Source organism: Carcharhinus amblyrhynchos, chromosome 1, assembly GCF_965287045.1.
Source record: "Carcharhinus amblyrhynchos chromosome 1, sCarAmb.v2.hapA, whole genome shotgun sequence".
NCBI lineage: Eukaryota > Metazoa > Chordata > Chondrichthyes > Carcharhiniformes > Carcharhinidae > Carcharhinus > Carcharhinus amblyrhynchos.
Genome location: NC_137324.1, coordinates 6278884 through 6350972, shown reverse-complemented (window position 1 = coordinate 6350972; position 72089 = coordinate 6278884). Strand labels below are relative to the sequence as shown.

Below are 72089 nucleotides of genomic sequence, written 5' to 3'. Positions count from 1 at the left end.
ACTCATATCAGTGTTTATATAGAGTAACACTCTCACTCCTACTCATATCAATGTTTATATAGAGTAACACTCTCACGCCCACTCATATCAATGTTTATATAGAGTAACACTCTCACGCCCACTCATATCAATGTTTATATAGAGTAACACTCTCACTCCTACTCATATCAATGTTTATATAGAGTAACACTCTCACTCCTACTCATATCAATGTTTATATAGAGTAACACTCTCACTCCTACTCATATCAATGTTTATATAGAGTAACACTCTCACTCCCACTCATATCAGTGTTTATATAGAGTAACACTCTCACGCCCACTCATATCAATGTTTATATAGAGTAACACTCTCACGCCCACTCATATCAATGTTTATATAGAGTAACACTCTCACTCCTACTCATATCAATGTTTATATAGAGTAATACTCTCACTCCTACTCATATCAATGTTTATATAGAGTAATACTCTCACTCCTACTCATATCAATGTTTATATAGAGTAATACTCTCACTCCTACTCATATCAATGTTTATATAGAGTAACACTCTCACTCCCACTCATATCAATGTTTATATAGAGTAATACTCTCACTCCTACTCATATCAATGTTTATATAGAGTAATACTCTCACTCCTACTCATATCAATGTTTATATAGAGTAACACTCTCACTCCTACTCATATCAATGTTTATATAGAGTAACACTCTCACTCCTACTCATATCAATGTTTATATAGAGTAACACTCTCACTCCTACTCATATCAATGTTTATATAGAGTAATACTCTCACTCCTACTCATATCAATGTTTATATAGAGTAACACTCTCACTCCTACTCATATCAATGTTTATATAGAGTAACACCTCTCACTCCCACTCATATCAATGTTTATATAGAGTAACACCTCTCACTCCCACTCATATCAGTGTTTATATAGAGTAATACTCTCACTCCCACTCATATCAATGTTTATATAGAGTAACACTCTCACTCCCACTCATATCAATGTTTATATAGAATAACACCTCTCACTCCTACTCATATCAATGTTTATATAGAGTAACACCTCTCACTCCTACTCATATCAATGTTTATATAGAGTAACACTCTCACTCCTACTCATATTAATGTTTATATAGAGTAACACTCTCACTCCTACTCATATCAATGTTTATATAGAGTAACACCTCTCACTCCTACTCATATCAATGTTTATATAGAGTAACACTCTCACTCCTACTCATATCAATGTTTATATAGAGTAACACTCTCACTCCCACTCATATCAATGTTTATATAGAGTAACACTCTCACTCCTACTCATATCAATGTTTATATAGAGTAACACCTCTCACTCCCACTCATATCAATGTTTATATAGAGTAACACTCTCACTCCCACTCATATCAATGTTTATATAGAGTAATACTCTCACTTCCACTCATATCAATGTTTATATAGAGTAACACTCTCACTCCTACTCATATCAATGTTTATATAGAGTAATACTCTCACTCCTACTCATATCAATGTTTGTATAGAGTAATACTCTCACTTCCACTCATATCAATGTTTATATAGAGTAACACTCTCACTCCTACTCATATCAATGTTTATATAGAGTAACACTCTCACTCCTACTCATATCAATGTTTATATAGAGTAATACTCTCACTCCTACTCATATCAATGTTTGTATAGAGTAATACTCTCACTTCCACTCATATCAATGTTTATATAGAGTAACACTCTCACTCCCACTCATATCAATGTTTATATAGAGTAACACTCTCACTCCTACTCATATCAATGTTTGTATAGAGTAATACTCTCACTTCCACTCATATCAATGTTTATATAGAGTAACACTCTCACTCCTACTCATATCAATGTTTATATAGAGTAATACTCTCACTCCTACTCATATCAATGTTTGTATAGAGTAATACTCTCACTTCCACTCATATCAATGTTTATATAGAGTAACACTCTCACTCCTACTCATATCAATGTTTGTATAGAGTAATACTCTCACTTCCACTCATATCAATGTTTATATAGAGTAACACTCTCACTCCTACTCATATCAATGTTTATATAGAGTAATACTCTCACTTCCACTCATATCAATGTTTATGTAGAGTAACACTCTCACTCCCACTCATATCAATGTTTATATAGAGTAACACTCTCACTCCTACTCATATCAATGTTTATATAGAGTAACACTCTCACTCCCACTCATATCAATGTTTATATAGAGTAACACTCTCACTCCCACTCATATCAATGTTTATATAGAGTAACACTCTCACTCCCACTCATATCAATGTTTATATAGAGTAACACTCTCACTCCTACTCATATCAATGTTTATATAGAGTAACACTCTCACTTCCACTCATATCAATGTTTATATAGAGTAACACTCTCACTCCCACTCATATCAATGTTTATATAGAGTAACACTCTCACTCCTACTCATATCAATGTTTATATAGAGTAACACTCTCACTCCCACTCATATCAATGTTTATATAGAGTAACACTCTCACTCCTACTCATATCAATGTTTATATAGAGTAACACTCTCACGCCCACTCATATCAATGTTTACACAGAGTAATGTTTTGTTTTGATGTTGATAGTTGTTAATTGATTGAGATAAGAGAGATTGAAGTCATGGAAGAAATCTTCTCTTTTGCAGAGAACTTGATGAAGAAGCCGGAGGTGTCTGGGGTGAAGTTCCTCTTTTTGGTGGGTGGTTTTGCCGAGAGTCCCATTCTGCAGCAGGCCGTCCAGCAATCCTTCGGTAACATCTGCCGAGTGATCATTCCCCAGGACGTTGGCCTGACCATCCTCAAAGGAGCCGTGCTCTTTGGCCTGGACCCGACAATCGTCCGTGTCCGCCGCTCCCCCCTGACGTACGGGGTGGGCGTCCTCAACAGGTTTGTGGAGGGCAAGCACCCAAAGGAGAAGCTGCTGGTTAAGGACGGCACCCAGTGGTGCACCGACATTTTCGACAAGTTCGTGTCGGTCGACCAGTCGGTGGCGTTAGGCGAGGTGGTACAACGTAGCTACACCCCAGCCAGGCAAGGTCAGAGAAAAATCATCATCAACATCTACTGCAGTGGGCAGGACGACGTGGTTTATATCAGCGACCCCGAGGTACGCAAGTGTGGCACCGTCAGCCTGGAACTGTCTGACGCAGACGAGCTTGGTCCCAGCAAACAGCGGCGTGAGATACGCACCACCATGCAGTTTGGAGATACGGAGATCAGGGTCACCGCCATGGACATGATCAGCTCGCAGTCTGTGAGAGCCTCAATCGACTTCCTGTCCAACTAACCTGGGGTGGCTGCTGGGGGGACGGGGGGTTACAGAGAGGCAGGGGACACTGACTATCTCACAGCTGTTTCATCACGTCCAGTCACTGTGTAGACCACACAACCCCAGCGGACATTTGTTTCCATAGAATCCCTAAGGAGGACATTCAGCCCATCGGGTCTTCACAATCCCACCCAAGCCCTACCCCCCGTAACTCCATGCATTTACCCGAGCTAGTCCCCCCGACACAAAGTGGCAATTTAGAATGGTCAATCCACCTAACCCACACATGTTTGGAGTATGGGAGGAAACCCACGCAGACACGGGGAGAATGTGCAATCTCCACACAGCCAGTGACCCGAGCCGGGAATTGAACCCGGGTCCCTGGTGCTGAGAGGCAGCAGTGCTAACCACCGTGCCACCGTGACACCCCAAATTTTGATTTGATTTATTATTGTCACTCGTATTAGCATTAGCATACAGCGAAAAGTATTGTTTCTTGCGCACTGTACAGACAAAGCATACCGTTCATAGAGAAGGAAACGACAGAGTATTACAGTCATAGCTAGGGTACAGGGAAAGATCAACTTAATGTGAGATAGGTCCATTCAAAAGTCTGACAGCAGCAGGGAAGAAGCTGTTCTTGAGTCGGTTGGTACGTGACCTCAGACTTTTGTATCTTTTTCCCGATGGAAGAAGCTGGAAGAGAGAATGTCCGGGGTGTGTGGGGTCCTTAATTATGCTGGCTGCTTTCCCAAGGCAGCGGGAAGTGTAGACAGAGTCAATAGATGGGAGGCTGGTTTGTGTGATGGATTGGGCTACATTCACAACCCTTTGTAGTTCCTTGCGGTCTTGGGCAGAGCAGGAGCCCATACCAAGCTGTGATACAACCAGAAAGAATGCTTTCTATGGAGCATCTGTAAAAGTTGGCGAGAGTCGTAGCTGACATGCCAAATGTCCTTAGTCTTCTGAGAAAGTAGAGGTGTTGGTGGGGCTTTCTTAACTATAGTGTCGGCATGGAGGTGACCAGGACAGGTTGTTGGTGATAATAAGGTTAAAGATAATATCAGATATTTGTGCAAAGGCAGCTGGAGGGTCAGAAGGCTGGGCAGAATATAAAGACCTGCAAAGACTGGCTCAAAGATTAAAAAGGAGGAAAGACATTTTACACCAGGGGAAAGATATCTAGAAATATAAATGATGTGGAGATGCCGGTGTTGGACTGGAGTGGGCACAGTAAGAAATATCAGATTAAAGTCCAACAGGTTTATTTGGAATCACGAGCACTGCTCCTTCATCAGAAATATAGAGACAGACAGGGAGAGTTTCTATTGATATTTGAGAAATAAAGTAATTAACAAAATGGACAGTGGTCCTACAGAAAGTCCGTCTGGGGAATTAAGAATGGGAAATAAGGAAATGGCAGATAAATTAAACAGCTATTTTGCTCCGATTGTCACTATAAAGGACACAAGTAACATCCCAGAGATATCAGGAAATTGGGATAGAAATCATCAAACCCTACAGTGCAAAAAGAGGCCCATCGAGTCTGCACCGAACATAATCCCACCCAGGCCCTACCCCCATATCATACCCACTAGTCCGTCTAACCTACACATCCCTGGACACTAAGGGACAATTTAGCATGGCCAATCAACCTAACCCACACATTTTTGGACTGTGGGAGGAAACCGGAGCACCCAGAGGAAACCCCTGCAGACACGAGGAGAATGTGCAAACTCCACACAGACAGTGACCCGAGCCGGGAATCGAACCCAGGTCCCTGAAGCTGTGAAGCAGCAGTGCTAACCACTGCGCTACCGTGCCGCCCAATATGGGATATAGGGATATGGAAGGGAAAGAGGAACTCAGGAAAGTTACCATCAGCAGAGACCTGGCAGTAAGCAAATTGCAGGAGCTATGGGCTGGCAAATCTGATGGACTTCGTGGAGGTGGCTAGTGAGATAGTTGATGCACTGGTCTGCGTGTTCCAAAATTTCCCAAATTCAGGTAAAGTTCCATTAGATTGGAAATATCAAATGTTATTTTGGAGTTATCAATAACTCCTTTATTCAAAAAGGGAGGGAGAGAGAAGACAGGACACCAGTTATCTTAGTATCTGTTCTGGAGTAAATGTTCGAAGGTATTATTGTAGCAGGGTGCTTAGAAAAATGCAAGTTAATCAAGCAGAGTCACCGTGGTTTTGTGAAAGGGAAATCAGGTTTAACCAGTTTACTGGAGCTCTTTGAAAGACTCACACATGCTGTGGATAAAGGGGAACCAGTGGATGTACTGTACTTAGATTTCCAGAAGGTGTTTGATAAAGTGCTGCATCAAAGGCTATTGCAGAAAATTAAAGCTCATGGTGTAGGGGGTAATGTGTTGGCATGGATAACAGATTGGCGAGCTAACAGGAAGCAGAGAGTAGGCATAAATGGGGTTTTTCTAGTTGGAAGGATATGGTAAGTGGAGTGCCACAGGGATCAGTGCTGGGATTCAACAGTTTACAGTCTCTACAAATAACTAAGACAAAGGGATTGAAGATATGGTTACTAAATTTGCAGATGACACAATGATGAGTGTACCGCCCTTTAGGGAAATAAATCTGTCATCCTTAACTGGTCTGGAAAGCAATTCTGTTCAGCAGCAATTAGGGATGAGCAATATAGAAAGGTTCAGTGAGTGGGTTAAGATTGGGAAAATGGAGTATAATGTAGGCAATTGTGAAATGCTACATTTATGATCTAAAGTATTAAGAGATTGCGGAGCTCTGAGGTGCAGAGGGATCTGGGTGTCCTAGTGCATGAATCACAAGAGGCTGGTATACAGATACAGCAAGTAATGAGGAAAGCCAATGGAATGTTATTTATTGCGAGGGGAATTAAATACAAATATAGGGAGGTTGTGCTTCATTTGGACAGGATATTGGTGAGACAAGATGATCTGGAGGAGGGAACCGAGTGCAGGGTGTCGAAATTTGCTGATGACACCAAGATTGGGGGAACGGCAAATTGTGCGGAGGGTGTGGAGAGTCTGCAGAAGGATCTAGATAGGCTGGGCGAATGGGCCAGGAAATGGCAAATGGAATTTAATGTTGGCAAGTGTGAGGTGGTCCACTTTGGTAGGAAGAATGGTAGGAAGGACTATTACTTACGTGGCGAAAAACTGCAGCAGGCGACGGTGCAGAGGGACCTCGGGGTCCTTGTGCATGAATCGCAAAAACCCAGCTTGCAGGTGCAGCAGGTGGTCAGGAAGGCGAATGGGATGCTGGCCTTCATAGCGAGGGGGATTGAATATAAAAGTAGGGAGGTCTTGCTGCAGCTGTATAGGGCATTGGTGAGGCCGCAGCTGGAGTACTGTGTGCAGTTTTGGGCGCCGCACCTGCGCAAGGATATTTTGGCCCTGGAGGGAGTGCAGAGGAGGTTTACTAGGCTGATACCGGAGCTGAGGGGATTGAGCTATGAGGAGAGGCTGAATAAACTAGGCTTGTACTCGTTAGAGTTTAGAAGAATGAGGGGAGATCTCATTGAGACGTATAAGATGATGAATGGGATGGATAGGATGGAGGTGGAGAGACTCTTCCCGCTCAAAAAAGACAGTAGGACTAGGGGGCACAGCCTCAAGATAAAGGGGAGGCGGTTTAGAACGGAGTTGAGGAGGAACTTCTTCACTCAAAGGGTGGTGAATCTCTGGAATTCTCTGCCCGTTGAAGTGGTGGAGGCTGCCTTGCTAAATATTTTTAAGAAGCGGGTTGATGGGTTTTTGATAAGAGAAGGGATTAAGGGTTATGGGGAGAGGGCGGGAAAGTGGAACTGAGCCACGACAGATCAGCCATGATCTTATTGAATGGCGGGGCAGGCTCGAAGGGCTAGATGGCCTACTCCTGCTCCTATTTCTTATGTTCTTATGTTCTTATGTTCTTATGAGACCACATCTGGAGTATTGTGTACAGTACTGGTCTCCTTATTTAAGGACAGTTGTAAATGTGTTGGAAGTAGTTCAGAGAAGGTTTACCGGACTGACACCAGGAATGGGTGGGTTGTCTTCTGAGGGAAGGTAGGACAGGTTTGGTCTGTATCCACTGAGGTTTAGAAGAATAAGAGGTGACTTCGTGGGAATCTTTAAGATCCTGAAGGATATTGACAGGACGGATGCGGAGAGGATGCTTCCCCTTGTGGGAGAATCTAGAACTAGGTGGCACTGTTTAAAAATAAGGGGTTATTCATTGAAGACAGAGATGAGGAGAATGTTTTCTCTCAGTGGAGGGTGAGTTTCAGGAATGTTCTTCCTCAAAAGGAAGCAGAAGCAGAGTCTCTGAATATTTTTAAGGCAGATCGGGATAGGTTCTTGATTAACAAGGGGGTGAAGGGTTATCAGGGGCTGAAGTTACAATCAGATCTGCTGTGATCTTATTGAATGGTGGAGCAGGCTCGAGAGGGTGAATGGCCCCCTCCTGCTCCGAATGCGTATGTAGATGAACGCGGGCCTTGCCAATGCTGCACACATCCCGTGAAAGAATAAAAAGTAGGGAAGTACGTTGTGAAGAGGACGTTAAGGAGGCTGCGGAAGGCCACTGACAGGTGAAGTGAGTGGGGAAAGATCCGGCAATTAGAGTATAAAGTGGGAAAGTGTCAAACTGTCCATTGTGGCAGGAAGAATAAAAAAAGCAGCTCATTATCAACATAGTGAGAGGCTGCGGAACTCTGAGGTGCAGAGGGATCTGGGTGTCCGAGGGGAAAAGTGTCAGTTGATATCATTGGAAAATCTAATATTCTGAACAGGCCTGAAGGAAAATGCTGCCCCTGGTTTCAGGGCGAACTCACTATCCGAGGATGAGGGAGTCAGATATTCAGGAAGGAGGTGAGGAGGGATTTCTTCACTCGGAGGGTTGTGAATCTCAGTTATTCTCTGCAGAGTGTTGGAGATGTTTAGTTGCTGAGGCAGAGGTGGAGAGATTTATTTGGGTACAGAGGGAATTGGTGATATGGGAATAGTGCAGGAAGGTCAGCTTGAGGCAGAGGATTTCTCGTGATCTTATTGAATCTTGTAGGACCAAACAGCCTGTTCCTGCTCTTGTTCCTTACACATTCCCTCACCTTTCCAAACCGAGTTTTAATCAGATAGGAGACAATAAGAACACTCTCCCCTATCACACTCTCCCCATCACACTCCCTCCACCCATTTAACCCTCTCACAGCCCCCGTGTACACTCTCCCCATCACACTCTCTCCACCCATTTAACCCTCTCACAGCCCCCGTGTACACTCTCCCCATCACACTCTATCCACCCATTTAACCCTCTCACAGCCCCCGTGTACACTCTCCCCTATCACACTCTCTCCACCCATTTAACCCTCTCACAGCCCCCGTGTACACTCTCCCCATCACACTCTCTCCACCCATTTAACCCTCTCACAGCCCCCGTGTACACTCTCCCCTATCACACTCTCTCCACCCATTTAACCCTCTCACAGCCCCCGTGTACACTCTCCCCATCACACTCTATCCACCCATTTAACCCTCTCACAGCCCCCGTGTACACTCTCCCCTATCACACTCCCTCCACCCATTTAACCCTCTCACAGCCCCCGTGTACACTCTCCCCATCACACTCTCTCCACCCATTTAACCCTCTCACAGCCCCCGTGTACACTCTCCCCATCACACTCTCTCCACCCATTTAACCCTCTCACAGCCCCCGTGTACACTCTCCCCTATCACACTCTATCCACCCATTTAACCCTCTCACAGCCCCCGTGTACACTCTCCCCCATCACACTCTATCCACCCATTTAACCCTCTCACAGCCCCCGTGTACACTCTCCCCCATCACACTCTCTCCACCCATTTAACCCTCTCACAGCCCCCGTGTACACTCTCCCCCATCACACTCTATCCACCCATTTAACCCTCTCACAGCCCCCGTGTACACTCTCCCCCATCACACTCTATCCACCCATTTAACCCTCTCACAGCCCCCGTGTACACTCTCCCCCATCACACTCTATCCACCCATTTAACCCTCTCACAGCCCCCGTGTACACTCTCCCCTATCACACTCTATCCACCCATTTAACCCTCTCACAGCCCCCGTGTACACTCTCCCCTATCACACTCTCTCCACCCATTTAACCCTCTCACAGCCCCCGTGTACACTCTCCCCTATCACACTCTCTCCACCCATTTAACCCTCTCACAGCCCCCGTGTACACTCTCCCCTATCACACTCTATCCACCCATTTAACCCTCTCACAGCCCCGTGTACACTCTCCCCCATCACACTCTATCCACCCATTTAACCCTCTCACAGCCCCCGTGTACACTCTCCCCCATCACACTCTATCCACCCATTTAACCCTCTCACAGCCCCCGTGTACACTCTCCCCCATCACACTCTATCCACCCATTTAACCCTCTCACAGCCCCCGTGTACACTCTCCCCTATCACTGACTGTACTCCCCATTTAACCCTCTCACAGCCCCCGTGTACACTCTCCCCCATCACACTCTCTCCACCCATTTAACCCTCTCACAGCCCCCGTGTACACTCTCCCCTATCACACTCTCTCTATCTCTTTAATCTCCTCCAGTAGCTCAGTTACACTCAGCCCCTCCCAGGTGTCTGGCTGTCATTCCTTCATTGCTGACTATTTCAGAGAAGAATGGGAGACACCAGGGATTAAATGATTCCCTGTGGATAATGGGAATATCTGATTTCCCATCCCTTTCCTGTGCTTGATCTGGGATGTGGGTTGTCCTTCCCATGTTACATTCTGTTCCCACCACACACCATGTGCCTGGGGTCACGTACAGGCCTGGCTGGTTCCGAGTGTCAGCATCCATGTGCTGGGAAGGACAGTGTTGACCCAGTTGGGCTTTTGTAACGTTCTGGGAAATCTCAGTGGTCCCGACCTGGTCAAAACACACGGGGTGAAAGGACTGAGTTTCTCAGTCCGTCAGATGGGGATCCGAACTGCCGACCCCGGGATTGTTACACCAGCAGCAGGAGAAATCATCAAATCACCACTGCCCAGTCCCAGCTGGAAGGGGCCGACACTCGGAACAAAGTTCCCAAATTCCTGCAAGGTGTGTAAGGTTTGTGGTCTTTCAGGGCGCAGTCAGCAGCGATACAGTGTCATAGAGGAGAGCGTAGAGGTGAGGAGGGGGTGGATTTGGGATCAACTAGTGCCATGGTAAGGAGATAGGTCAACCACTACGACACTGGGAATGAAGAGATACCACTTCAGGACGGGAAATAGGGAAGAGAGATGACATATCAAGTTGAAGGAGCATTGGCAGGGCCCATAGAATCATAGAATCCATGCAGTGCAGAAGGAGGCCATTCAGCCCATCGCGTCTGACCCGACCACAATCCCACCCAGGCCCTATCCCCATAATCCCACATATTTACCCTGCTAATCCACCCTGACACTAAGGGGCAATTTAACATGGCCAATCCACTCCACCTAACCCGCATGTCTTTGGACTGTGGGAGGAAACCGGAGCACCCGGAGGAAACCCACGCAGACACGGGGAGAATGTGCAAACTCCACACAGACAGTGACCCGAGGCTGGAATTGAAGCCAGGTCCCTGGCGCTGTGGGGCAGCAGTGCTAACCACCGTGCCACCCTTGATATAAGTTGTCGTCAGCAGATAACGGAGGAAGGAGTTGGATTGAGACAATAAATAGTCTTTTGCGTAAGATTATTAAAATTTGGAGTTAGAGTAGGCCGTTTGGCTCCTTGAGCCTGCCCCGCTGTTTGATAGGATCGTGGCAGATTTGGTGACAGCCTCATCTCCGTTCCTTCCTGCCCTCCCTCGATTCCCTTGTCGATTGAAGATATCTCTGATACAGTCATGAATAAATCCAAACGATCCACTCCCCCACTGGGGGAAAACACCCTCGGAGAGAGGACATTCCTCCTCATCTCCATCATCTGTGGGAGACCCCCCCCCCCCCCCCCTCATTCTAGACTCCCCGCACGAGGGGAAACATCCTCTCAGCCTCCACCCTGTCAAGCCCACTCTGAATCTTAAAACCTCTCCTCACGCTGCCTCCTCACTGAGGGGACAATCTCAACACGGCCACTCTGCCAATCACCCCGGCTGGATGGGGCATGACCCTTCAGTGCCACCTTCTGACTGGTGCCAACAGGTGACAGGAGTTGGGTGGGTGGGGGGTGGGGGGGGGGGGGGGGTTGGTGGCTGGGGGCGTAACGTTATTATACTTAACTCTGCACCATCATTACTCATTATTTAAATTTTCTATGTAAGTTTGTATCAATAAAAATAAACTTTTTTTACGGAAATGAGATCTCGTTGAGGCCAAGATGTTTTTCCAATATAAGCGTTGACTTTCTGCTGCCTTCTTTCTGAGGGACTGTACTCCATCCCCCTCCCCATTCCGGCACTAAAGTTCATAGAACAGAATCACACAATCCCTACAGTACAGAAGGAGGCCATTCGGCCCATCGAGACCGCACTGACAACAATCCCACCCAGGCCCTGTCCCCATAACCCCACACATTTACGCTGCTAATCCCCACGACACTCGAGTCAATTTCAGCACGGCCAATCCACCTAACCCCGCACATCTTTGGACTGTGAGAGGAAACCGGAGCACCTGGAGGAAACCCACGCGGACACGGGGAGAACGTACAAACTCCACACAGACTGTGACCCGAGGCTGGAATTGAACCTGGGTCCCCTGGCGCCTTGAGGCAGCAGTGCTAACCCACTGTGCCGCCCAGATGAGTGACTGAGTCAGGAAGAAACACTATTGCCATCAGCAATGTTCAGTTCGGATTCTGTGAGGGAACACCACATCCTCCCCCTCACCCGTCCCACCACCCCGCCACTCCCCCACCCCCACATCCTCACAGCTCCAAGTCAAACCATAGTCTCCACAGGCGTGCGGAATGCCAGAGGTTACGGTGAGAGTGACTGCCCCTAACCGCAATGTGATTTATTATTATCACAGGGGCATGTTCTCCTTTACACTTCCTGAAGTTGATGACAATCTCCTTTGGTTTGTTGACACTGAGGGAGAGATTATTGTTGCCGCACCAGTTCACCAGATTCTCTACCTCATTCCTGCTTCATTGTTTGAGATCCGACCCACTATGTTGGTGTCGTCAGTAAATTTGAAAATCTAGCCAGCCCACCCCAAATCCCATGTGATTTTACTTTGTGTACCAGCCTGCCATGTGGGACATAAGAACATAAGAACATAAGAACATAAGAAATAGGAGCAGGAGTAGGCCATCTGGCCCTTCGAGCCTGCCCCGCCATTCAATAAGATCATGGCTGATCTGTTGTGGCTCAGTTCCACTTTCCCGCCCTCTCCCCATAACCCTTAATCCCCTCTCTTATCAAGAACCCATCAACCCGCTTCTTAAAAATATTTAGCGAGGCAGCCTCCACCACTTCAACGGGCAGAGAATTCCAGAGATTCACCACCCTTTGAGTGAAGAAGTTCCTCCTCAACTCCGTTCTGAACCGCCCCCCCTTTATCTTGAGGCTGTGCCCCCTAGTCCTACTGTCTTTTTTGAGCGGGAAGAGTCTTTCCACCTCTATCCTATCCCTGTCAAACACCTTACTAAAGTCCATATAAACTACATCCACAACCCTTCCCTCATCAATTATCTTTGTCACCTCTTCAAATAACTCAATCAAGTTGGTGAGGCTTCATCAACAAGTCCTCGGACAGAACCACACTGCTTGTCTCTAACTAGTCCATTTTCTTCCAAATGTGTATATATCCCGCTCCTCAGTACCTTCTCCAAAAGCTTCTCCACCACTGATGTCAGGCTCACCGACCCATACTTCCCTGGATCGTTCCTGCTTCCTTTCTTAAACAAGAGAATATTCTCCCGTCCACTGGAACCTCGCCTGTGGCCAAAGAGGATGTGAAGATATCCCGGTACGCAATACCTGAGGGGTCGGGAATGGTGCTAAACGTTGTGCAAATATTGGCGAACATCCCCACTTCTGACCTAGTGATGGAGGGAAGGTCATTGATGAAGCAGCTGAAGATGGCTGGGTCTCGGACACTAAACCTGAGGGACTCCTGCGGAGATGTCCTGGAGCTGAGATGACTGACCCTCCACAAACACAACTAACTCCCTTTGTGCCAGGTATGACTCCAATCAGCAGATTTGCGAGGGCTTCTCGATGTCACACAAACGCTGCCATGAATCTGGTGAACTGGTGCGGCAACAATAATCTCTCCCGCAATGTCAGTGAAACGAAAGAGATTGTCATCGACTTCAGGAAGCATCATGGAGAACATACCCCTGTCTGCGTTGATGTGGAGATGCCAGCGTTGGACTGGGGTAAACACAGTAAGAAGTCTGACAACACCAGGTTTAAGTCCAAACGATTTATTTGATAGTAAACTCACAAGCTTTCGAGTTAACCTCTTCTTCAGGTGACACTGCAGTTAAGAAAGCCCCACCAATGCCTCTACTTTCTCAGAAGACTAAGGAAATTTGGCATGTCAGCTACAACTCTCACCAACTTTTACAGATGCACCATAGAAAGCATTCTTTCTGGTTGTATCACAGCTTGGTATGGGCTCCTGTTCTGCCCAAGACCGCAATGAACTACAAAAGGTCATGAATGTAGCCCAATCCATCACACAAACCAGCCTCCCATCCATTGACTCTGTCTACACTTCCCACTGCCTCGGGAAAAGCAACCAGCATAATTAAGGACCCCACGCATCCCAGACATTCTCTGTTCCACCTTCTTCCTTCGGAAAAAATGTACAAAAGTCTGAGGTCACATACTGATCGACTCAAGAACAACTTCTTCCCTGCTGCCATCAGATTTGTGAATGGACCTACCTTACTTTAAGGGGTTCATATCCACAGATCTCTGAAAGTTGCCACTCAGATGGATAGAGCCGTGAAAGGCTTATGGTGTGTTAGTGTTTATTAACAGGAGGTTTGAGTTTAAGAGCTGTGGGGTTATGCTGTAACTATACCGGACATTAGTGAGACCACATTTGGAATATTGTGTTCAGTTCTGGTCACCTCACTATAAGAAGGATGTGGAAGCATTGGAGAGAGTGCAGAGGAGATTTACCAGGATGCTGCCTGGTTTGGAGGGTAGGTCTTATAAGGAAAGGTTGAGGGAGCTGGGGCTTTTCTCTTTAGAGTGGAGGAGGATGAGAGGCGACTTAATAGAGGTTTATAAGATGATGAGAGGGATTGATAGAGTGGACGTGCAGAGACTATTTCCTCAGGTGGATGTAGCTGTTACTAGGGCGCATAACTATAAGGTTCATGGTGGGAGATATAGGAGGGATGTCCGAGGTAGATCCTTTACTCAGAGAATGGTTGGGGTGCGGAATAGACTGCCTGCTGTGATAGTGGAGTCGGACACTTTAGGAACTTTCAAGCAGTTATTGGATAGGCACATGGAGCACACCAGAATGATAGGGAGTGGGATAGCTTGATCTTGGGATTGGACATAGCTCGGCATAACATCGAGGGCCAAAGGTCCTGTAGCGTGCTGTAATGTTCTGTCTTCCATATTAAGTTGATCTTTCTCTACACCCTAGCTATGACTGTAACACTACATTCTGCACTCTCTTGTTCCCTTCTCTATGAGTGGTTTGCTTTGTCTGTGTAGCGCGCAAGAAACAATACTTTTCACTAAATCAAATCAAACCAAAGATAGATACAGAGCTGGCTTGGTTATAGAAGACAGTGAGTAGTGGTGGAAGGGTGTTTTTCAGAATGGAGACCTGTAGCTAGTGGTGTTCCGCAGAGATCAGTGCTTTGTTGTTTGTAGAATATATATGTATATGGAAGAAAATGTGGGTGGTCTGATTAGTAATTTTGTGGATAGCACAAAGATTGGTGGAGTTGCTGATAGTGTCGGGGATTGTCAGGGAAACAGCAGGATATGGATAGATTGGAGACTTGGGCACAGAAATGGCAGATGGAGTTTAATTGGACAAGTGCGAGGTGATGAATTTTGGAGGATCGAATCTAGTTATGAATATACTGTAAATGGCAGAACCCTTAGGAACATTAACATACAGAGGGATCTGGGTGTGCAGGTCCACAGTTCCCTAAAAGTGACAAGACAGTTGGCCAAAGCTATTAAGAAGACAGATGGCACACTTGCCTTCATTAGCTGAGGCATTGAGTACAAGAGTTGGGAAATCATGTTGCAGCGTTATAAAACCTTGGTGAGGGCACATTTGGAGTATTGTGTGCAGTTCTGGTCACCACACTACTAGAAGGATGTGGAAGCTTTGAAGAGAGTGCAGAGAAGGTCCACCAGGATGTTGCCTGGTCTGGAGGGTGTTGGCTATGAGGGGAGGCTGGATAAACTAGGATTGTTTTCACTGGAAAGACGGAGGCTGAGGGGAGACCTGAGAGAGGTCTACAGAATGATGAGAGGCACAGACAGGGGGGATAGTCAGAAGGGTGGAAGTATCAATTACAAGGGGGCACAGGTTCAAGGTGAGAGGGGGAAAGTTTAAGGGAGATGTGCAGGGGAGGTTTTTCACACAAAGAGTGGTGGGTACCTGGAACGCGCAGCCAGACAAGGTGGTGGAAGCAGGAACATTAGGAACATTTAAGTGTTATCTGGATGGGGACAGGAATAGGGAGGGAACGGAGATATGGACTGAGTAAGGGCAGGTTTTGTTTTAGTTTAATTAGAGTATCATGATGGCACAGGCTTGGAGAGCCGAATTGTTTATGATTTAGATGATTTGGAGTTGGGGACCAAGTATAGTGTGTCAAAATTCACAGGTGACACTAAGATGGGTGGAAAAGCAAAGTCTGCAAAGGGATAGAGATAGTCTAAGTGAGTGGGTGAGGGTCTGGTAGATGGAGTACAATATTGGTAAATGTGAGGTCATCCATTTTGGTAGGAATAACAGCAAAATGGACTATTATTTAAATGGTAAAAAATTGCAGCATGCTGCTGTGCAGAGGGACCTGGGTGTCCTTGTGCAGGAATCTCAAGGAGTTGGTTTGCAGGTACAGCGGGTAATTAAGAAGGCAAATGGAATTTTGTCCTTCATTGCTCGAGGGATGGAGTTTAAAAACAGTGAGATTATGTTGCAGCTGTATAAGGTGCTGGTGAGGCCACACCTGGAGTTACTGTGTACAGTTTTGGTCTCCTTACTTGAGAAAGGATATACTGGCACTGGAGGGGGTGCAGAGGAGATTCACTAGGTTGATTCTGGAGTTGAGGGGGTTGGCTTATGAGGAGAGACTGAGTAAACTGGGGCTATACTCATTGGAATTCAGAAGAATGAGGGGAGATCTTATAGAAACGTATAAGATTATGAAGGGAATAGATTAGAAGCAGGGAAGTTGTTTCCACTGGCGGGTGAAACTAGAACTAGGGGGCATAGCCTCAAAATAAGGAGGAGTAGATTTGGGACTGAGTTGAGGAGGAACTTCTTCACACAAAGGGTTGTGAATCTGTGGAATTCCCTGCCCAGTGAAGCAGTTGAGGTTCCCTCATTGAATGTTTTTAAGGCAAGGATAGATAAATTCCTGAATAAAGGAATTAAGGGTTATGGTGAGCGGGTGGGTAAGGGGAGCTGAGTCCACAAAAAGATCAGCCATGATCTTATTGAGTGGTGGGGCAGGCTCGAGGGGCCAGATGGCCGACTCCTGCTCCCAGTTCTTACGTTCTAATGAAGGGCCTGTTCCTCTGTTGTACGGTTCTTTGTTCTTTTCCTCTTTGAAACACTCCTGGACGATATGTAAGCTTAGGCTGGTAATAGTCAGTGATGTTTGTGAAAATTTATCCAGCTTCCCTTGACGTTCAGTATTATCTACAAACACTACAGCCACTGACCATAGAACCATAGAACCATAGAAATTTACAGCTCAGAAATAGGCCTTTTGCCCCTTCTTGTCTGTGCTGAACCATTTTTCTACCTAGTCCCACTGACTGTACTTGAACCATATCCCTCCACATCCCTCTCATCCATGAACCCGTCCAAGTTTTCCTTAAATGTTAAAAGTGAGCCCGCATTTACCACTTTATCAGGCAGCTCATTCCACACTCCCACCACTCTCTGTGTGAAGAATCCCCCCTAATACTCCCTTTAAACTTTTCTCCTTTCACCCTTAACCCATACCCTCTGGTTTTTTTCTCCCCTAGCCTCAGTGGAAAAAGCCTGCTTGCATTCACTCTATCTATACCCATCAAAATCTTATACGCCTCTATCAAATCTCCCCTCATTCTTCTACGCTCCAGGGAATAAAGTCCTAACCTATTCAATCTCTCTCTGTAACTCAGCTTCTCAAGTCCCAGCAACATCCTCGTGAACCTTCTCTGCGCTCTTTCAACCTTATTAATATCCTTCCTGTAACTAGGTGACCAAAATGCACACAATATTCTAAATTCAGCCTCACCAATGTCTTATACAACCTCACCATAACATTCCAACTCTTATACTCAAAAGCTCCTTCAACAGCACCATTCAAACCCGCGGCCTCTATCTTCCAGAGCAGCAGATACCACCTGGAGGTTCCACTCACCATCCTGATTTGGAAATATATTGCCGTTCCTTCGACGTCGCTGGGTCAAAATCCTGGAATTCCTTCCCAGACATCACAGTGGGTGTACCTACAACACATGGACTATGGTGGTTCGAGAAGGCAGCTCACCCCAATCTTCTGGGGGGACAGTTAGGGATGGGCTGCAAACGCTGGCCTAGCCAGTAATACCCACACCCTGCGTCCAAACATGAAATGTTGCTCCTGTTGGGATTTCCCTGCCCTACCCTGTAAATTCAGGAGTCTAACACACACTGGCAGCTGTGCGGTTATATGTGGGAAAGACTGAGACTGAGGAAGCTTCCACCTTCCCATTCCGCCCTCAGCTGATGGATTTCCATTTGTTACGAATTGACCTTTAAGCTGAGGGAGGGTTCTTTGGAGTTCATTGCTGAATTGGGGTGTGTGAATGGTGCAGAGTATGGGAGAGAAGGTTAATAGCAGTTAGAATGATTTAACTTTCCGGGCTTTCTCAGCAGTTGCCCAGAGACCGATTCCTGTTTACAACCAAGTTATTTTCACAGATGGGGAGAGGTGTGTTCATTTATTAACTGGCTCACACTGTCTAAAATATCTAACTTCAGGTATCACAGACACTCACTGCCTTCCCTTACACCAGCTTATAATATTATCAAACTAACAATTCTATTAACTAAAATTGTGTTATTCTGAATCAAACCCTGTGCTGTACCTGTCCTGGGTGTGTTTGACGGGGGACAGTGTAGAGGGAGCTTTACTCTGTATCTAACCCTGTGCTGTACCAGTCCTGGGAGTGTTTGATGGGGACAGTGTAGAGGGAGCTTTACTCTGTATCTAACTCCGTGCTGTACCTGTCCTGGGAGTGTTTGATGGGGACAGTGTAGAGGGAGCTTTACTCTGTATCTAACCCCGTGCTGTACCTGTCCTGGGAGTGTTTGATGGGGACAGTGTAGAGGGAGTTTTACTCTGTATCTAACCCCGTGCTGTACCTGTCCTGGGAGTGTTTGATGGGGGGACAGTGTAGAGGGAGCTTTACTCTGTATCTAACCCTGTGCTGTACCTGTCCTGGGAGTGTTTGATGGGGGGACAGTGTAGAGGGAGCTTTACTCTGTATCTAACCCTGTGCTGTACCTGTCCTGGGAGTGTTTGATGGGGACAGTGTAGAGGGAGCTTTACTCTGTATCTAACCCCGTGCTCGCCAGGAGTTATGATAGTTTTGGGGGTCAATGTTGTGGGGGGGTGAGCAGTGTTGGGGGTGGGCGGTGAGCAGTGTTGGGGGGGGGGTTGAGCAGTGTAGGGGGGGGTGAGCAGTGTTGGGGGGGGGTTGAGCAGTGTTGGGGGGATGAGTGTCGGGGAGGGTAAGCAGTGTTTTTTGGTGGAGTAACCAGGATAATTACACTGTGTGGTGTATATCTGGGTAATTACGTTGTATCTAGGCCCAGCACCTAACTCTGTGGTCAGTGATAAAGACAGTGTCCTCAGGGTCGAGCCAGTTAGATTAAGCATGTCCCTAGTTGAATCTTCCTGGGTAAATGCTGAGCATGGAGTGCGCTTCCTGAGTCAGATCATATCAAACACATTCCAGAGTGGTCACCAGGCAGAGCTGTCAACCTAAGCAATTCACTCCCACAGAAAGCAATTGAGGCCATAACACTGTGGGTGGGATTTCCAGCTACCCCCCCCACCACCCCAAAACCGGATAACAGTCCCCCAGAACAACGAACCTTTCTGTGGTCCGCCCCTCACCCGTGGTGGGCAGAACGGAAAGTTTGCCCCTGTATATTTTTAAGCAGTTAGATATAGCAGCTGGGACCAAAAAGATCATGGACATGGGGGGAAGGCAAGATCAGGATACTGAATTGAATCATAGAACACTACAGTGCAGTAGCACAGTGGGTTAGCACTGCTGCTTCACAGCTCCAGGGTCCTGGGTTCGATTCCTGGCTCGGGTCACTGTCTGTGTGGAGTTTGCACATTCTTCTCGTGTCTGCGTGGGTTTCCACCAGGTGCTCCAGTTTCCTCCCACAGTCCAAAGATGTGCAGGTTAGGTTGATTGGCCATGCTAAGAAATTGCCCCTTAGTGTCTAGGGATGCATAGGTTAGAGGGATTAGTGGGTATAATATGTAGGGATATGGGGGTAGGTCTTGGGTGGGGTTGTGTTCAGTGCAGACTCTATGGGCTGAAGGGCCTCTTTCTGTACTGTAGGATTCTATGATTCTATGAGAAGGAGGCATCTGGCCCATCGAGTCTGCACTGACCACTGTCCCACCCCAGCCCCTATCCCCAAAATCCCACGTATTTACATAAGAACATTTACTCCGCTAATCCTTCTGATCTAGGCATCCCGGGACACTAAGGGACAATTTTAGCACGGCCAATGCACCTAACCTGCACATCTTTGAACTGTGGGAGGAAACTGGAGCACCCGGAGGAAACCCACGCAGGCACGTGGAGAATGCACAGACTCCACACAGACAGTGACCTAAGCCAGGAATTGAACCTGGGTCTCTGGCGCTCTGAGGCAGCAGTGCTCACCACTGTGTCACTGTGCAAACTCCACACAGCCATGATCATATTGAACTGTGGAGCAGGCTCGAGGGGCCAAATGGCCTCCTCCTGCTCCTAATTTCTATGTTTCAATGTTAACAGTCCGTGCTGTGATCTGAGCCTGTATTTCCAAGGTGGATATCTTTCTGCACTTGCACTTTCTACACAAGAGGAACCAAGATTCTTACAAGCCAAACAATGACACACTTACAGAGATAACAGCGTGTGAACGATGGCCCCAGGGTGTGATTGGAGTTGAAGGTGGAGATGTGAAGGGTCGGGGATCGGGTTGTAAAGATGACAAATTGTCACTGATCTTCCAACTCTGCTCCAGAAGTTGATAGCCGGCTCACCTGTACCAGCACATTCTAACGCTGCCTCCGTCCTGCCCTGAACCCCAAGGTAAGAGAGTAGGCGTGACACCGTGACAAACCCAGCCCTGACAGACAGCGATCACTCGCTTTCAAGGGGCAATTCTGAACTTGGACCCCCATCCTACATAATACAAAGAACAACACAGCACAGGAAACAGGCCCTTCGGCCCAACAAGCCCGCGCCGCCATCTCAACATTCAGTGAACGCCTCATTCCAATCCAATCATAATATCTAATACAATATCGTGCTTTCTCTCACCAGGCTATCCCTTTGATTTCCTTCCACCAGCTTCCTCCCTCTCCTCTTCTCCCTTCCCTTCCCTACTCCCCTCTCTCCTTTTTATTCTTCCGTGGGACACGGGTGTCACTGGCTGGCCAGCATTAATTGCCCATCCCCTGATGGCCCTTGAGGTGGTGAGTTGAGTGGCTGACTGGGCCATTCCAGAGAGTCAATTGCATTAACAAAGAACAAAGAAAATTACAGGACAGGAACAGGCCCTTCGGCCCTCCAAGCCTGCACCCACCTTGCTGCCCGACTGAACTAAAACCCCCGACCCTTCCGGAACTTTGTCCCTCCGAAACCATCCTATTCGTATATTTGTCCAGACGCCCCTTAAAAGTCACTGTCGTACCTGCGACTCCTTAATTCCACCATCCATCATAGAAACACATCCAGTTCACTAACGTCCCTTCAGGGAAGGAAATCTACCATCCTCACCTGGTCTACGTGTGAGTCCAGAGCCACAGCAGTGTGGTTGACTCATAAAGGCTCCCTGAAAAAACCCAGCAAGCCCCTGAGTTGTGAAGAGTGTTCTTCAATGAAGGTTAGCCCAGCTACTGACACTCACACCCCGTGAATAAATTTAAAAAGACTCTGTCTCCCAGTTTGAATCTAAGGGTTCTCCGGCTGTTGTTGCCTCCAAACCGGATAACCCCACCCCCGGGGTCGACGGACCTTAACATGGTCCACGGGAATGGTAGCGGGCGGGATGAGAGAATTCCAGCCAATTTATCCACGTCACAAGTCATTGTCAATGTTGAGATGGCGGCGCGGGCTCGTTGGGCCGGAGGGCCTGTTTCCCCGTGCTGTGTTGTTCTTTGTTTGTAAGACCCCCTAGTCGCCGCTCTCCGGGTCAACGCACCCTAACCAGCACGTCTTTCAGGCTGGGGGAGGAAACCCACGCCGACATGGGGAGGATGCACAGACAGTGACCCGGGCGGGGAATCGAACCCGGGTCCCCGGCGCTGTGAGGCAGCAGCACTGACCCCCGCGCCACCGTCCCTCCCTGTAGCTTAATTTTAGTCAACTTTTAAATGCCTATGGTCTAGCAAGCCAGCTCAGGGGTAATTAGTCATGCGGATTGGCCAACGGTGCCCCCAGCCCGTGAAAGAATAAAATGTGAAAGTTCAGTCCACTCCAGCCCGCTGGCCCCACCACCAACCTTCCTTCACAGAGTAACGCCAGCACACTCTGACTGGGAGGTTTATGATGCGGAACCTGGTCGAATCCTTGTCAGAAACTGCCAGTGTTCCCTCGTCCTGCCATTCCTCTGATTACCTCCATGGAGAATTTCAGCAGTTCAGTGAGGCGTAGCCCAGCGTTCCGGAATCTTCCACTCAGCGGCCCAGCGCGCCGTTCCAAGGGGATTGACGGCCCCGGGGCGCCAGGCAGGCTGAGCCGGCTTCACCGTGCCACCTCCTCCCCTCCCCAGGGATCTCCAGCCTCCAGATAAACGACGAGATGTTCCCCTTTTCAGTTACATAAGAACATAAGAAATAGGAGCAGGAGTAGGCCATCTAGGCCTTCGAGCCTGCCCCGCCATTCAATAAGATCATGGCTGATCTGAAGTGGATCAGTTCCACTTTCCCGCTTTCTCCCCATAACCCTTAATTCCCCTGTCTGTCAGAAACCTATCTACCCGTGCCTTAAGTATATTTAGCAAGGCAGCCTCCACCACTTCAGCGGGCAGAGAATTCCAGAGATTCACCACCCTTTGAGTGAAGAAGTTCCTCCTCAACTCCGTTCTAAACTGCCCCCCCCTTTATCTTGAGGCTGTGCTCTCTCGTCCTGCTATCCTTTCTGAGCGGGAAGAGTCTCTCTACCTCTACCCTATCCATCCCTTTCATTATCTTACACGTCTCTATAAGATCCCCCCTCATCCTTCTAAACTCCAACGAGTACAGGCCCAGTCTATTTAGTCTCTCTTCATAGTCCAACCCCCTCATCTCCGGTATCAGCCTAGTAAACCTCCTCTGCACTCCCTCCAAGGCCAAAATATCCTTGCGTAAGTGCGGCGACCAAAACTGCACACAGTACTCCAGCTGCGGCCTCACCAGTGCCCTGTACAGCTGCAGCAAGACCTCCCTACTTTTATATTCTATCCCCCTCGCTATAAAGACCAACATCCCATTCGCCTTCTTGGTTCCTGGGATCTGAGTGTGGCTGGCAAGACTGGAATTTGCTTCCCATTCCTAACGAGAGAGTGGAGGAGTTTGTCTAAGGGTTAGAGGCAGCACTTTCAGGAATGAATTGAGGGAACATTTCAACAGGGAGAGGTTTGGAGAAGTAGTCCACAAACAAAATAGTTCCTTTTTTTAAAGTGTGAGGTTGATAGATTTTTGTTAGCCATTGATACTGAGGGTCAAGGGGCAAAGGGTAGGTGAGGTTCAAAACAACATTTGAAACATGGAAACATGCAAATCTTGCTGTGTGGAAGAAGGCCACTCAGCCCATCGTGCTTCTGCTAGCTACCCAGTCTAATTTCGCCCCTAAGTCTATAGTATTGTGGGTTACAACAGGTGTAGTGCAGATCCAACAGTATATATCTGCAAGGGTTGCAGGGGTTTCTGCGTCTACTAGCTGAAGTTTAGACCCTCTCACCACACCCACCCTCTGGAGAGGTACAAAAGGGTCCAGAGGGGCAATTTTTTTCACACAGAGGGTGGTGAGTGTCTGGAACAAGCTGCCAGAGGCAGTAGTAGAACCAGGCACAATTTTGCCTTTTACATGGGTCAGATGGGGTATAGAGGGATATGGGCCAAATGCGGGCAATTGGGACTGACTGAATGGTTGAAAAAAAGGGCAGCATGGACAAGTTGGGCCGAAGGGCCTGTTTCCATGTTGTAAACCTCTATGACTCTATGACTCATCATCTGTACACCTCAAGACAATCTCTTTTCCATCAGCGTGTTGGGTTTCACAGAACCTCGGAATCCCTACAGTAGGAGTAGGAGGCCATTCGGCCCATCAAGGCTGCACCGGCTCAGCATCTTACCCGGGCCCAACCCCCTGTCCGATTGGCATGGCCAATGCATCTTTGGAACGTGGGAGCACCCGGAGGAAACCCACGTAGACATGGGGAGAACGCGCAAACTCCACACAGACAGTGGCCCAAGCCGGGAATCGAACCTAGCCAGGAGGGATGTTGGAAAACATCTCTACGTGCAGAGAATGGTGGAGCTTTGGAACTCTCTTCCTCACTGTTTGTTGAGCAGGGGTATAAAGGGGATTAGCCCTGGGGCAGGCACATGGAGTCAGGCCACAGATCTGCCATGGTTTTTTTAACTCATTGGTGGGACATGGGTGTCGCTGGCTGGGACCAGCATTTATTGCCCATCCCTAGTTGCCCTTGGAGGGCAGTTGAGAGTCAACCACATTGGTGTGGCTCTGGAGTCACGTGTGGGCCAGACCGGGTAAGGAGGGCAGATTTCCTTCCCTAAAGGGACATTAGTGACCCAGATGGGTTTTTTTTCCAACAATCGACAATGATTTCACTGTCATCAGTAGATTCTAAATTCCCAATTTTTTTTTTAATTGAATTCAAATTCCACGATCTGCTGTGGCGGGATGCGAACCCGGGTCCCCCCGGAACATTCGCTGAGTTCCTGGATTAATAGTCCAGCGATAATACCACTAAGGCCATCGCCTTCCCTTCCTGAATAGCAGAGTGGGCTCAATGGGCTGAATGGCCTCCTCCTGTTCCTGCGCTGTACCTGGGGAATTTCTCTGGGTTTGATATCCCTTACCTCGTCACGGGCAAGCTTTCAAACAAAAAAGTTGAGGAAATTTCTAGAAGGTAAATGCCGTTTGCGTAGTCTGTCCCCCCCCGCTGCCTGCGTAGTGTTTTGAGCAGGTTACAACGCCACACCTAGCAGTGTTTGGTTTGAAACTGTAACTTGGAGCAGTGTTTGGTATGAACAGTGTAATCTGCGCTCACACCCTCGGGCAACCAAGGTTAATCGGCCGTCTCTGATGTCATTTCCCTCGGCCGGTGTAGGGTTTGGGGCCCTTCGCTGTGAGGTGCTTCCTGACTGAACGACACAGGATGGTACAGCACGCAAACAGCCAGGGCTGAGGGGACGCAGGTGGAGGGAGGGAGGAGACGGACTGGGGAGAACGAGAGGGAGAGGAGACGGTTCGGATTGACAAAGCACCGAGAGGCAGTAAAAGCGACGCAAAGTGCATCAGGTTGTGGGAGCGTGAGTGATACAGTTAGGATAAGGGAGATACAGGTGGGGAGAAAGTATAGGGAGAGGGAGAGAGAAAGAGAGAGAGAGAGAGCCCGACCTAGGTGGCATTAGAGATTGTGGGAGATACAAGGATTGGGAGAGCGATAGACACAGGGAGCGAGAGATAGAGGAACAGGGGACAGGGCAGGCAGAGAGTCAGGAAGAGACGGGGAGCAGGAGAGAGGGACGGAGAGACAGGGAGCAAGAGAAAGGGAGAGTGAGGCCAGGAGTAGGAGAGAAAGGAATCGGGAAACAGGGAATAGGAGAGAGGGATAGAGAGAGACAGGAAGCAGAAGAGAGGGGCAGGGAGGCATTAGGAGAGGGATCTGGAGGAGGGGAGAGAGGGATAAGGAGATAGGGATACAGGGAACGGGGGATAAGGATACAGGGAGAGACTGGGGGCAGGAGAGAGGAGCAGGGAGCAGGAGAGGGAGAGAGGGATAGGGTGAGCCAGGCGAATCTCCCAGTCGCAGCCTGCCTGTGGACGCACCAGCTCACTCTGTAACACCTTCAGATTATGGATGGAGGCCTACAATCGGTAAGTGTAACCCCGAGACCCACTGCATCGCAGAATGTGTTTACTAAGCACTGAAGGAATTCGGGTAATTACATACAAGAAAAGTAAACATTCAGGAAATAAAGTTGATGATACGCATGAGTATGTAATGGCGCATGTCCAAGAGAGGCCAACAGAGTAATTACAGGGCAGGAGGCAGGGTTCAACGGCAGGGGAAATCTCCAAGTGACTAAATCCAAGAACTCCAACTCTCAGCTTCCTGCATTGCAGCTTCTCCCTGAGAGAGAGTGGCACAATCCCACCCAGACCACCCTCCGACAGGGACAGACCCTCCGACAGGGACAGACCCTCCGACAGAGACTGACCCTCCGACAGGGACTGACCCTCCGACAGGGACAGACCCTCCGACAGGGACTGACCCTCCGACAGGGACTGACCCTCCGACAGGGACAGACCCTCCGACAGAGACAGACCCTCCGACAGGGACTGACCCTCCGACCGTGAGGCAGGTCCTATCAAGCATCTCAGGCTCCTTCCCTCCCTCACTGCACCTGTGGAATCCAGAGCTAGCACAGGAGGGCAGCAAGAGGGAGACAGGGGGTGAGTGTGGAGGGGAGGATAGTGAGGGAGAGTGTGGGTGGAGGGGATAGTGAGGGAGAGGGAGGGGATGAGTGGAGGGGATAGCGAGGAGGGAGATGGAAGGCAGCCAGAGGTTGAGTTGAGGGAGGCAGGGGAAGAATGGAAAGGGAGGGAGAGAGAGAGGTTGAGGAGTGTTTGGAGGAGAGGATAGTGAGGGAGAGGGGAGGGAGGCAGGAGGATGTTTTTTTTCCCCTTCCGCAGTCTTGTCTTCAGTTTAATGAACTTTCTGCAACTTCCCAACTCATCATTGGTTGAAGTGTGCTCGACTGTCTTCACCCATCCCCCCATTAATGGAGGGCCCTTCAGCCAGCTCTCCTCATCCTGTACCACCTTCCTTACCCACTAATGGGGTTGTGGGTGTCATTGGCTGGTTCAGCACTTATTGCCCCTCCTGAAGCTTTGCTGTGGTGTAGGTACACCCACAGTGCTGTTAGGGAGGGAGTTTGATGATTTTGACCCAGCGACTGTGAATGAACGGCCGATATATTTCCATGTCAGGACGGTGAGTGGTTTGGAGAGGAACCTGCAGGAGGTGTTCCCGTGTAGCTGCTGCCCTTGTCCTTCTAGATGGTTGAGGTTTGGAAGGTTCTGCCTTTGGAAGCTTGATGAGTTCCTGCAGGGCATCCTGTAGATTTGTAGATGGTACACACTTCTTGTTGGTGGTAGAGAGAATGAAAGTTTGTGAATGGGATGGTAATCAAGCAGGTTATTTTATCCTGGATGGTGTTGAGCTTCTTCAGTGTTGTTGGAGCTGCCCCCACCCAGGTAAGTGGAGAGTATCCCATCACACTCCTGACTTGTGCCTTGTGGAATGTGGACAGGCTTTGGGAGGTGAGGATTCCTTGCCTTTGACTTGTTCTGGTAGCCACAGTAATATATAGTCCAGTTCAGGTTCTGGTCAGTGGCAACCTGCAGGGTGTTGGTAGTGGGATACAGCGATGGCAATGCCATTGAATATCAAGGGCGATGATTAGATCCTCGTTCATTGGTGATTTCACTGCCTAATACTTGTGTCGTGCGTGTGTTATTTGGCACTTATCAGCCCAATGTCTTGCTGCATTTGAACATGGACTGTTTCAGTATCTGAGAATCGCGAATGATGCTGAACATTGTGCAAACATCGGTGAACGTCCCCAGTTCTAACCTTACGATGGAGGGAAGGTCATTGATGAAGCTGAAGATGGTTGGGTCTAGGGCACTAACCCTGAGGGACTCCTGCAGAGATGGTCCTGGAGCTGAGATTACTGCCCTCCAACCACCACAACCATCTTTGCATTTATCTAAATTAAATTCCATCTGCCATTTGTCAGCCCACTGGCCCAAGTCATGACTCCAACCAGTTGAGGTTTTTCCCTTGATTCCCATTGATTCCAGTTTCGCTGGGGCTCCTTGATGCCACACTCGGTCAAAAGCAGCCTTGATGTTAACGGCTGTCACTCTCACCTCACTTTCAAACCATTCCCCAGTGACTACACTCTCCTTAAAGACCATCTCAATGACTTTCTCTCCCAGTCTCTGCTCAGCGCTAGCCCGTCACCACTGGAGATGACTGACATTATATTCTCAGTGAAAGGTAAGGTAACTATGAAGAAATATGAAAGGTTGGCCGTCCCAGCATTCATAGCAGGAGTGAAAGTGTCTCATTAGATCCAAACCATTTCCCTTTCTTTAGTTTATTTATTAGTGTCACAAGTAGGCTTACATTAACACTGCAGTGAAGTTACTGTGAAAATCCCCAAGTCGCCACACTGCAGCACCTGTTCAGGCACACTGAGGGAGAAATTAACATGGCCAATGTACCTCACCAGCACATCTTTAGGAGGAAACCGGAGAAAACCCACGCAGATTTGGGGAGAACATGCAGACTCTGCACAGACAGTGACCCAAGCTGGGGAATTGAACCTGGATCCCTAAGGCAACAGTGCTAACCACTGTGCTACCCTCTAACATAAGACAGTATATTTGGTACTCATCAGTCACCCTTCATGGTCACACTTAACTTTCAATGGTTGGTATAAATGAACTATGGATCTAGAATATCTTCAGCCTCACCACTGATATCTGTGTGAAATCATCCAGTACTTAACAGCAGTAATCTCCAGTCTAAGGGGAAAGAAGCCAAATCCTGTTCCTCGTCTTATTGAGCCATTCAGATTCTTCCCACTGCAATTTGCAGGTATAATGTAACAATAATAATCAGGGTACTCGATATTTAAAGTGTCATCAGTACAACAGCATCAGGGCGATGTTATGTTGGGGCTGTGTACAATACTCATTAGCACACAGCTCGAGTACTGGTTTCATCTGATTTGATTTATTATTGTCACGTATTAACATACAGTGAAACGGATTGTTTCTTGCGTGCTATCAATCAAAGCATACCGTTCATAGAGAAGGAAAGGAGAGAGTGCAGAATGTGGTGTTACAGTCATAGCTAGGGTGTAGGGAAAGATCAACTTAATGCGAGGTAGGTCCATTCAAAAATCTGACAGCAGCAGGGAAGAAGCTGTTCTTGAGTCGGTTGGTATGTGACCTCAGACTTTAATATCTTTTACCCAACGGAAGAAGGTGGAAGAGAGAATGTCCGGGGTGTGTGGGGTCCTTAATTATGCTGGCTGCTTTTCCCGAGGCAGTGGGAAGTGTACGCAGAGTCAATGTATGGGAGGCTGGTTTGTGTGATGGATTGGGATACATTCAGGACATTTTGTAGTTTCTTAAACTGCACGCAGTTCTGGTCATCGCATTATAGGGAGGATCTGATGGCCCTGGAGGGGGTGTAGAGGAGGTTCGCCCGAACGTTGCCTGGGCTGGAGTGTTTCAGCTTTGAAAGAGAGGCCACTTAGACTGGGGTTGGTTTCCTTATGTGGAGATGCCGGTGTTGGACTGGGGTAAGAACAGTAAGAAGTCTCACAACACCAGGTCAAAGTCCAGCAGGTTTATTTGGTAGCTCAAGCCACTAGCTTTTGGAGCGCTGCTCCTTCGTCGGGTGAGTGGGAGTTCTGTTCACAAACAGGGCATTCTTTAAATCTGGAGCAGGGTGGTCGAGGTGGGAACACTCAGAGGCAATTAGATGAACACTTGAAATGCCACAGCATACAGAGCAAGTACTGGAAAATAAGATTAGAATAGATAGATGCTTGATAGCCAGTGCAGGCATGATGGGCTGAAGGGCCTCTTCTTGTGGTGTCAACCTCTATGACTATGTTACCAGACCGGTAATCGAGAGCCTAGTCTAATCATAAAATCCCTACAGTGCAGAAGGAGGCCATTCAGCCCATTGAGCCTGCACCAACATCAATTCTATCCAAGCCCCATCCTCATAACACCATGTATTTACCCCACTTACCCATCCCTTGACATTAAGGGGCAGTTGAGCATAGCCACTTGGGCCAGTGGGCTGACAAATGGCAGATGGAATTTAATTTAGATAAATGCAAAGTGATGCATTTTGGTCGATTGAACCAGGGCAGGACTTGCTCAGTTAATAGTAGGGCACTGGGGAGAGTTACTGAACAAAGAGATCTAGGGGTACATGTTCATAGCTCCTTGAAAGTGGAGTCACAGGTGGACAGAGTGGTGAAGAAGGCATTTGGCATGCTTGGTTTCATTGGTCAAAACATTGAATACAGGAGTTGGGACGTCTCGTTGAAGTTGTACAAGACATTGGTAAGGCCACACTTGGAATACTGTGCACAGTTCTGGTCACCCTATTATAGAAAGGATATTATTAAACTAGAAAGAGTGCAGAAAAGATTTACTGGGATGCCACCAGGACTTGATGGTTTGAGTTATAAGGAGAGGCTGGATAGACTGGGACTTTTTTCCCTGGAGTGTAAGAGGCTTAGGAGTGATCTTTTAGAGATCTATAAAATAATGAGGGGCACAGATCAGCTAGATAGTCAATATCTTTTCCCAAAAGTAGGGGAGTCTAAAACTAGAGGGCAGAGGTTTAAGGTGAGAGGGGAGAGATACAAAGGTGTCCAGGGGGCAATTTTTTCACAGAGAGTGGTGAGTGTCTGGAACAAGCTGCCAGAGGTAGTGGTAGAGGCGGGTACAATGTTGTCTTTTACAGTTACACAGGTAAGATGGGGTATAGAGATGGGCCAAATGTGGGCAATTGGTTCTAGCTTAGGGGTTAAAAGAAGAGACAGCGAGGATAAGGTGTCCAATGGGTCTGTTTCTACGCTGTAAACCTCTAGGACACTATGAATCAATCAAACCTCTAGGACACTATGAATCAACCTAACCCGCACATCTTTGGACTGTGGGAGGAAACAAGAGTGCACGGAGGAAACCCACGCAGACACGGGGAGAACATGCAAACTCCACACAGACAGTGACCCGAGCTTGGAGTTGAACCTGGCTCCCTGGCACTGTGGGGCAGCAGTGCTAGCCACCGTGCCACCATGCCACCCCAGGAAGGAAATCTGCCGTCCTTACCTCGGGGTGACTCCCAGAGGCCACCCCCAATGTGGTTGACTCACAACTGCCTCTGAATTGGCCCAGCAAGTCACTCTCAATTGTCAAGATTATGGCTCAATAAAGCTCAGCCCAGCTGGTGACGCTCACATCCCATGAGGGAATTCAAAAAAAAACTTTGTCTCACAGTTTTTGAAAAAAAAAACTTGGCAGGAACAGAATATTCTAGAGTCACAATATCTGTAGCCTAATTTTCCATAATCGCACATTAAACAAACAACAAACAAAGACAGGATTCTGAGCTGCAGGCTAAATAGCAATGATGTCTCCACTCATTGGAGTCATACCTTATACAAAGGAAGATGGCTGGCTGCTAATCCATGGCATTTAGAAGATGAAGGGGTGATTTGTTTAAAAATGTTCAGCTATTAAGAGGAACTGATAGGCTAGATAGTAACTATACCCAGCGTCCATGACGAGGGGACATTGTGTAAAGATCAGAGCCAGGAATCTCAGCGGCAAAATGAGAAAACATTTTCACACAGAAAGAGTGAGAGAAGTTGGAACTCACTCGCACAATCCATGGACTGCTGGTGGCACGGTCGTTAGCACTGCTGCCTCGCAGCGCCAGGGACCCAGGTTCGATTCCCAGCTTGGGGCACTGTCTGCACAGCATCCACATATTCTCCCCGTGTCTGCGTGGGTTTCCTCCGGGTGCTCCGGTTTCCTCCCACAGTCTGAAAGACGTGCTGGTTGGGTGCATTGGCCATGCTAAATTCTCCCTCAATGTACCCAAACAGACACTTGAGTGAGGCGATTAAGAGATTTTCACAGCAACTTCATTGCAGTGTTAATGTAAGCCTACTTGTGATTACAATAAATAAACTTTAAAACTGAGGATTTTTGTGACTAATGGAATGGGTCAAAAGTGCCCATATCAATCACCATCTCACTGACTGTCAGAACAGTCTGGAGGGGCTGAATGGCCTCATCCTGTTCATGTATGTCTTATCATTCCTTTCAAAATCCTAAAGACTTCAGTTCAATCACCCTGTAACATTCTAGATTCCAGAGACTATAAACCGAGTTCCTGTCACCTCTCCACATTAACTAATCCTGCTCATATTCAGCAAAGGGGCAAACTTTATTATGATTGTGGAGGGTCAGTCATCTCAGCTCCAGGACCATCTCTGCAGGGGTCCCTCAGGGTTAGTGTCCTAGACCCAACCATCTTCAGCTGCTTCATCAATGACCTTCCCTCCATCATAAGGTCAGAGGTGGGGATGTTCACCGATGTTTGCACAATGTTCAGCATCATTTGTGACTCCTCAGATACTGAAGCAGTTCATGTCCAAATGCAACAAGATCTGGACAATATCCAGGCTTGGGCTGACAAGTGGCAAGTAATATTTGGGCCACACACATGCCAGGTAATGACCATCTCCAACAAGAGAGGATCTAACCATCACCTGTTGAAATTCAATGGCATTACCATTGCTGGATCCCCCACTGTCAGCACCCTGGGGATTCCCATTGACCAGAAACTGAACTGGACCCAGCCGTATAAATACTGTGGCTACCAGCGCAGGTTAGAGGCTGGGAATTCTGCAGAGACTAAGTCACGTCTTGACTCCCCAAAGCCTGTCCATCATCGACAAGGCACAAGTCAGGAGTGTTCAGATGGGGTGTTCTCCACGTGCCTGGGTGGGCACAGCTTCAACAACACTCATGGGGCTTGGCACTATCCAGGGCAAAGCAGCCCCACTTGATTGGCACCACATCCAGAAACATTCACCATCTGGAAGTTCCCCTCCAAGCCACTCACCATCCGTATATCACCGTTCCTTCACTGTCGCTGGGTCAAAATCCTGTAACTCAGTCCCTAACAGCACTGTGGGTGTACCTACACCTCAGGGAAGGCAGTGATTCTAGAAGGCAGCTCACCACCACCCTCTCAAGGGTAAATAGGGATGGGTAATAAATGCTGGACCAGCCAGCGACCCCCACATCCCACAAATAAATTACAGAAAACACTCTGGTAAATGTGTACACTTTCCAAGGACACAATATTGTCCAGCGCCCAGAATTGTCCAGCGGTGATATATCCTGAGATTTGTGTAACTGCAGTAAACACTCATCTTGACACCAAAACCTTGTGTGATTTCAAGAAGAAATTAGATATAGCTCTTGGGGCTAAAGGGATCAGGGGATGTGTGGGGAGAAGTGGGATTAAGATACTGAATTCGATAATCAGCCATGATCAAGATGAATGGTGGGGCAGGCTCAAAGGCCTGAATGGCCTATTCCTGCTTCTAGTTTCTATGTTTCTTTACATTAAAGATCTGTGGATACAAAGACACTCATTCCTGAGGTTAGATACATAAAGCTAAAAGCAGTTCATCCAGATGAGATTTAACCAGACCCGTATAACATCATGTCTATTCTCTTGTATTCATAATGCCTTGAGATAAAGTCCAGCCTTTCACTGAGCTCTGTGTGCTGTTCGGATCTGGGCACGGGCCAGAGGCTAAGGAGGGGGCAGTTAGTCAGACACTGAGCCAGTCACCCCCTGAACACCAGGAGAGGGCAGTTAGACACTGAGCCAGTCACCCCCTGAACACCAGGAGTGGGCAGTTAGTCAGACACTGAGCCAGTCACCCCCTGAACACCAGGAGTGGGCAAGTGAGGCATTGAATCTTCTCTATTTCAAAGGTTGCCAGTGAAGCAGACACTCTGACAAAACTGCGTCAACACCAAACCCCATCTCTGTATGTGGGATTATTTATCCCCTGATATCATATCATTGGCCCATTAGGGGCAGGGCAAGGACTCCCCTTTACACCAGTTACCCTGACTGGTGCAATGCTCACACTGCGTCATTTCATGCCTCCTCTGCTTGGTGTAATAAGTGAAGAACGGTCAGAGCTCAGACTGCTCCCTCACACACGCTGGAAAAGGTTAGACAGGTGTACAGAATTCCCGAGAGCGACAGTCAGTTACTGAGTAATACACACACAACAAATCCTTCAATAGTAACCGGAAATCTTAAAGGCATTCCACCCTATTAATGTGTAAGTGTATCAGCAACTATTTCTGCATAGTTGTATCTAAGTGTGAGATAGTATGTGTTTGTCTGTGTGTGTGTGTGTGTGTGTGTGTGTGTGTGTGTGTGTGAATTGCTGTGTGCGTGTCTGAGAGTTGTCTGTGCATGACTCTGAGTGTGTATGTATGAGTGTGTATATATGTGAATGTATGTGTGAATATAAGTGTGTGTGGGTGTGTGTGGGAGTGTGTGTCTGTCTGTATGAATGTGTGTGGAAGTGTGAGTGCATGCGTGAGTGTGAGTGTGTGTGGGAATGTATGGCAGTGTGTGTGTGAGTGCGTGTGTCTGTGTGAGTGTGTGTGGGAGTGTGAGTGTATGCAAGTATGTGTATGTCTGTGTGAGTGTGTGTGTGAGCATGTGTGAGTGTGTGAGTGTGTGAGTGTGTGTGTCTTTATGTGAGACTGTGAGTGAATGTAAGTGTGTGTGAGAAAGGGAGAGAGAGAATGTGTGTAAGTGGATGTATTTGTGACTGTGTATGACTGTGAGTGAGTAGTGTGTGTGTCTGAGTGTGTGTGCATGTGACTGAGAGTGCGAATGTGTGTGTGGAGAGTGTGTTTGTGTGTGAATGAGTGTGTGTGTGTACATGTATGAGTGAGTGCATTTATCTGAGTGTGTGAGTGTGTGTGTGAGTGTGTGTGTGTGTCTGAGTGTGTGTGTGTATGAGTGAGTGTGTGTATCTGAGTGTGTGTGAGTGAGTGTGTGTGTGTGTCTGTGTGTGTGTGAGTGTGTGTGTGTCTGAGTGAGTGTGTGTGAATGTGTCTGAGTGTGTGTATGAGTGAGTGCATGTATCTGAGTGTGAGTGAATGTGTGTGTGTTTGTGTGTGTCTGAGTGTGTGTGTGTATGAGTGAGTGTGTATCTGAGTGTATGTGACTGAGTGTGTGTGTGTAGTGTATGTGTGTGTGTGTAGTGTGTGTGTCTGAGTGTGTAAAAGTGAGTGCATGTATCTGAGTGTGAGTGAATGTGTGTGTTTGTGTGTGAATGAGTGTGTGTATCTGAGTGTGTGAGTGTGTGTACCTGAGTGTGTGTTAGTGTGTGTGTCTGAGTGTGTGTAAATGTATGAGTGAGTGTGTGTATCTAAGATTGGTGAGTGAGTGTGTGTGTGTGTGTGTGTGTGTGAGTGAGTGTGAGTGTGTGTGTGTGAGTGTGAGTGTATGAGAGTGTGTGTGTGAGTAAGTGCGTGTGTGTGTGTGTGAGTGTCTGTGTGTGTGTGTGTGTGTGTGAGTGTGTGTCTCTGTGTGTGTGTGTATGTGTGAGTGTGTGTGTGTGTGAGAGTTTGTGTGTGTGTGTGTGTATGTGTGAGTGTGTCTGTGTGTGAGAGTGTGTGTGTGAGTGTGTGTGTGTGTGAGTCTGTGTGTGTGTGTGAGTCTGTGTGTGTGTGTGAGTGTGTGTGAGAGTGTGTGTGTGTGTTACTGTGAAGTGTCGGTGTGTGACAGTGTGGTTTGTATTATTGGATATGGCCTCATCTGTGTCTGTGTGTGTTTTGTTTGCTGTGAGACTGAATATAATTATACCCCGAAGGGGTTAAATTATGAGGGCAGTTTTCAGAGTCGAGGTATGTGTATTCCCTCGAGTCTGGAGAATTAAGGGATGATCTCATTTGAGGTGTTTAAGATGATTAAATATTTTGGTAAGAGAGATAAAGAGAAATGATTTCCTCTGGCAGGGGAAGGGGGTGTGGGGACGGGGGGGGGGGGGGGGGGGGGTCCAGTACCTGGGCGGGGGGAGGAATATTAAAATTGGACTCAGGTTGTCCAGGGGCATATCAGGAAGCAACTCCTCACGCAAAGGAGAGCGGAAGTCTGGAACTCTCTCCCTCGAAGGCTGTCAAAGATGACAGATCAACTTAGAATGTTAAAATTAACATTTAACTTCGTCCAGTTTCAAAGGATTCACAACAAAGGCTCCTATGATGGAGTTGAGATACAGATCAGACTCCAGGGGCTAAACGATCTGCTCCTATTTTTATTTAACAGGCTTGACGGACTGAATGGCCTCCTCCTGTTATGGAGTCACAGACGTTTACAGCATGCAAACAGGCCCTTCGGCCCAACTTGTCCATGCCGTCCAGTTTTTACCATTAAGCTAGTCCCAATTGCCTGCATTTGGCCCACATCTCTCTACACCCATCTTACTCATTTAACTGTCTAAATGCTTTTTAAAAGACAAAATTGTACCCACCTCCAGTACTACCTCTGGCAGCTCATTCCAGACACTCACCACCCTCTATATAAAAAAAACTGTCCCTCTGGACACTTTTGTATCTCTCACCTTAAACCTCTGCCCTCTAGTTTTAGACTCCCCTACCTTTGGGAAAAGATATTGACTATCTAGCTGATCTGTGCCCCTCATTATTTTATAGATCTCTATAAGATCACCCCTCAGCCTCCTACGCTCCAGAGTAAAAAGTCCCAGTCTATCCAGCCTCTCCTATAACTCAATCCATCAAGTCCCAGTAGCATCCTAGTAAATCTTCTCTGCACTCTTTCTAATTTAATAATATCCTTTCTATAATAGGGTGACCAGAACTGTACACAGTATTCCAAGTGTGGCCTTACCAATGTCTTGTACAACTCCAACAAGACGTCCCAACTCCTGTATTCAATGTTCTGACCGATGAAACCAAGCATGCGAAATGCCTTCTTCACCACTCTGTCCACCTGTGACTCCACTTTCAAGGAGCTATGAACATGTACCCCTAGATCTCTTTGTTCCATAACTCTCCCCAGCGCCCTACCATTAACTGAGTAAGTCCTGCCCTGGTTCAATCGACCAAAATGCATCACCTCGCATTTATCTAAATTAAACTCCATCTGCCATTTGTCAGCCCACTGGCCCAATTGATCAAGATCCCGTTGCAATCAGAGATAACTTTCTTCACTGTCCACTATGCCACCAATCTTGGTGTCATCTGCAAACTTACTAACAATGCCTCCTAAATTCTCATCCAAATTATTAATATAAATGACAAATAACAGTGGACCCAGAACCCATCTCTGAGGCACACCGCTGGTCACAGGCCTCCAGTTAGAAAAACAACCCTCTACAACCACCCTCTGGCTTCTGTCATCAAGACAATTTTGTATCCATTTAGATACCTCACCCTGGATCCTGTGAGATTTAACCTTATGCAACAACCTATCGTGCGGTACCTTGACCAAGATCTTGCTAAAGTCCGTGTAGACAACATGAACTGCACTGCCCTCATCTACCTTCTTGGTTACCCCTTCAAAAAACTCAATCCATGTACCTGTGTAACAGGCTCGAGGGGCTGAATGGCCTTCTCCTGTTCCAATGTAACAGGCGCAAGGGTCTGAATGGGCTCCTCCTGTTCCTGTGTAGCAGGCTTGAGGGGCTGAATAGCCTTCTGTTCCTGAGTAGCAGGTTCAAGGGTCTGATTGGTCTCCTCCTGTTCCTGTGTAGCAAGTTTGAGGGGCTGAATGGCCTCCCCTGATCCGGTTTTCTTTCTAACTCACTGTGTGAGACACTTTGAGATGTTCTGTTGTGGTGATTTGGGTTTATTGAAGAGTTTGCAGAGTTTTGTCCAGTTCTGGGGCATTGACAATCCGGAGCAGGGCTTGCTGATGTGTTGTGATTTATGGTGTACATTAATAATTTGGACTCAAATATCGGAGGTCAGATCAGTAAGTTTGTGGATGTATTGTAAATTGGTAGGGTGGTAAACATTGAGGAGGATAGGTGGACACTGAAGGAGGATATCAACTAATGCACTGGGGAGGGGTAACAAGGCAAAGGGTTTGAGTGTGAATGGGAAGGCAGTGGGAAGTACTGGGGATCAGAGGGAGCTGGAATACACATCCACAGATTCCTGAAGGGGGCAGACAGGTAGATATAGTGGTTAAGGAGACATATAGAGGCATAGGCTCATACTGCATTCAAAAGGCCCTTCAGCCCATTGAGTCTGCACTGACAATTCTGTCCCTATTTTCTCCTTTTCCTGAGTGAAATCCGATGGGAAGTATTCAGTTAAACCCTTCCATTATCCTGCAGCTTCACACAGATTACCCCCTCGAATGGACCCGACTCTTTCTCTGGTTAACATCTCACCTTTAATGTATTTATAGAATGTCTAAGGGTTCTCCCTAATCCTCATCGCAAGTCCTTTCTCATATGGGATACTTGCCTTTCTTTATTAGCCGAGGCCTAGAACACAAGAGCAGGGAGGTCATACCGGAACTGTACAAAGTACTGGTGAGGCCACAGCGAGAGTGCCGTGTGCAGTTCTGGTCACCACTTTATCAGAAGGATGTGACTGCACTGGAGAAGGTGCAGAGGAGATTCTCTAGGGTGTTGTCTGGGCCAGAGGCTCTGAGCTATGACGAGAGGTATGTTGGTATCAATGGGTGTTATTCGGATTGGCGGTTGGTGACTAGTGGAGTGCCGCAGGGATCGGAGCTGGGGCCTCAGCTATTTACCATTTATATAGATGATCTGGAGGAGGGGGCTGAGTGTAGGGTGACGAAATTTGCTGATGACACAAAGATGAGTGGAAAAGCAAATTGTGTGGAGGGTGTGGAAAGTCTGCAGAGGGATCTGGATAGGCTGAGCGAGTGGGCGAGGATCTGGCAGATGGAGTACAATGTTAGCAAGTGTGAGGTTATCCACTTTGGCAGGAATAATAGTAGGAGGGATTACTATTTAAAGGGCGAAAAGCTGCAGCAGGCGACGGTGCAGAGGGACCTGGGGGTCCTTGTGCATGAGTCGCAAAAACCCAGTCTGCAGGTGCAGCAGGTGATCAAGAAGGCGAATGGGATGTTGGCCTTTATAGCGAGGGGGATTGAATATAAAAGCAGGGAGGTCTTGCTGCAACTGTACAGGGCACTGGTGAGGCCGCAGCTGGAGTACTGTGTGCAGTTTTGGTCACCGCACTTACGGAAGGATATTTTGGCCTTGGAGGGAGTGCAGAGGAGGTTCACTAGGCTGATACCGGAGATGAGGGGGTTGGACTATGAAGAGAGACTAAATAGACTGGGTCTGTACTCGTTGGAGTTTAGAAGGATGAGGGGGGATCTTATAGAGACGTATAAGATAAAGAAAGGGATGGATAGGGTAGAGGTAGAGAGATTCTTCCCGCTCAGAAAGGATAGCAGGACTAGAGGGCACAGCCTCAAGATAATGGGGGGGGGCGGTTTAGAACGGAGTTGAGGAGGAACTTCTTCACTCAAAGGGTGGTGAATCTCTGGAATTCTCTGCCCGTTGAAGTGGTGGAAGCTACCTTGCTAAATATATTTAAGTCACGGGTAGATAGGTTTCTGATAGACAGGGGAATTAAGGGTTATGGGGAGAGGGCGGGAAAGTGGAACTGAGCCACGACAGGTCAGCCATGATCTTATTGAATGGCGGGGCAGGCTCGAAGGGCTAGATGGCCTACTCCTGCTCCTATTTCTTATGTTCTTATGTTTATGCCCTTATGTTCTTATGAGAGATCGGATAGTCTGAGGCTGTTTTCCTTGGAGCAGTGAAGGTAGAGAGGGGACCTGATAGAGGTGAATAAGATTAGGAGGGGCATTGATAAGGCGCATACCGGACCTTGGTGAGACCACATTTGGAATATTGTGTTCAGTTCTGGTCACCTCACTATAAGGAGGATGTGGGAGCATTGGAGAGAGTGCAGAGGAGATTTACCAGGATGCTGCCTGGTTTGGAGGGTAGGTCTTATGAGGAAAGGTTGAGGGAGCTGGGGCTTTTCTCTTTAGGGCGGAGGAGGATGAGAGGAGACTTAATAGAGGTTTATAAGATGATGAGGGGGATAGAAAGAGTAGACGTTCAGAGACTATTTCCTCGGGTGGATGTAGCTGTTAGTAGGGGGCATAACTATAAGGTTCATGGTGGGAGATATAGGAGGGATGTCCGAGGTAGGTTCTTTACTCAGAGAGTGATTGGGGTGTGGAATACACTGCCTGCTGTGATAGTGGAGTCGGACACTTTAGGAGCTTTCAAGCGGTTATTGGATAGGCACATGGAGCACTCCAGAATGATAGAGAGTGGGATAGCTTGATCTTGGGATTGGACATAGCTCGGCACAACATTGAGGGCCGAAGGGTCTGTACTGTTCTATGTTGATAGGGAGGCATTCTTTCTATTCATAGACGGGTCAATAACTGTGGGGGTGGGGGGGGGAGATAGTGGGCAGGGTTGGGGGGGAACAGATTTAAGGTAAGAGTGTAAAGCTAAGAGGTGAGTTGAGCATCAGTCACATTGCTGAGGCTCTGGAGTCACATGTAGGCCAGACCAGGTAAGGACGGCAGATTTCCTTCCCTAAGGGCCATTAGTGAACCTGAAGGGTTTTTTCTGATAATGGTTTCACGGTCATCAGTAGATTCTTAATTCCAGATTTTTTTTATTGAATTCAAATTCCACCATCTGTCGTGGCGGGATTCGAACCCAGAGCATTAGCTGAGTTTCTGGATTAAGAGACGAGCGATAATACCACTAGGCCATTGCCTCCCCTGTCTGGAAGGGTGGCAGAAGCAGGAATATTTAAGAAGTATTGAGGTATTCACTAGCGCTACTCTAACATCCAGGGCTATTGACCAAGCACTGGAGAATGGGTTGAGTGTAGTCAGATCTTTGTTGACCAGCATGGACACGATGGGCCAAATGGCCTCCTCCTGTGCTGTAAACGTCTGTGAGTCTGTGAATGACACTCTCTCGATGGTATCAAATGGTTTGGCTCCTGCATCTTTTGAATTTTTCTCACAGACCATCACCTCTCAGGTGGGAGCTGATTTGGAAACGTGACCAAGAGGAGCGACTGTCATCCGTCGGGTCCTCATCACAGTGAACGTACTGATCCTGTCCTCCCGGGGGGAAACCGTGCAGACAACTGTCTTCCAGCAGTGAGGACCATGAAGTCTCTGAGCGCTGGAGTGCTGTCCCTATGTCTCCATCTCTACCTCCTGCCGATGAGCGTGGGGGAGAAGGTCTATCACAGCCGTGACCACTCTGATATCCAGGAGAGGGTATGGACTCGGGCACGACCTGTCCGAACCACCAAATCAGCCCAGGTAAGTCACTGAATTTCACGGGGTTGCAGAGTTAGAAAGCACAGGAGTAAGCCCTCACACCCACATGGTCCCAATGCCTATGTTACAGCTACACATTAACCCCCAACCACATCATCCTCATCTCACCCCCCCGCCCAGTATAACTCTCTGTTCGCTTCTGCCTTGTGAGTATATCTTCTATGCAGTTTATCTGAGGGAGAATGTCTTTGAGGGGGATCTCATAAAACATTATAAAATTTTAACAGGACTAGACAGGGTAGGTGCAGGGAGGATATTCCTGATGGTGGGGGGAGTCCAGAACCAGGGGTCACAGTCTGAGGATTCAGGGTAGACCATTTAGGACAGAGATGAGGAGACATTTTTTCACCCAAAGAGTGGGGAGCCTGTGGACTTCATTATCACAGGAAGTAGTTAATGCCAAAGCTAAGTGGACGGAGGTTGACACTGGTGCTGCTGTATAATTCCTGAGGCTACAAACCAACAAAATCTCAAGCACCTTCCTTTAAAACCAGCTGGTGAGATTTTAGGGACATATACAGAAGAGATTGTGCTGTTAAAAGGTTACATCATAGTCAATGTAGAGATGAGTGAACAAACAGCAGGGCTGCCTCTCCATGTGGCCCACGGTAATCTTCCAGTTCAGTTTGGAAGATCGTGGTTGGAGAAGATAAAGTTTAACTGGAATGCTGTCAGCATATTAGTCGATGTCTAAACAGACCTGCAGCACCTGCTGGATAAGTACAAGAGTGCATATGAAGAAACACTTGGCTTAATGATCAAGTGCAACTTAATATAAAACCTTAGTAGTCAACCAATAGGTCTCAAAGCAAGAGCGATGCCATATGCAATTCATCCCTAGGTCGAAGAAGAATTAATACAATTTGTTAACACTGATGTGTTAGAGCTGGTTACAGTGACTGGGCTACTCCCATTGTGCCTGTTGTGAAACCAGATGGATCAGTTTGTATCTTTGGAGATTTTAAAATGACCAGAAATCCATTGTGCTGATCAATATCTACTTTTTTTTAATTGAAGATTTGTTTGCTGGATTATCAGATGGACATAATTCAGCAAGATTGAACTTCCACCAGCATATTCACAGAGGAATGTAGCTGCTGAATGTCAAACATTGCTTACCATCGTTACTCATAAAGGTCTTTTTCATTATAAAAGATTATCTTTTGGAATAACATCCACACCAGTCCCATTCCAAAGATGGATGTATTGGATTTTAAGTGATCACTCCGGTGTACAATGTTACTGGCTAACACTCTAATTACAGAATCCAATGAACAGGAGCATTTGAACAATTTAGAAGAATCATTGGAACATCTTCAAGCTCTGAGTTTGCATATCAAGGAAGAAAAGTGTGACTTTTTTCAGACATCAGTCCAGTATTTGGGCCATGCTATTGATCATAAAGACCTAAATAAAGCACCTAAGAAAACGGACACTATTTTAGAAGAAACAAATCCAACAAAGTGACACAATTGAGGTTTTTTCTAGGATTAGTAAATTATTATGGCAAATTTGTTCCTAATTTAGCTGTATTATTGAAGCCATTGTATGGTTTACTATGTGCGAAACAGTCATTGGACTGGACAACAATGTGAGAAAGCATAAAAGGATGTCAAAGATGCTTTGCAGAAGACTGAAGTATTGGTTCATTTTCTAACATTACTGCTTGCTTATGATGCTTTACCTTTTGGAGTTGAGGCAGTAGTTTCATTTTGGGAGAAGAATGACCAATAGCTTTTGCTTTGCGTCTTCTGACGAAGGCTGTATCTAACAATTCTCGGCTAGAAGAAGAAGTATTGAGAATAATTCTTGGTGAACGAAGGTATCACCATTATTTATATGGTCATGATTTCACATTATTGAATTGTCATCAAACCCTAACTACTATTTTTGGGCCATACAAAGCCATACCTTTGTTAACTGCTAAGCAATTGCAGAGATGGTCACTGATCTTATCAGCACACTCTCATGGTATAGTGTATCGTCAATCACAGTATTAATGTGAATGCTGATTGTCAATCTTATCTTTACTATTGAGTAGATAGACGCCACCAACTAGTTTTGCTAATATTCCTTATTCTTCACAAGTAAATCATTTGCCTGCGACAGCTTCTCAAGTTCAGAGATATACCAGGAATGATCCTGTAAAAGGGGAGGTGATGGAAATGATATTGAAAGGATGTGGTTTACCCGGGTCCACATCCTGATTTGAGACTGTATGTGTTGAGAGAGTTTGGGGTTGACCATCCAGCCTGGGTGTTTATCGTGGGGAACCTGAGTGCTCATTGTGTGGAAGTTGTCCGGAGTTGAAGGAGTTGAGCTATGAGGAGAGGCTGAATAAACTAGGCTTGTACTCGTTAGAGTTTAGAAGAATGAGGGGAGATCTCATTGAGACGTATAAGATGATGAATGGGATGGATAGGATAGAGGTGGAGAGACTCTTCCTGCTCAGAAAGGACAGTAGGACTAGGGGGCACAGCCTCAAGATAAAGGGGGGACGGTTTAGAACAGAGTTGAGGAGGAACTTCTTCACTCAAAGGGTGGTGAATCTCTGGAATTCTCTGCCCGTTGAAGTGGTGGAGGCTGCCTCGCTCAATATTTTTAAGACGCGGATTGATGGGTTTTTGATAAGAGAGGGGATTAAGGGTTATGGGGAGAGGGCGGGAATGTGGAACTGAGCCACGACAGATCAGCCATGATCTTATTGAATGGCGGGGCAGGCTCGAAGGGCTAGATGGCCTACTCCTGCTCCTATTTCTTATGTTCTTATGTTCTTATGTAATTGTACCTACCAGAGGGTTAAATCCACAGCGCCAATCTCATTTTGTCTGTTCTTGTGACTTTCTTTTCAGGAATATCTGGACAAATATGGGTGGACGGAGCCAGTGAACTGGGAGGATTTGGCCTACCAAGGCGTCTCAGTCCCATTGGATGATGACCCCTCTCCGTTGGACATCTCTGGGCTCCTGTTGGAAGGACATTACAGCCGCAGACATGTGAAGGAACAGGAAGAGTCGCAGCAGATGTTGGCCAAGTACACGACCGCCCTCCTGAGGTTCCAGAAAGCTAACGGCATCCCCGTCACCGGGATTCTGGATGAAGCCACCAAGGAGGCCATGAACATGCCTCGCTGCGGAGTCCCTGATCACAAAGCACATGGTAATGACTCAGACATTCTGAATGGGACCATGGGGCGCAGTATTGCCCTGGGCTACACTGCAGCCGCTGACCAGTTCAGGGTGGGCCGCAACCTCACAGCAATCACAAGCGTCAGCCGACCCACCCGCCGGGAGCCCACGTACATCGCAGCCCAATATCGCCACTCAGAAGCCCCCCAGCACGGCGTCCAACCCAAGAGCTTGCAGCCCACCCAAGACAACTCCACACAGAGCGCCAGCCAAGAGGCCAATCAAACAGCAATCTCCGGCCTGGAGCGAGACAACGACACAGAGATCTCCGGCCTGGACCAGCTCAACCAGACGGCCATCTTCAACCAGGCCCAACCCGACGGAGCCTCCAACCAAAGTCAACCCAACAACACCGCGAGCTCGGGGCGGGCTGTCGTTCCCAGCCAAGGCCGCAAGCGGCGGATCATACGGTGGCTGGTGGACAAGCTGAGGAAGAAGCGAGATTCCTCCGACTCACTGGACAACAGCTTCCCAATGCTGGCCTTCACCAAGACCAAGCTGAAGTGGCGCATTCTGGACGAAGGCTACAGCTCCCAGCTAATGATCGATGACCAGAAGATGATCCTGAAATTAGCCTTTCGGATGTGGAGTGAGGTCACCCCCCTCATATTTGAAGAGGATCTGACATCACCAGCCTCAGAAATAGACATCAAGCTGGGATTCGGGACAAGTGAGGAACCCGGAAACCCTCCTTTTAATTCATTGGTGTAGATGTGCATCGCTGGCTGGCCAGCATTCATTGCCCATCCCTAACTGTCCTTGTGAAGGTGGTGGTGAGCTGCCTTCTGGGTCACTGCAGTCCACACACAATGACATTCGGGAGGTTAGATGTGGACTAAAGTTCCCTCTACACTGTCCCCATCAAACACAGTAAGAAGTCTCACAACACCAGGTTAAAGTCCAACAGGTTTATTTGGTAGTAAACGCCACTAGCTTTCAGGGTTTGCCCCTTCTTCAGATGAGTGGGAGTTCTGTTCATAAACAGGTTATATACAGAGAAAAATTCAATTTACAGAATAGTGGTTGGAATGCGAGTCTTTACAGGTAATCAAGTCTTAAAGGTACAGACAATGTGAGTGGACAGAGGGTTAAGCACAGGTTAAAGAGATGTGTATTGTCTCCAGACAGGACAGTTAGTGAGATGTTGCAAGTCCAGGCAAGTCACGGGGGTTACAGATAGTGTGACATGAACCCAAGATCCCTGTTGAGAGACTGTCCTCATGTGTGCGGAACTTGGCTGTCAGTCTCTGTTCAGCGACTCTGCGCTGTCGTGTGTCGTGAAGGCCGCCTTGGAGAATGCTTACCCGAAGGTCAGAGGCTGAATGCCCGTGACCACTGAAGTGTTCGCCAACAGGAAGGGAACAGCCTTGCCTGGTGATTGTCACACAGTGTTCATTCATCCATTGTCGTAGCGTCTGCATGGTCTCCCCAATGTGAGAATACCATCCACCAGGTACACGGTAAATACTCTTGCAACTCGGCCAACATTGTCTACCTGATACGTTGCAAGAAAGGATGTCCCGAAGCATGGTACATTGGGGAGACCATGCAGACGCTATGACAACGGATGAATGAACATCGCTCGACAGTCACCAGGCAGAAGTATTCCCTGCTAGTCAGCGAACACTTCAGTGGTCACGGACATTCAGCCTCTGACCTTCGGGTAAGCATTCTCCAAGGCGGCCTTCACGACACACGACAGCGCAGAGTCGCTGAACAGAGACTGATAGCCAAGTTCCGCACACATGAGGACAGTCTCAACAGGGATCTTGGGTTCATGTCGCACTATCTGTAACCCCCGTGACTTGCCTGGGTTTGCAAAACCTCACTTACTGTACTGTCTGGAGACAATACACATCTCTTTAAACTGTGATCAGTGCTCCTTCCACTCACATTGTCTGTACCTTTAAGACTTGATTACCTGTAAAGATTCGCATTCCAACCATTATTCTATAAATTGAGTTTGTATCTGTATATACCTTGTTTGTGAACACAGCTCCTCACTCAATTGAAGAAAGAGCAAGACTCCAAAAGTTTGTGTTGCAAATAAACCTGTTGGACTTTAACCTGGTGTTATGAGACTTCTTACTGTGTCCATCCCAGTCCAACACCAGCATCTCCACATTATGCCCACCAAACACTCCCAGGACAGGTACAGCACGGGGTTAGATACAGAGTAAAGCTCCCTCTACACTGTCCCCATCAAACACTCCCAGGACAGGTACAGCACGGGGTTAGATACAGAGTAAAGCTCCCTCTACACTGTCCCCCATCAAACACTCCCAGGACAGGTACACAACGGGGTTAGATACAGAGTAAAGCTCCCTCTACACTGTCCCCATCAAACACTCCCAGGACAGATACAGCACAGGGTTAGATACAGAGTAAAGCTCGCTCTACACTGTCCCCCATCAAACACTCCCAGGACAGGTACACAACGGGGTTAGATACAGAGTAAAGCTCCCTCTACACTGTCCCCCATCAAACACTCCCAGGACAGATACAGCACGGGGTTAGATACAGCGTAAAGCTCCCTCTACCCCATCCCCATCAAACACTCCCAGGACAGGTACAGCACGGGGTTAGATACAGAGTAAAGCTCCCTCTACACTGTCCCCATCAAACAGGTACAGATGGAACAGAGCTGCCTATATTATCCCATTCTAATATCAGATGAAGGTCAAACACGAGTTTCAGTGTGACACCCTCTGTGATGGAGTAACTCCCGGTCTTTAGGCTGGGAGATCCAACAGTCCGAGCGTACATTTATCACCGTTAAGCCTTCAAGAGTGTGGATTGATGAGAGGAGCCCCTTGTACAGTGAACATTGGGGTGGGTTTGCTCAGTGTTTACAGACTAATGGCTTCCTTTCTTCACAGAGAGACACCTGGGCTGCTCGCAGGTCTTTGATGGGACAGGGCAGGAGTACGCACACGCCTGGCGGCTGGGAGATGTCCACTTTGACGATGATGAGCACTTTGTCACACCTTCGAGCAGTGAAGGGATCAGCTTACTGACGGTTATTAACTGCCCTGTTACCTCCTGCACTCCTGTCACTGGCTGGTTCTATCACCTCCTTCCTTCCTGTGAGATCTCTTCCTGTCACTGGCATCTTCCTCCAGGTCACTCTCTGCCATTAAGAGTTTTTGATCACTAACTTGCTGATATCTGGAGTTCCTGGTTAGCTGTCTGCCTGGGTCAGTGCTGATGACACAGTGGATCATTTGAGCTGTGAATATAGGGATGTGAGACACAGGCACCAACCACCAAATAACCCTCAACTATTGGCTCGAGATTCATGTCAAATTGGAGCCAATACAGCACACAGAGCCCTTTGCAATCTCCTCCCTTGCCTCCCATAGCAGCCGAGGGCACAATTCATCCAGACCTGGCGATTTATATACTTCTCAGGCTGCCAACACCTCTGATACCTTGTCCTTCCCTTTGCTCAAGAACCTCATAGTCCCTCTCCCTGAATTCTGTGACATCATTCTCATTCTCTTGGTGAAGATCGATGTGAAGTTTTCACTCAGCACCCTACTATTGTCCTCTTGCTCCGCACATAGATTCCCCCCTTGGTCTGTAATGGATCCTACTCTTTCCCTGGCTCTCCTCTTCCCGTTGATATATTTATAGAATATCTATAAGTATGTAGAGAATATCAGAGCATTTAATCTTCCCCCCTCCCCCACCGCCCCCCCCCCACCCCCACCCCCCCCACCCAATCAGTGTGTCCTCTATTTGTCCGTGGTTTTGAAAGGAAGTCCCAGTGTCCTAAGTTTAGGATTGGGAATGAGGGTGAGAAAGATCAACACTGTTGGAGATTCCTCACTGCTGTTTGGATCAGGAGCTGCAGGGAGCAGGAACAGTCCAGGTGGAGAGAACCAGCCCCGTTGTGTGGTGGGCAGTAAGACTGAGGTCAGGGGGTAAAGCAGAGTTTGGGATGGAGGAGGTCACAGCAATGCAGAGCTCAATGTGTGGAGGGCAGCACGGTGGCACAGTGGGTTAGCACTGCTGCCTCACAGCACCAGGGACCCGGGTTCGATTCCTGGGTTGGGCATCTGTGGAGTTTGTACATTCTCCCCGTGTCTGCGTGGGTTTCCGCCGGGCGCTCCAGTTTCCTCCCACATCCCAAAGGTGTGCGGGATAGGTGGATCGGCCATGAATAAATTGCCCCTTACTGAGGGGGAGTGGTTAGCAGGGTAAATGTGTGGGGTTACGGGAATAGGACCTGGGTGGGATTGTTGTCGGTGCAGACTCGATGGACTGAATGGCCTCCTGCACTGTAGGGATTCTACGATGAGTGAAGCCTTGCCGCCTTTCTGATCTCCTCACCTTGACCCTGTTCAATTGTGATTTCGTTCCTTCTTCCCGACAAGGTGGCTGTCCATGAAATTGGTCACGTCCTGGGATTACCTCACATCCGACGTCCCGGCTCCATAATGCATCCAAACTACATTCCGCAGGATTCGAAAGATCTGGAACTGGACTGGCAGGACCGCAAAGCCATTCAGCAGATATACGGTGAGTTACCCAGGAGCCCCGGGAGGCACCGATCATTGAGTTCATGGGTTTGACCATCAAACCTACCTTGCACTAAACTGTTCTTTCTCAACACCCTCGCTATGACTGTAACACCACATCCACAAACATCCACCACCTACGCTCAGTGGCAGCAGTGTGTACCATCTACAAGATGCACTGCAGCAATTCACCAAGGTTCCTTGGACAGCCCCTTCCAAAACTCACGACCACTTCCATCTGGAAGGAGAAGGGCAGCAGCTACATGGGAACACCACCACCTGCAAGTTCCCCCTCCAAGCCACACACCATCCTGACTTGGAACTATATCACTGTACTTCGTAGTCACTGGTCAACATCCTGGAATATGTAGGTGGCACAGTGGTTAACGCTGCTGCCTCACAGAGCCAGGGACCCGGGTTCGATTCCCAGCTTGGGTCACTGTCTGTGCGGAGTCTGCACATTCTCCCCGTGTCTGCGCGGGTTTCCTCCGGGTGCTCCGGTTTCCTCCCACCGTCCAAAAGACGTGCTGGTTAGGATGCATTGGCCGTACTAAATTCTCCCTCAGTGTACCCAGAATGTGGCGACTAGGGGATTTTCACAGTAACTTCATCGCAGTGTTAGTGTAAGACTACCAAATAAAATTGACTTTAACTGGTTTTATCATTGGTTGGCCAGTTTGTCTGTTGGCTAGCTGTCTTGTGAGTTAATTAATTCATTAGTTAAAAGTCCGTGCGGGAATCTATTACTTGGCTTTTCAAAGGTGTTGCAGTTAGTTTGACAACAACAAATTTGACACGTCCCAGTATAAAGGCAAGCTTGAATAGGCACATCAAGGAGATCTATAGCTGGACCAAAATCTACATTGTTATTAGCTCAGTAAAAGTGTCACAGACATGCCTGGGAGTAAGTTACACACTGGAACCAAGCAGAGGGTTTCTTTTGACAGCCTAACCAATCAGGTTTCACTTCCACATGGTGTTACACCTCGGACGCGATTGGGAATCAGTCGGATTTTTGTTTGATTTTTCAGGAGCTTTGTCTACCTTCCTCTGGAGACTGGGTGTGAGCAGTTTGATACACTGGGAGTTTGGTGTGTGCTGTTCTAACATGACACAGCGCTGACTCTCCATCCCACACCAGCTGCCAAGTGAGAACAACCCGCAGCCCAGCTCTCAGGGGACAAGAGGGTCTCGCTGGTGACTTTTTCATTCATTTCGCAGGATGTGGGTGTGTGCTGGTTAGGCCGGTGCCGAGTCCCTAATTACCCCTGAGAAGGGTGGTGGCGAGACGCCCTCGTAAACCGCTGCCGTAGTTCACCGAGGCTGCTCTCACAGCACCTTCCAAACTCCGCCACTTTGAAGGACGAACATACGCGGCGAGTGACTCACTTCCTGACTCAAAGATCAAAGAAAATTACACAACGGAAACAGGCCCTCTGCACCGTCCATGCTGCCCCGACTGAACTAAAACCCCCTCCCCTCCCGGGGACCCTATCCCTCTATTCCCGTCCTATTCATGTACTTGTCAAGACGCCCCTTAAAACTCACTACCGTATCTGCTTCCACTGCCTCCCCCGCCAGTGAGTTTCAGGCACCCACCACCCTCTGTGTAAAAAAACTTGATGCGGAGATCACAGCAAAAAGTCTCACAACACCAGGTTAAAGTCCAACAGGTTTATGTGGTAGCAAAAGCCACGAGCTTTCGGAGCACTGCTCCTTCATCGGGTGAGTGGGGAGTTCTGTTCACAAACAGGGCATATAAAGACACAAACTCAATTTACAAAATAATGGTTGGAATGCGAGTCTTTACAGGTAATCAATCTTAAAGGTACAGACAATGTGAGTGGAGAGAGGGTTAAGTACAGGTTAAAGAGATGTGTATTGTCTCCAGACAGGACAGTTAGTGAGGTTTTGCAAACCCAGACAAGTCATGGGGGTTACAGATAGTGCAACATGAACCCAAGATCCCGGTTGAGGCCGTCCTCATGTGTCCAGAACTTGGCTATCAGTCTCTGCTCAGCAACTCTGCGCTGTCGTGTGTCGTGAAGGCCGCCTTGGAGAATGCTTACCCGAAGGTCAGAGGCTGAATGCCCGTGACCACTGAAGTGTTCGCCAACAGGAAGGGAACACTCCTGCCTGGTGATTGTCGAGCGGTGTCCATTCATCCGCTGTCGTAGTGTCTGCATGGTCTCCCCAATGTACCATGCCTCAGGACATCCTTTCCTGCAGCGTTCTGCACACATGAGGATGGCCTCAACCGGGATCTTGGGTTCATGTCACACTATCTGTAACCCCAATGACTTGGCTGGACTTGTAAAATTTCACTAACTGTCCTGTCTGGAGACAATACACATCGCTTTAACCTGTACTTAACCCTCTCTCCACTCACACTGTCTGTACGTTTAAGACTTGATTACCTGTAAAGACTCACATTCCAACCATTATTTTGTAAATTGAGTTTGTGTCTTTAAATGCTCTGTTTGTGAACAGAACTCCCATTCACCCGATGAAGGAGCAGAGCTCTGAAAGCTAGTGGCTTTTGCTACCAAATAAACCTGTTGGACTTTAACCTGGTGCGGTGAGACTTCTTACTAAAACAATCTTGCCTATACATCTCCTTTAAACATTGCCCCTCGCACCTTAAACCTAAACCCCCTAGAAATTGACTCTTCCACCATGGGAAAAATCTTCTGACTATCCACTCTGGTCCATGCTCCTCATAATAGAGACTACCTACAAGGCACAAGTCAGGAGTGTGATGGAATACTCTCCACTTGCCTGGATGGGGGCAGCTCCAACAACACTCGAGAAGCTCAGCACCATCCAGGATAAAGCAGCCCCACTTGATTGGCCCCCCATCCACAAACATTCAATCCCTCCACCACCGACGTGCAGTAGTAGCAGTGTGTACTATCTACAAGATGCACCACAGCAATTCACCAAAGATCATAAGATCATAAGAACATAAGAAATAGGAGCAGGAGTAGGCCATCTAGCCCTTCGAGCCTGCCCCGCAATTCAATAAGATCATGGCTGATCTGAAGTGGATCAGTTCCACTTTCCCGCTTTCTCCCCATAACCTTTAATTCCCTTGTCTGTCAGAAACCTATCTACCCATCTCTTAAATATATTTATCGAGGTAGCCTCCACCACTTCAACGGGCAGAGAATTCCAGAGATTCACCACCCTTTGAGTGAAGAAGTTCCTCCTCAACTCCGTTCTAAACTGCCCTCCCTTATCTTGAGGCTGTGCCCTCTAGTCCTGCTATCCTTTCTGAGTGGGAAGAACCTCTCAACCTCTACCCTATCCATCCCCTTCATTATCTTATACATCTCTATAAGATCCCCCCTCATCCTTCTAAACTCCAACGAGTACAAACCCAGTCTATTTAATCTCTCTTCACAGGCCAACCCCCTCATCTCCGGTATCAGCCTAGTGAACCTCCTCTGCACTCCCTCCAAGGCCAAAATATCCTTGCATAAGTATGGCGCCCAAAACTGCACACAGTACTCCAGCTGCGGCCTCACCAGTACCCTGTACAGTTGCAGCAAGACCTCCCTGCTTTTATATTCTATCCCCCTCGCTATAAAGGCCAGCATCCCATTCGCCTTCTTGATCACCTGCTGCACCTGCAGACTGGGTTTTTGCGACTCATGCACAAGGACCCCCAGGTTTCTCTGCACCGTAGCATGCTGCAGCTTTTCGCCCTTTAAATAGTAATCCCTCCTACTATTATTCCTGCCAAAGTTAGATCCTTAGACAGCACCTTCCAAACCCATGACCACTGCCATCTAGAAGGACGAGGGCAGCAGCTACATGGGGAACACCACCACCTGTAAGTTCCTCTCCAAGCCACTCACCATCCTGACTTGGAAATATATCACCGTTCCTTCACAGTCGCTGGGTCAAAATCCTGGAATTCCCTCCCTAACGGCATTGTGGATCAACCCACAGCACAGGGACTGCAACGATTCAAGAAGGCAGCTCACCAAGGACAACTAGGGATGGGCAATAAACACTGGCCCAGCCAGCGACACCCATGTCCCATGAATGAATACTGAAGCAGGCCATTCAGCCCCTCTGACAGCAGTTGCTTCGGGAGAACACCACCTCCGAGTTTCTATCCAAGCCAACGAAACATCCAGACTTAAAGTTCATTTATTTATTAACATCACAAGTAGGCTTATATTAACACTGCAATGAAGTCATTGTGAAAACCCCTAGTCACCACCCTCCTGTGCGGGTACACTGAGGGAGAATTTAGCACGGCCAATGCACTCTAACCAGCGCATCTTTCGGACTGTCAGAGGAAATTGGAGCACCCGGAGGAAACCCGCGCAGACACAGGGAGGATGTGCAGATTCCACACAAACAGTGTGAGACTAGCACAGGAATCGAACCCGGATCCCTGGCGTGTGAGGCAGCAGTGCTAACCACTGCGCTGCCCTGACTTGGAGCTATTAGTGGCGGGCAATACATTCTGGTCCCACCAGCCACAGCCCATCCCATGAAAACATGAAAAAAAAATGTGTATGTGGTGTAGGTACACCCACCATGCTGTTAGGGAGGGAGTTCCGGGATTTTGACCCAGCGACAGTGAAGAAACGGCGATATATTTCCAAGTCAGGATGGTGAGTGACTTGGAGGGGAAGTTCCAGGTGGTGGGGTATCTGCTGCCCTCGTCCTTCTGGATGGAAGTGGTCATGGGTTTGGAAGGTGCTGTCTAATGAACCTTGGTGAGTTGCTGCAGTGCATCTTGTAGACAGTACACGCTGCCGGCACTGTGGGGAGGGGCATGGATGTTGAATGTGATGAATGGGGTTCTGGATGGTGTCAAGAGATGGCTGGAGGGCCTGACTGAGGATGGTACATTAGCCAGCTCCTTCGACATGGGATCAAACAGATCCAGAAACATTCCAAGCGGTCGCGAGTCATTCCGTAGGGAGCAGCCAGACAGCAGTGGACTGAACTATCTCCTTGTGTTTCCTGCTTCATCAGGGGTCTGTGAAGGCAGCTTTAACACAGTGTTTGACTGGGTGCGCAGGGAGGAGAACGAGTTTGGGGAAGTCACGTATCGTTTCAACACCTACTTCCTGCGACACGGTTGGTATTGGATGTACGAGAACCGCTTCAACAGGACTCGGTACGGAGACCCCATCCCGTTAGTGGTGGGGTGGAGGGGTCTCCCTTCCTCTGACATCGATGGCTTTGTTCACATCTGGACCTGGAATAAGGATGTAACCCTCTTCTTCAAAGGTGAAGCCACTCAGCCTCCTGGCCTGGGCTGTCCCCAAAGCTCCAAAATCTCTGAGGGATCTAGAAGGTTCGGGAGGGGAGGGATTGGGGGGGGAGTGGGGGAGAGAGGAAGGAGGCGTGAGTAATGAAGGTTAAGGAAGTAAATCACTGGATTTATGTTCAGGGGCCAGGATTCCCTCATTAAGCAAAAGGGAATTCCGAAGGGAAATGGGTAAGCTCCTGCGGTGGAGATGAGGGGAGCTGGACGGAGCGGATAGGGAAAAACCGTTCCCTCTCGGAAAAGGATCGAGAATGAGAGGGCATGGATCTAAAGTGATCGTTAAAAGAAGCAAATGTAATAAGGGTTGGCGATGGTCTCGTGGTATTATCGCTATCAATCCAGAAACTCAGCTAATATCCCGGGGACTCGGGTTCGAATCCCACCACAGCAGGTGGTGGAATCTGAATTTAATTTAAAAAAATTTGGAATTAAGAATCTACTGATGAGCATGAAACCAATGCCAATTGTCAGAAAAACCCATCCAGTTTACTGATGCCCTTTAGGGAAGGAAATCTACAGGTACAGTGCCGGAAGACTGGAGGATAGCAAATGTTGTCCCCTTGTTCAAGAAGGGGAGTAGAGACCATCCTGGGAATTATAGACCGGTGAGCCTTACTTCTGTTGTGGGCAAAGTTTTGGAAAGGATTATAAGAGATAGGATTTATAATCATCTGGAGGGAAATAAATTGATTAGGGATAGTCAACACGGTTTTGTGAAGGGTAGGTCGTGCCTCACAAACCTTATCCAGTTCTTTGAGAAGGTGACCAAAGAGGTGGATAAGGGTAAGGCAGTTGATGTGGTGTATATGGATTTTAGTAAAGTGTTTGATAAGGTTCCCCATGGTAGGCTGTTGCAGAAGATACAGAGGCATGGGATTGAGGGTGATTTAGCAGTTTGGATCAGGAATTGGCTAGCTGATAGAAGACAGAGGGTGGTGGTTGCTGGGAAATTGTATTGCGTACAGTTCTGGTCGCCGCATTATAAGAAAGATGCAGAAGCATTGGAAAGGGTGCAGAGGAGGTTTACCAGGATGTTGCCTGGTATGGTGGGAAGGTCTTATGAGGAAAGGCTGAGGGACTTGAGGCTGTTTTCGTTACAGAGAAGAAGGTTAAGAGGTGACTTAATTGAGGCATACAAGATGATCAGAGGGTTAGATAAGGTGGACAGTGAGAGCCTTTTTCCTCAGATGGTGATGGCTAACACAAGGGGACATAGCTTTAAATTAAGGGGTGGTAATTATAGGACAGATGTCAGAGGTAGGTTCTTTACTCAGAGGGTAGTAAGGGCGTGGAATGCCCTGCCTGTAACAGTAGTGGATTCACCAACATTTAAATGGTCATTGGATAAACATATGGATAATATTGGAATAGGGTAGGTTAGATGGACTTTAGATTGGTTCCACTGGTCGGGGCAACATCGAGGGCCGAAGGGCCTGTACTGCGCTGTAATGATCTATGTTCTACGCAGCACAGGGATACATCCTTCAGCCGTCCAAGCCTGCACTGACCATGCTGCCCATCTGAACTAAACCCCCTACCCTTCCGGGGACCATATTCCTCCATTCCTGTCATATTCCTGTATTTGTCAAGACGCCCCTTAAAAGTCACTGAAAAGTCGGACCCGGGTCCCTGACACTGTGAGGCAGAAGGACTAACCTTCAACTGAGGGGAACAGCTGCTCCCTATCCACTCCATGCTCCTCATAATCTTTACACCTCGATCAGGTCACCCCCTCAGTCTTCTCTTCTCCAATGAAAACAACCCAAGTCTATCCAATCTCTCTGTATAACTTAAATGTTCCATCCCAGGCAACATCCTGGTGAATCCCCTCTGCACCCCCTCCAGTGTGTTCACATCCTTCCGATAACATGGTGACCAGACCTGCACACAGTGCTCCAGCTGTGTCCTCACCAAAGTTCGATACAACTCCAACATCACCTCTCTGCTTTTGTAATCTATACCCTGATTGATAAAGGCGAGTGTGCCTTTTTCACCACCCTATTAACATTTCCTTCCACCTTCAGAGATCTACGGACAAACACACTGAGGTCCCTTAGTTCCTCAGAACCTGCTGTTCATCGAATACTTCCTTGACAAATTATTTGTCCCAAAGTGTATCACCTCACACTTTGCAGATTCCACCTGCCACTTACCCGCCCCGAGGGTGGTGAGGGTCTGGAACGCGCTGCCCGGGGGGGTGGTGGAGGTGGGCTGCCTCACATCCTTTAAAAAGTACCTGGATGAGCACTTGGCAAACCAGAACATTCAAAGCCATAGAACATAGAACATTACAGCACAGTACAGGCCCTTTGGCCCTCGATGTTGCGCTGACCAGTGGAACCAATCTAATGACCCTCTAACCTAAACTATTCCAATGTTATCCATATGCCTATCCACTGACCATCTGAACGCCCTTAAAGTTGGCGAGTCCACAACTGCTGAGGCAGGGCATTCCACGTCCTTACTACCCTGGGCCACGTGTTGGCAGGTGGGAGTTCAGGTGTCTCTAATACATCACTGCAGACTTGATGGGCCAAAGGGTCTCCTGCACAGTATGACTCGATGATTCTAAAGTTCAATGGTTGCATCATTCAGTGAGCTAAGAGGGTTGAGAGGATGCTCATCTGGAATAGAAATTCTAGAACGCAGCGAAGATGCAATGGGCCAAATGGCCTGTGTCTGTTCTCTGGCCTCAGAGTAACCCCATGTCATCTACCCAGGTCCCTTTCAATTTGAAGATATTGAAGTGAATTGGAGCAGACGGCTGGGCAGCGTGTGGATTATTGGGATGAGGTCTGAGCTGGAGGTTGTGTGAAAGGATCTCACGGTGCTCTCTCATTCTGCTCACAGGTACCATGTACTGGCAGTACGACAATGATAATGACAGAGTTTATACCGAGGACCCCCAGGGTAACCGTTACCCTCGATCCATCTCACAGGGTTTCCCAGGCATTGACGGGCCGATCGACGCTATCTACTTCGACAAAAGGGATCATTGTGTCTATTTCTTCAAAGGCTTCAATGTGAGTATTAGTCATCTGGAACTCCCAACTCCAATCATCCTCAATCCTGATCGCTCAGTCAGCCAGTGCTGTTCATTACACTGGTTATCAACACTTCCAAACATTCGTAACATACAGAACACCAGCAATGAGGGATGAAGGAGCTCAGTGCACTCCCAGGACAGGTACAGCACAGGGTTAGATACAGAGTAAAGCTCCCTCTACACTGTCCCCCATCAAACACTTCCAGGACAGGTACAGCACGGGGTTAGATACAGAGTAAAACTCCCTCTACACTGTCCCCCATCAAACACTCCCAGGACAGGTACAGCACAGGGTTAGATACAGAGTAAAGCTCCCTCTACACTCTCCCCCATCAAACACTCCCAGGACAGGTACAGCACAGGGTTAGATACAGAGTAAAGCTCCCTCTACACTGTCCCCATCAAACACTCCCAGGACAGGTACAGCACGGGGTTAGATACAGAGTAAAACTCCCTCTACACTGTCCCCCATCAAACACTCCCAGGACAGGTACAGCACAGGGTTAGATACAGAGTAAAGCTCCCTCTACACTGTCCCCATCAAACACTCCCAGGACAGGTACAGCATGGGGTTAGATACAGAGTAAAACTCCCTCTACACTGTCCCCCATCAAACACTCCCAGGACAGGTACAGCACAGGGTTAGATACAGAGTAAAGCTCCCTCTACACTGTCCCCATCAAACACTCCCAGGACAGGTACAGCACGGGGTTAGATACAGAGTAAAGCTCCCTCTACACTGTCCCCATCAAACACTCCCAGGACAGGTACAGCACGGGGTTAGATACAGAGTAAAGCTCCCTCTACACTGTCCCTATCAAACACTCCCAGGACAGGTACAGCACGGGGTTAGATACAGAGTAAAGCTCCCTCTACACTGTCCCTATCAAACACTCCCAGGACAGGTACAGCACGGGGTTAGATACAGACTGGACACGAGTTATAGCCCATTGTATTTAGTCTATGTGCCCTATCTCCCTGTCCATCACTGACCATATTGGATGTACTGTATCCAAGTTATCAGCCCCTGTGGTGTGTTAGGGTGAAGCTGGTGGGGGTAATGAAGCTTGGAGAGTAGGAACATAGAAACTAGAAGCAGGAGTAGACCATCCAGCCCCTCGAACCTGCTCCGCCATTCACTTTGACCATTTCTGATCATCGAATTCAATATAAAATATGAGCAGGATTATGAGGGTGGGGGAAGGTGACAGGGTTGTGAGTGTTGTGGGGGGTGGGGGGATGACAGTGTGGGGGTTTGATGATGACAGAGAGGGGGTGACGCTGGGGAGGGGATGCTGAGTGGGTGATGGTGGGACTGTGACGCTGGGAGAGTTGGCGCTGGGGGAGGTGGAGGTGACAGTGGTGGGGGGGGGAACGGTTAATGGTGGGGTCGCAGGGTATTGAAGCTGGGGGGAGGGGGATGACAGTGGGTGTGGGGGGTTGATGGTGGGGAAGTTCAGAGTGGGGGAGGTGGAGGTTGACAGTGGAGGGTGGGGGGGTGTGACATTGGTGGGGGGTGGGGGGGTGGGGTGTGACAGTGGGTGGGGAATAATAGTAGTGGGGGTGGGAGGTGAGAGTGGGGGGAGTGGGGGGGTGACAATGGGTGAGGGGAGATAGTGGGGGGTGGGGGTGTGACACTGGGGAGGGGTGGGTGAGTGACAGTGGGGGGGGCGGGGGTGACGCTGGGGTGGGGGTGACCATGGGAGAGTTGGGGGGGTGATGATGGTGGTGGGGGTGACTAGGGGAGAGTTCGGGGGGTGATGATGGTGGGGTTGACCAAAGGAGAGTTGGGGTGGTGGTGATGGTGGTGGGGGTGACTAGGGGAGAGTTGGGGGGGTGGCGGTGGTGGGGTGACCATGGGAGAGTTGGGGGGCTGACGGTGGTGGGGGTGACCATGGGAGAGTTGGGGAGGGGGGGTGACGGTGGTGGGGGTGACTAGGGGGGAGTTGGGGGGGGTGATGGTGGTGGGGGTGACCGGGGGAGAGTTGGGGGTGTGACGGTGGTGGGGGTGACCGGGGGAGAGTTGGGGGGGTGACGGTGGTGGGGGTGACCGGGGGAGAGTTGGGGGGGTGACGGTGGTGGGGGTGACCATGGGAGAGTTGGGGAGGGGGGGTGACGGTGGTGGGGGTGACCAGGGGAGAGTTGGGGGGGGGTGACGGTGGTGGGGGTGACCAGGGGAGAGTTGGGGGGTGACGGTGGTGGGGGTGACCGGGGGAGAGTTGGCGGTGTGACGGTGGTGGGGGTGACCAGGGGAGAGTTGGGGTGCTGACGGTGGTGGGGGTGACCGGGGGAGAGTTGGCGGTGTGACGGTGGTGGGGGTGACCGGGGGAGAGTTGGGGGGGGTGACGGTGGTGGGGGTGACCGGGGGAGAGTTGGGGGGTGACGGTGGTGGGGGTGACCAGGGGAGAGTTGGGGTGCTGACGGTGGTGGGGTGACCGGGGGAGAGTTGGCGGTGTGACGGTGGTGGGGGTGACCGGGGGAGAGTTGGGGGGGTGACGGTGGTGGGGGTGACCGGGGGAGAGTTGGCGGTGTGACGGTGGTGGGGGTGACCGGGGGAGAGTTGGGGGGGTGACGGTGGTGGGGGTGACCGGGGGAGAGTTGGCGGTGTGACGGTGGTGGGGGTGACCGGGGGAGAGTTGGGGGGTGACGGTGGTGGGGGTGACCAGGGGAGAGTTGGGGTGCTGACGGTGGTGGGGGTGACCGCGGGAGAGTTGGGGGGGTGACGGTGGTGGGGGTGACCGGGGGAGAGTTGGGGGGTGACGGTGGTGGGGGTGACCATGGGGGAGAGTTGGGGGGGTGACGGTGGTGGGGGTGACCATGGGAGAGTTGGGGGGCTGACTGGGGGAGAGTTGGGGGGCGGGGTGATGGTGGTGGGGGTGACCGGGGGAGAGTTGGGGGTGTGACGGTGGTGGGTCAGTGGCGGTTCGCAGTGGGGGGAGTTGGGAGGGTGAGCCGCTCTGTCGCTGGTCTGGGTGGGGGAGATGTGAGATGTGAACCTTGACCCGCTCTGTTGCACTCGGCAGGTGACGGCGTTTAGCGTGGACCTGAACAGCACGGTGCCCGGATATCCCAAGAGGATTGTGGACGTCTTCCCGCCCATCGTCAAGGGCAACCACCCCCTGGGGAACCTGGACGCCGTTTATTACTCATACACACACGCCACCGTGTTTGTCTTCAAGGACACCGTCTATTGGAAGGTCATCAACGAGCGAGACCGTGAGGGAAACGCCTCGCTGCCCCTCAATGGCCTCCTCCCTCAGGGCCGCGTTGCTGAGCACTGGTATGATATCTGTGAGGTGGATGGTTCCGGAACACCAGGCCACCAGTAACATGAGGAACGGCGGAGGGGGTGGGGGCTCACTGCTCCCTGACAGAGACCACCGCATTTTACTAGCGCCATTCTGCTCGGAAACGACAAAGCGGATTGACCGACACAATCTCAGCAAACGGATCGCAGAGTGCTGACCCCTGACCCCTTCCGCACCGCAGATTCCAAACAATTATTTTGCGATCGTGGTTTTCAGTTCCTCAATATCTCCAACTGGAGACCCAAGACTCACAACAAACTGAACCTGACTGCCCATTCCAACCTTCTCAAAGCTCACCAAGAAAATCTATCCAACTGTGTTCATAACCAGCAGGTCAAGGGGCACTTAATAGGATCTCTGTCAATACCTTACAGTCCATCATTTTTACTCTGTATCTAACCCCGTGCTGTACCTGTCCTGGGAGTGTTTGATGGGGGATAGTGTAGAGGGAGCTTTACTCTGTATCTAACCCCGTGCTGTACCTGTCCTGGGAGTGTTTGATGGGGGATAGTGTAGAGGGAGCTTTACTCTGTATCTAACCCTGTGCTGTACCTGTCCTGGGAGTGTTTGATGGGGACAGTGTAGAGGGAGCTTTACTCTGTATCTAACCCCGTGCTGTACCTGTCCTGGGAGTGTTTGATGGGGGATAGTGTAGAGGGAGCTTTACTCTGTATCTAACCCTGTGCTGTACCTGTCCTGGGAGTGTTTGATGGGGGATAGTGTAGAGGGAGCTTTACTCTGTATCTAACCCCGTGCTGTACCTGTCCTGGGAGTGTTTGATGGGGACAGTGTAGAGGGAGCTTTACTCTGTATCTAACCCCGTGCTGTACCTGTCCTGGGAGTGTTTGATGGGGACAGTGTAGAGGGAGCTTTACTCTGTGTCTAACCCCATGCTGTACCTGTCCTGGGAGTGTTTGATGGGGACAGTGTAGAGGGAGCTTTACTCTGTATCTAACCCTGTGCTGTACCTGTCCTGGGAGTGTTTGATGGGGACAGTGTAGAGGGAGCTTTACTCTGTATCTAACCCCATGCTGTATCTGTCCTGGGAGTGTTTGATGGGGGACAGTGTAGAGGGAGCTTTACTCTGTATCTAACCCCGTGCTGTACCTGTCCTGGGAGTGTTTGATGGGGACAGTGTAGCGGGAGCTTTACTCTGTATCTAACCCCATGCTGTATCTGTCCTGGGAGTGTTTGATGGGGGACAGTGTAGAGCGAGCTTTACTCTATCTAACCCTATGCTGCACCTGTCCTGGGAGTGTTTGATGGGGACAGTGTAGAGGGAGCTTTACTCTGTGTCTAACCCCATGCTGTACCTGTCCTGGGAGTGTTTGATGGGGACAGTGTAGAGGGAGCTTTACTCTGTATCTAACCCTGTGCTGTACCTGTCCTGGGAGTGTTTGATGGGGACAGTGTAGAGGGAGCTTTACTCTGTGTCTAACCCCATGCTGTACCTGTCCTGGGAGTGTTTGATGGGGACAGTGTAGAGGGAGCTTTACTCTGTATCTAACCCTGTGCTGTACCTGTCCTGGGAGTGTTTGATGGGGGACAGTGTAGAGCGAGCTTTACTCTGTATCTAACCCCGTGCTGTGCCTGTCCTGGGAGTGTTTGATGTGGACAGTGTAGAGGGAGTTTTACTCTGTATCTAACCCTGTGCTGTACCTGTCCTGGAGTGTTTGATGGGGGACAGTGTAGAGGGAGCTTTACTCTGTATCTAACCCCGTGCTGTACCTGTCCTGGGAGTGTTTGATGGGGGACAGTGTAGAGGGAGCTTTACTCTGTATCTAACCCCGTGCTGTACCTGTCCTGGGAGTGTTTGATGGGGACAGTGTAGAGGGAGCTTTACTCTGTATCTAACCCCGTGCTGTACCCGTCCTGGGAGTGTTTGATGGGGACAGTGTAGAGGGAGCTTTACTCTGTATCTAACCCCGTGCTGTACCTGTCCTGGGAGTGTTTGATGGGGGGACAGTGTAGAGGGAGCTTTACTCTGTATCTAACCCCGTGCTGTACCTGTCCTGGGAGTGTTTGATGGGGGACAGTGTAGAGGGAGCTTTACTCTGTATCTAATGAAAACAATTTGGAAATGAGGTGATCAATTTTAAAACTGTGTTTAATATTTTGGGCGGACCTGCTCTGAGATTTTGATGAGTAATTAAGTGTCAGGAGAGAGGGAATGTGATTGATGAAGGGATGGTGCCGAGGTATCGAGTGTTTCCTTCGACCCGATGAGGTGAAGTGTTTGTGTGTGACTGAGAGCTGGTTCCTTTGTGTTGGTGCCCCTGTGCTGAACATGTGTGTAAACTTCTGCTGCACAAAGGTGGTGGTTCGGATTGGGAATTATTTGGGAATTGTCTCTATTAAACTTGGCAAATATTGACAATCACAGAGGCTTGGTGTAGAGATGATGGGTGAAGTGCATCTCAGCAACGTAACCTCACAACTGGGGTTTGGCTGTCCCGTCTCTGCGTCCTGTAAATCCAGAACGTTCCGCACAATCCGATAAATCTGCCGGGGACAATCCTTCAGCAATCCACCAAAGATTCCTTCGACAGCATCTTCCAAACCCACCACCACTTCCATCTAGAAGGACAAGGGCAGCAGATACATGGGGAACACCACCACCTGCAAATTCCCCTCCAAGCCACTCACCATCCTGATTTGGAAATATATCGCCGTTCCTTCGCAGTCGCTGGGTCAAAATCCTGGAATTCCCTCCCTAAAGTTAATTTACAGAATATGAAAATAATTTCATTGCCCTTGAGAAAGTGTAGGTGAGCCATCTTCTTGGACTGTTGCCGTCTGCGTAGTACACTCACAGTGTGTGTGTGTGTGTGTGTGTGTGTGTGGGGGGGGGGTCAATCTGTCTCTGTGTGTGACCCTGTGTCGTCCCCATCCAGGGAAGCAAGTTGGCGAAAGGAGAGGTGTTGGAACGGGCTATGCAGCAACCCGGAGTTGAATAGCTGACCAATACTCACGGGCCTAGGCTCACATGTGGGGGGAGTGACGGACAGGAGTGGACAGTCAGTGTCCATGGAACTTGTAGCCCAGTGACAGTCAATGACGAGTGGCCAGGGAGAGAGGGAATGGCCTAGTGGTTTAATCGCTAGATTATTAATCCAGAAATTCAACTAATGTTGTGGGCACCAGGGTTCAAATCCCACCACGGCAGATGATGGAATTTGAATTCAATTTAAAAAATCTGGAATTAAGAATCTACTATTGACCATGAACCCATTGTCGGAAAAACCCATCTGGTTCACTGATGTCCTTTAGGGGAGGAAATCTGCCGTCCTTACCCGGTCTGGCCTACATGTGAGTCCAGATCCACAGCAATGAGATTAACTCTCAACTGCCCTCCAAAGGCAACTAGGATTGGGTAATAAACGCTGGTCCCGGCCAGCAATGCCCATGTCCCACGGATGAATTGTAAAAATGTCCCCTCACATGGGAGTTGATTCCAGGCAGGGATTCCTTTCATCCTTGGGAAGAAGTCCCAACATGGAGATAAGTCAGCCAATTGCCAGCTCTTGAACCCGTTCCAGCCGCTCCTCAATGGCTGGAAGAGGTACAGTCCCGGAGACTGAGTCCCCCCCCTCCACCCTTCAGGTAACCTCCAGGGGTCCCGGAGACTGAGTCCCCCCCCTCCACCCTTCAGGTAACCTCCAGGGGTCCCGGGAAGGGGAGGGAGGGGGGGGGGGGGGGGGGGGAAGGAGGGGGCCTGAGCTCCCAGCCCCTTAGGGGAGGATGTCCCCAGTCTGAGGAGCTTTCTGATTGACGTGCCATTCCACACTCCCCACACTCCCCCACCCACCCCAAGATCGAGGGTGGGGACTTCTCTGTTCCCCTCCCTCGGTGCCCCCCACCAGGTTGAGGCTTGATGGGTAAAAGCCTAAACAGGGACAGGGACAGGATTCCCGCCCCACGCCCTGCCATCCCCACCGCGAAATCACAGAGCGGTGTCCCAGAGCCTCCCGAGGGGGATCCCATCCGTGCTGTCTCAGACTCTGCAATGGACCAGGCCGCCATTATCCGCCATGCTGCATCACTGAGGGGGTGCCACCTTTCAGACAAGACATAGGGCCCTGTCTACACCCTGTGGATGACCCCATACCTGCGATCGCAAAGGTGGTGGGGGGGGGGGGGGCGCGCCAGGAAGTTCTGAATGGGGCATGGTACCAAATTCAGTGGTTAACACTGCTGCCTCACAGTGCCCAGGGAGCCCCGGGTTCAATTCCTGCCTCCGCTCACTGTGCGGAGTCTGCGCATTCTCCCCGTGTCTGTGTGGGTTTCCTCCGGGTGCTCCAGTTTCCTCCCACAGTCCAAAGGTGTGTGGGTTAGGGTGCATTGGCCGTGCTAAATTCTCCCTTAGTGTCCCGGGATGCGCAGGTTAGAGGGATTAGCGGGGTAAATATATGTGGAGTTGTGGGAATAGGGCCCACAGGGTGGGATTGTTGTCGGTGCAGACTCGATGGGCTGAATGGCCTCCTTCTGCGCTGTCGGGACTCTACGGTTTTACGAATGTGTCGGAGGGATTGTACCCCGCTCAGCCGACACCCTGGGGGAAAACAAACACAGCTCACCTCACCACTGTCAGCTCGCTGCTGGTGGGATCTTGCTGCGCAACAGTTCGGCTGCAGCATTTCCTGCGTTAGGACGGCCCCTACGTTTGGAGAGAGGGCCTCAGTGTCCGTGAGGTGGGGGGGGGGGGGGGGGGGGGGGCGCTGGAGGGACTGCCGGGCTTGTTGCAGTTAGGTGTACAGCCAGCAGATGGTGGTGTCGCTCTGCTCGCTGACCATTCTGGGTCACTAATAATCTGTTGCAGAATTTAAAGCACTTTTTCTGTTCAAATTCTTCCTGATAGCAAAACACGCTGACTGATTAGGGACCCTGACAGCCTCTGACCTGGGTTCGATTCCCGGCTTCGGTCACCGTCTGTGTGGAGTCTGCATGTTCTCTCCATGTCTGCGTGGGTTTCCCCACACGCTCTGTGAGATGTGTGAGTTAGGTGGATTGGCCATTGCTAAATTGTCCATTAGCGTCAGGGGTACTAGCTAGGGTAAGGATGTGGGGTTACGGGAATAGACCCTGACAAAGGGTCATCGAGACTCGAAATGTTGACTCTGTTCTCTGTCCACAGACCTGCTGAGATTTTCCAGCGTTTTTTTTGCTTTTGTTTCAGACTCCAGTGTCCGCAGAATTTTTTGATTTTACCTCAATGTTTATCGATTAAAGTTTATTTATTAGTCGTAAGTGGGCTTACATTAACACTGCAATGAAGTTACTGTGAGAATCCCCCCAGTCGCCACACTCCGGTGCCTGTCCGGGTGCACTGTGGGAGAATTTAGCACGGCCAACGCACCCTAACCAGCACGTCTCTCGGACTGTGGGAGGAAACCGGAGCACCCGGAGGAAACCCACGCGGATATGGGGGGAATGCGCAAACTCCACACAGACGCTGACCCGAACCGGGAATCAAACCCAGGTCCCTGGCTCTGTGAGGTAGCAGTGCTAACCACTGTGCCATCGTGCCCCCCCCCGCCCCCCCTTCCAGGAATAGGACCTGGATAGGATTGTTATCGGTGCAGGCTCGATGGGCTGAATGGCCTCTTTCTGCACTGTAGGGTTCGATGATTCTGCTCCTGTGGCTGGGCAGTTTGATCAGAGTGAGATCGGTGGTGGCTCTATCAGACTCCAATCTCCACACACTGACACCCCCCCCCCCGCCCCCTTCCCCCCACTCCCCCCACAACCTCCTCCCCCACTGGTATCTGGTTATTACTGATTGAGGCCCAGCTAGGCTGGGTGGGTACAGTGGATTGGGATGTGTTCAGAATGTAAATATTACAATAGCTCCCTTCCCTCTGTGAGCTGCAGTGATCCTCTCAGGTCCCTGCACTCTCTGAACATTGCCCATTTTAAACACCCCCACCACTGGCAGCCCTGCCCTCAGCTGCCTGCCCCCAAAATCTGGAGTTCCCTCCCTCAACGCCTCCATCTCTCCCTCCATCTCTCTCTCTCCCTATCCCTCTGTCTCTCTCTATTTCTCTCTCTCTCCCCCTCTATCTCTCTCCCTCTATCTTTGCTGATACCGGAGTTGAGGGGGTTGAGCTATGAGGAGAGGCTGAATAAACTAGGCTTGTACTCGTTAGAGTTTAGAAGAATGAGGGGAGATCTCATTGAGACGTATAAGATGATGAATGGGATGGATAGGATAGAGGTGGAAAGACTCTTCCCGCTCAAAAAAGACAGTAGGACTAGGGGGCACAGCCTCAAGATAAAGGGGGGGCGGTTCAGAACGGAGTTGAGGAGGAACTTCTTCACTCAAAGGGTGGTGAATCTCTGGAATTCTCTGCCCGTTGAAGTGGTGGAGGCTGCCTCGCTAAATATTTTTAAGAAGCGGGTTGATGGGTTTTTGATAAGAGAGGGGATTAAGGGTTATGGGGAGAGGGCGGGAAAGTGGAACTGAGCCACGACAGATCAGCCATGATCTTATTGAATGGCGGGGCAGGCTCGAAGGGCCAGATGGCCTACTCCTGCTCCTATTTCTTATGTTCTTATGTTCTTATGTTCTTTCTCTCTCTCTATCTCGCTTCCTCTATCTCTCCCCATCTCTCTATCTTTCTTTCTCTCTATCTCTCTTCCTCTATCTCTCCCCATCTCTCTATCTTTCTTTCTCTCTATCTCTCTTCCTCTATCTCTCCCTATCTCTCTACCTTTCTCTCTCTCTCCTTCTATTTCTCTCCCTCTATCTCCCTCTCTCTCATTCTATCTCTCTCTATCTAACTCTCCATCTTTCTCTCCCTCTATCTCTCTCTCTGTCTATCTCTCTCTCTCATCTCTCTCTCTCTCTCTCCATCTCTCTCATCTCTCTCTCTCCAACTCTCTCTCTCCATCTCTCTCTCTCTCTCCATCTCTCTCATCTCTCTCTCTCCAACTCTCTCTCTCCATCTCTCTCTCTCCATCTCTCTCTCTCCATCTCGCTCTCTCCATCTCTCTCTCTCTCCATCTCTCTCTCTCTCCATCTCGCTCTCTCCATCTCGCTCTCTCTCCATCTCGCTCTCCATCTCGCTCTCTCCATCTCGCTCTCTCTCCATCTCGCTCTCTCTCCATCTCTCTCTCTCTCCATCTCGCTCTCTCTCCATCTCGCTCTCTCCATCTCGCTCTCCATCTCGCTCTCTCTCCATCTCTCTCTCTCTCCATCTCTCTCTCTCTCCATCTCGCTCTCTCTATCTCTCTCTCTCTCCATCTCGCTCTCTCTATCTCTCTCTCTCTCCATCTCGCTCTCTCTATCTCTCTCTCTCTCCATCTCGCTCTCTCTATCTCTCTCTCTCTATCTCTTCTTTAAATCTCCCTCTTTGCGTTGTAAGGTTTTTATCACCAATCCTACCTCCTGTACAGATATCTCCACACTGTGTCCAGTGAGTCCTGTTGTAGCTCAGAAGGACTTTTCTACATTAAGGCTGTAATTTGTTGTCACAAGTCATACAATCCCTACGGTGCAGAAGAGGCCATTCGGCCCATCGAGTCTGGACCCACTCTCTGACAGAGGGGATTGCCACAGTAACTTCATTGCAGTGTTAATGTAAACCTATTTGTGACACTCTTAAATAAACTCGATTTCAAGTATTTTACCCAGCCTCCCCCCCCTCCGGGTCCCACAGGTCCTCCCAAAGTGTGGGTTCCCAGTATTGGACACAATGCCCCAGACCGGGTCTAACTGATATTTAATGACAGTTTGGTATATGTTTTGTGTCCCGGACATCGATTTCTGGATGTTTTATTAACCAGCATCTGCTGCACCTTCCATCATTCCACAGCTTTAAGGTGCAATTTTTATAAGATTGATTCTAAGTGTCCGGATCGCGGGAAATGGGAGAGTTCCTGATCCGTTCCCGGGCCGAGGTTTAACACCCAGTAGCATTCACTCTGTCTCTGAAATGATGGGCTGTTCAGTTTCTAACCAGAGAGGCTATGGGCTTAATTCACCATCCAGCCTGTAGGGGGAGGTATTGCGCATGTGCAGACCTGTTGCTGCACCTGCGCATTAGCAGTAGATCATAGAATCCCTACAGGGCAGAAGGAGGCCAGTCAGCCCATCGAGTCTGCACCGACCACAATTCCTATTCCCGTAACCCCACATATTTACCCTGCTAATCCCCCAGACACTCAGGGGCAATTTATAAACCCAACCAATCAATCAACCTAACCCGCACATCTTTGGATGGTGAGAGGAAGCCGGAGCACCTGGAGGAAACCCACGCAGACATGGGGAGAATGTGCAGGTTCCACACAGACAGTGACTGAATGCTGGGTTCCTGGTGCTGTGAGGCAGCAGTGCCACCGAGCTACCAGCAGCAGGGGTCTGACAGACAAAGAGGGAGCTGACAGGCCCCTGCTACTGGAAGCAGTAAACAGCAAACCTCCCTCCCACACCCAGCAATTGTGGGGGCCCTGCTGCAAGCCCCCCTCGCCACTCCCCGTTGCCACCCAGAATAATCACGCCCTCCCCTCCCCCCTGGATCGCATGCACAGTGGCAACAGGCCCTCCCACTCCCATTGGCCCTGACCCCTGGCACGCCCCTCCCATTGGCCCCACTTCCTGACACTGTCCCACAAGCCCTGCCCCACATTGGCCCTGTCCCCTGGCACTGTTGGATGGCAATTGCCCAGGCTGGCAGTGTCCTGGTGCCAGGCTGGCAGGGCCCAGGTGCCAGGGAGGCAATGCCCATGTGCCAGGGAGGCAGTGTCCAGGTATGAGGGTGGCATTGCCCCAGGGGCACTCATGGTTTGCACCTGGCCTCCCCGGGAGGTTTCAATGGCCTCCGGTGCCACTGACGAGGCCAATGTGACTGTTCCCCATATATTCCTCGCTGGAGAGAACCTTGCACAGCGAGATAATAAAGGAGTGAGCCGGGACAACTGAGCAGTGAGCTTGTTAAACACACTGAAATCAGCGTTTGGATAAATTTCAATAAATGAACCTGCCTCCCGCCCATTTCTGGTGAGAAGGTGGCACAGTAGCACAGTGGTTAGCACTGCCGCTTCGCAGCTCCAGGGACCTGGGTTCGATTCCCAGCTCAGGTCACCGTCTGTGTGGAGTTTGCACATTCTCCTCGTGTCTGCGTGGGTTTCCTTCGGATGCTCCGGTTTCCTCCCACAGTCCAAAGATGTGCGGGGTTAGGTTAATTGGCCGTGCTAAAATTGCCTCATAGTGTCCAGGGGTGTGTAGTTTAGAGGGATTAGTGGGTATAATGTGTAGGGATATGGGGGTAGGGCCTGGTGGGATTGTGTTCAGTGCAGACTCGATGGGCCGAAGGGCCTCTGTCTGCGCTGTAGGGTTCTATGAGAGTCTGAACGTGCCAGGAACCCGGGTGTTGTAAAATCGCCACAGGCAGGAAGACAGGGCCATGCGCTGCGAGTCACTTTACACCTGATTTTATAACATTTTCCCACCACAAAATGGGTGTAAAAGTGGCGGTAAAATTCCGTTCTTAATCTCTGACAGAGCGGAGACTGACAGGGAATTTCCACTGCCCCCCCGTGCTCTTTGGAGATTGGGTTCAAATATCCCTACATTACCCCCACCTCAAATTTGAGATTTCTAACTTCCAATCCCAAACCCAAATGTCTGCGACACTGTCAGAAAGGCCTGTATTCATAAAACAACATTAGGATGTATCAAGCACATTTTTCCGTTCGTTCACATGGGGTGTGGTTATCACTGACTGGGCCAGCATTTATTGCCCATCCCAGAGGGCATTTAAGACTCATAGAATTCCCACAGTACAGAAAGAGGCCATTCGGCCCATCAAGTCTGTACCTCCACAATCCCACCCAAGCCCTGTTCCCCGTAACCCCACATATTTACCCCGCTAATTCCCCTGACACTCAGGGGCAATTTATTGTGGCCAATCCACCTAACCTGCAAATATTTGGACTGTGGGAGGAAACCGCAAGGAAACCCATGCAGACACGGGGAGAATGTGCGAACTCTACACAGACAGTGACCCGAGCCGGGAATCCCATTCCTCTGGAGTCACGTGTAGGCCAGACCAGGTAAGGACAGCAGATTTCCTTCCCTAAAGGACATTGGTGAACCAGATGGGTTTTTTCTGACAATCAATTTGATTTGATTTGATTTATTATTATCACACGTATTAACAAACAGTGAGAAGTATTGTTTCTTGGGCGCTATACAGACAAAGCATACAGTTCATAGAGAAGGAAAGGTGGGAGTGCAGAATGTAGAGCTACAGTCATAGCTGGGGTGCAGAGAAAGATCAAATTAATGCAATCGACAATGGTTTCCAGATTTTGTTTAAACTGAATGCAAATTTCACTAGCCGCCGTGTTGGGATTCGAACCCAGGTCCCCAGAGTGTTATCATAGGTCTCTGGATTGCTAGTCCAGCGACAATACCACAACGCACAGACTTCCCTTTGCAGCTAGTTGTCGCTGATGTCATGTCAGGAGCTTGGCGAACAGGGAAACCAGCAGGGACCATGAGCAGATCACCCGCTTGTTTGTGATGTGGAGGGAGAAATATTTCGCCTGGACACAGGGGAGAACTCCCCTGTCCTCCTCTCAAATAATTACCATCGTTACAGGGTCAAAGGGTGTGAGGGGGCGGGGTGGTGGGATCAGGCTAATGAGTTAGATCACCATGGATGATGGACCAGGCTCGAAGGGCTAAATGGCCTCCTCCTTCTCCTATCTTCTGTGCTTCTATTCACTCGAGGGCAGCCAGGCCTCAATTAACGTCTTATCCAAAAGCTAGCGCCTCTGAGAGTGCAGCACTGGCTCGGTACTGCTCTGGGAGTGTAGGCCTGAGCCCTGTGCTCAAGGGGAGGTGATGGTCTAGTGGTGTTACCACTGGGATATTAACCCAGAAACTCAGCAAATGCCCTGGAGACCTGAGTTCAAATCCCACCATAGAAAATAGGAGAAGGAGGAGGCCATCCAGCCCTTCGAGCCTGGTCCATCATCCATGGTGATCCAACTCATTAGCCTGATCCCACCACCCCGCCCCCTCATACCCTTTGATTCTATAAAGACCCCATGGCAATTATTTGAGAGGAGGCCAGGGGAGTTCTCCCCTGTGTCAGCATTCGGTAAGTTTCTGGATTAATAGCCCAGCGATAACACCCCTACACCATCACCTCGCCTTGAGCACAGGGTTCGGGCCTACACTCCCAGAGCGGTACTGAGCGAGGCGCTAGCTTTTAGATAAGACGTTAATCGAGGCCTGGCTGCCCTCGAGTGAATGGAAGCATAGAAAATAGGAGAAGGAGGAGGCCATTCGGCCCTCCGAGCCTGGCCCATCATCCATTATGATCATGGCTGGTGGCCCAACTTATTAGCCTGATCCCACCACCCTGCCCACCCCTTCGATCCTGTGAAGACCCCGTGGCGATTATTTGAGAGAAAGGCAGAACAGGCTTGAAGGCTAAATATTTCTCCCTCCACATCACACAAAGGCAGGTGAATTCAATTTAAAAAAATCATTTGGAATTAAGAATCTACTGATGACCATCGGTGGTGGTGGGGGCGAACTCGCTGGGGACTTTTAAGAGACTTCTGGATGAGTACATGGGATCTAATGGGATTCAGGGTTATAGATAGGCCTGGTGGGTATGGATATGATCGGCGCAACTTGTGGGCCGAAGGGCCTGTTTGTGCTGTGGTTTTTCTATGTTCTATAAAACCGTTGACGGGAAAGAC

At 49.1% G+C, this 72089-nt stretch overlaps 2 protein-coding genes across 3 annotated transcripts in view; both read left to right on the top strand.

The window, feature by feature from the left end:
- hspa12b (heat shock protein 12B) overlaps positions 1 to 3910 on the top strand; it is a 42039-nt gene extending 38129 nt beyond the window's left edge. For both annotated transcript variants that reach the window (XM_080196868.1, XM_080196867.1), the window contains one exon: positions 2715 to 3910. In XM_080196868.1, the coding sequence (XP_080052994.1) occupies positions 2715 to 3355 (641 nt within the window). In that variant the 3' untranslated portion in view covers positions 3356 to 3910. The remainder of the gene's footprint in view (positions 1 to 2714) is intronic.
- A 21265-nt stretch (positions 3911 to 25175) lies between these two features.
- Positions 25176 to 61112, top strand: LOC145344342 (matrix metalloproteinase-21-like). The gene is made up of 8 exons (XM_080191501.1): positions 25176 to 25826; positions 40688 to 40992; positions 43863 to 44868; positions 47078 to 47217; positions 48578 to 48722; positions 53720 to 53977; positions 56868 to 57040; positions 60087 to 61112. The coding sequence occupies exons 2-8, from the start codon at positions 40834 to 40836 to the stop codon at positions 60390 to 60392; spliced, it is 2187 nt and encodes a 728-aa protein (XP_080047627.1). The 5' UTR covers positions 25176 to 25826; positions 40688 to 40833; the 3' UTR covers positions 60393 to 61112.
- Positions 61113 to 72089: the final 10977 nt, after the last annotated feature.

Bases quoted from the DNA above. Each gene is read 5' to 3' on its own strand.
- LOC145344342 (XM_080191501.1), top strand. From the start codon at position 40,834: ATGAAGTCTCTGAGCGCTGGAGTGCTGTCCCTATGTCTCCATCTCTAC. The intron at 44,869-47,077 runs GTGAGGAACCCG...CTTTCTTCACAG, and splicing joins CAAGCTGGGATTCGGGACAA to AGAGACACCTGGGCTGCTCG. The intron at 57,041-60,086 runs GTGAGTATTAGT...TGCACTCGGCAG, and splicing joins ATTTCTTCAAAGGCTTCAAT to GTGACGGCGTTTAGCGTGGA.